This window comes from Salminus brasiliensis, chromosome 1 (genome assembly GCF_030463535.1).
Source record: "Salminus brasiliensis chromosome 1, fSalBra1.hap2, whole genome shotgun sequence".
Taxonomy (NCBI): domain Eukaryota; kingdom Metazoa; phylum Chordata; class Actinopteri; order Characiformes; family Bryconidae; genus Salminus; species Salminus brasiliensis.
In genome coordinates this window covers 96525298-96597386 of record NC_132878.1, presented here as the reverse complement: position 1 = coordinate 96597386, position 72089 = coordinate 96525298, and the positions used below count along the sequence as shown (strand labels likewise).

The following is a 72089-nucleotide window of genomic DNA, read 5'->3' as shown; positions in this document are numbered from 1 at the left end:
AAACCTTACTGCTGCTGCATTTTTCATGGGCTAGAGAAAGCCCACATGGTGAACAAAGAAGATTTTAGACAAGAAGATTACTCAGCATGCTGAAGCTCTGCTACAGGAGGAAGGAGTAATATACGCTTCTGTGTGCAAGACCAGTGAACCTAAGAAAGGGTAAGAACTAGTTCCGCATGTAATAGCAAATATACATTTAGCCTGTATATACATACACATGTGGACAAAATTGTTGATACACCTCCCATTTAAATTGCAATGTGGTTATGTAAATAAATGCACAAAAGATGAAAATAATTTGAAGTACACACCAGTCATGTTAATAGGCAGAGCTCTCAGAAAATGAATAGAGAATATTTGCAGGGTACTATTTGAGACTCAGAGTGGGCAGTAAAGATGGATTGTGTATGTGGCTCCCATTCATACAGTATACAAAGTGCTGCAAATGAAACCTTTCACCTTCTTACCGCAAAGCAAGTGTGATGTCTGTGGGCTGGTGTAGTGACAGTTCTCAAGCCTGTAGGTTTTGCAAATGGTGTTTCATCTGAGATCCTTGTGCAAATGGCTGAAAAGTGCTCATTTGAGTATGCAGCTCGTCACTTGTTAGTACCAGCTTTTCTAAGTGCATGTGCCCTTGGGAATACTTATTGAGACATGTCCACCTCATCCTGGAAAGCTATGTAAAGTTCAGTTCCCTGAAGAGGAACCCCTACCAACAACTATGATGCAAAATGGCTGGATTATGATTTGGACCACAATCACTGTGAGCAGACAAACAATAATCCCCCCTGCAGTCAGTGCATCACCTAATGCTTTACAGTGCCCTGGACCTGCACCCCCACCTGCATACGTTTTTAATGTCTGCAAGTTCTGGCCTAAGTGAGCACTGTGACCCAATGCATAGACACTGGCAATGCATGACTTGCCAGACATCCAACATGTCAAAGACTGGTAGGATTTACAGTAATACTGGATACTGGCATAGTGGTCCATTTAGTTTCTGAGTGGGCATCCCCAGTAGTCCTTGTCTGAAAAAAGATGCTGGAGCCAGATGGTGTATTGGCTGTAGGAAGTTTAATGAGCTTACTCTGAAGGATGCATACACAAGTACGAATACACAAGGATGCTATTCGGATTATGTAACACCCCCAGGATATTCTAGCGGTCAGGGGATTGTTTTTGAGCTCATTTCAAGCATCCAGAAGGTAGCTAAAAGAACTAGGGCAGGATTATTTAGAAATTAAACATCAGCCTGGCATGGAAAATGGTAACACTGATAAGCTGTTGAGAAAGGGGCTAAAGTCAATATGTGGCTGCTAGCAGGCAATCTGAAGAAATCTGAACACCCTGCCCTGCAGTGGATGCTCCCACTACCACAAACCACATCAGCATGGGTAAGAGGTGAGGCTAATGTGGATGATTTTGTCACACTAGCTATCAGAGCCATAAAGTGTGGAGAACTCCCAACAAATGAGGATGCTCCAGATACAATGGTACATTCTGGTCCTGAGCGAACAGAAGCTGGAGGGATTCCATGTCCTCTGGATGCTACAGTATCAGGTGCATCTAGCTGTTGGCAAATTCAAGAAGCAGATGCTTCTAATGGATGTGTACACAGATCCACAGTACTTTAAAAACAAGCTTTTAGACTAGCTCATATAGCACCAAGCAAGCAATAAGCTTATAATTGGCGGTATGGTGAAAATAGGAATGTGTTACTAAATTAAACTAATCCATAGCAATTGTTTCTGAAGCCATTCTTAACTGGATTAAAATTAGAATAAAGAAATAATGACACTGTCAATTAAATAATGAACCTATAGATCAGCAAAACACATCACATTACAATTATTCTCAGTTTAGTGCTTCACAAAGAAAAACTTAACCTTTAGTTTTATAATCATATCCAGTGAGGCCGTGCACTTTGTGGTTAAATGATGTGTGGAGCTGTGATCACTTCCCAGCCACTGCACTGTAGATAACTGAATCATCCTCCTCCAGGTGGACAGTGGAGACGGGACTGCAGTGACACAGAGAGTCAATTATAATCAACATTATTCACAGCATGCTGTTTCTGTAGTCTGATTGCTATTAGCACTGCAATACAGATTAGCACTGAGAATAACCCTATAATACAATCTGAAAGTGAACAGTGAGTATCAGATAAACTGAAATGTATGGAGCAAGAAACCTGTAATTATGTATGGAGTCAAGTCTTACCTTTTTTTAAGTTTATTGGGTTTGATGCGTACAGAAGCATATGTCACATCCCCATCTTGCTGCAGGCCACTCTGTGCACGTTCCCCAACCTAAAACACCAAGATCTGATCACCAGTCTGATCTAATCTGATGAGAATCTACTAATTCTCCAATTAGGGTGAATATTAATTACACTCTAAATGTAGGTATTGTGGTTATACACTGGGGCGGAGCTACAGTCTCTCATTAAGCTGAATACACACATGGACAAAATTGTTGGTACCCCTTGGTTATAAAAGAAAAACCCACAATGGTTACATTGCCTGGACAAAAGTAATAATAAAAATTTTATGAAAATGAACAAATGAAAATCCGACATTGATTTTGAACCATGCTTCAACAGAATGATTTTAAAAAGTAAACTCATTAAACAGGGCTGGACAAAAATGATGGTACACCTGAAAATAATGTGACCAAAGGGACATATTAAATCAAGGTGTGTCCACTAATTAGCATCACAGGTGTCTACAATCTTCTAATCAGTCAGTTGGCCTATATATAGGGCTACAGGTAATCACTGCACTGTTTGGTGACATGGTGTGTACCACATTCAACATGGACCAGAGGAAGCGAAGGAAAGAGTTGGAGGAAAGACCATCTCCAAGCAGTCTGATGTTCCTGTGACTACAGTTGCACATATTATTCAGATATTTAAGATCCATGGGACTGTAGCCAACCTCCCTGGATGTGGCCACAGGAGGAAAATTGATGACAAATTAAAAAAATGGATAATACGAATGGTAACAAAAGAGCCTAAAAAAACTTCTAAAGAGATTAAAAGTGAACTTCAAGCTCAAGGAACGTCAGTGTCAGATCGCACCACCCGTCATTGTTTGAGCCCAAGTGGACTTCATGGGAGACGACCAAGGAGGACACCACTGTTGAAAACAAATCATAAAAAAGACAGACTGGAATTTGCCAAACTACATGTTGACAAGCCCCAAAGCTTCTGGGAGAATGTCCTATGGACAGATGGACCATCATTTCTGTCCAGGCCTGTTTCATGAGTTTGTTTTTTAAAATAATTCTGTTGAAGCATGGTTGAAAATCAATGTCTAACTTTCATTGGTTAATTTTCATAGCATTTTAATTTTTTATTATTTTGGTCAGATTCAAGTTATATCTGTGACCAATGTGGGTTTTTCTTTCATTTACCGAGGGGTACCAACAATTTTGTCCATGTTAACACTCTAAATGTAGGTATATATGCCCATTGATTAGTCTGTATTTGATTCTTAGTGTGGTTCTCTTGTTCTCATTTTCTTTGGACACTCGTGATTTGGTTCAGTAAAAGGGTAAGACATGCAATTCATATTCAGCCTCCTCACAATCCATGGCAGGGGGTAGGTTCATCTCCATGCTCCCCACTGGAAGCCCAGGGTGAGGGCTATGACACACCTGCAAATCGGTATTGTTCTTATGCAGTCTTTGCAAATATTTGATATATATATGGTGGTAGTGGTGTGGGGAGGGTATTCACAGCCCTATTTGTGCCTGAGCCTGTATGGCTGCTTTTGGAGTGCAGGAGCATTGAGCTCCTAAGCCTGAGCCTGACTGACTGACTGACTAGCTAACTGAACAGCAAAGAGAGGGTTAATTGCAGCCTCACTGAGTTTAGGTCACACCTGAGTTTTCTGGCCACTCCCACCAGCACTTTCTTCTTGAGCTTTCACCTCTTTCCTGACAAATGCAGAAAAGCACAGAGATAATCTATCATACAGTATGACCAAACGTATAACACACTGTCTATAGTGTTACAGTTAAAGGTGTAATTCAGTTAATATTTGTGAATAATATGTTAAGTCTCACCTTCTTTTGTAAATCACAGCTAAGATGATCAATAATGCTATGAATAGAATCACACTGATGACCAAACAAAGGACCAACCAATTGAAACCTGTTGGAAAAGAAAGAGCAGTTTTACAATGTGGATCTATAATTTAATCAACACAGTTAAGTAAAGGAGTGAAGTACAGGTCATTGGTTTAGGTGCAGCTCAGTGGACCACATGATTTTTGTCCCACGGGCACAACCTCAGGTTCAACCATTAACTCATACTGTCTGTAATCAGATATAACATATAGATATCACTGAATATTGCATTGTGAATGTTTATAGAGTATGCTACGAGTGTTTACCAGCCATTCATTTATTAGCCTGAATAGCTGATATAATATGAACTATGACAAAAAGTTAAATAACACATTTCACTTCAACTTCATATTTGTTCATCTCTTTTAAAATAATTTTGTCTATAATTAGTATATAGTTACACATTATACATGTTAACTCTACATGTATACATGTTGTCTCTCAGTAGTTGTAACACTACATGCTTGCTAATGTGTGTCATGGCATGTACGGCCAGACCAAGAGGGATGAACACTTGCAGAGATGGAATCAAAGCAAGCCGTTTTATTAACGAAAACCAGGGTAACAGGAAGCGGCATGTGAGGTAAGAAAGCAGCAACTAAGGGTTACAACAATAAACAAAACGTGACAACCAAAATGGCAAACACAACAAACCTGGGACTGGGAGGAGCTGGGAGCTGAGCAGGCATTAAAGGGATACAAAGGGGGAAAGCAAAGAGGGAACCTGAACAAAAGCCTACAGGCAGAGCCTGGGCATCGGGGCGTTAAAGCAAACTGAGGATAGAGCCGCACTCTAATAACAAAAGAGGGGCAGCTGGGGAACCAGACGCTAGACCAAACGACAAGGCCGACCTAACCTGAATATACAGCATGCTGCCGTGAATGTGGGTCACCTTGCTTGAACGTGGGTCGCCTGAAAACCTAGGTGTTTGAAACCTTTAGGCGTGAGGAATCTCAGGGCATCCTAGATTTTCCAGATGAGTCAACTCACAGCAGTGAACAAAGGGGGTAAAGCTCCTTAAGTACTCCCAGTCCCAGGTGCAACATGTGAATAAAACCATAGAACAATGAACGACCACAAATGAACATGAATCAAACCAAGTGAACAGAACCAAACACACATGAACACAAACAAGGCAGAACCAAGGAGGAAGTCCTTATTTGTGCCTGTGGGCAACTGCTCAGGATCGCCTCGGGGGAGGGCGCGATAACGAGGGCCTGACAATGTGAAAATACTTGTATATAATAATGAGGGTAATTACATTTATAAGAACTTTTTCTATTCCTGTTGAAATGCAATAAAGGTGATTATACATGTTTTATACATTGTGTAAGTTGCAATGCAGCTGTAATAATGAATAAATCATCTGCAGTTACACTGTTATTCAATGGTTGTTAATGTATAGTTATTACAGACACTTAATATAAAATGGTTCCAAAAACTGGAGAAGGGGCATGTCAAATATACACTGTAAATGAAAGTATATATCATATAATAATCATACTACTACTAATAATAATAATAATAAAATAGGTGTAGATTGTAAACACAAAGGGGGCACAGGATTCATGATTGCTATGTGAAAAGTCTTCTAATGTTTCTTTTAATTCTTATACATAGCTAAAAGATGCCCATACTGGCCAGCATCATGTACACACATGGACAGAATTGTTGGTACCCCTCGGTTAATGAAAGAAAAACTCACAATGGTCACAGAAATAACTTGAATCTGATAAAAGTAATAATAAATAAAAATGTTATGAAAATTTACCAATGAAAGTTAGACATTGCTTTTCAACCAAGCTTCAACAGAATTATTTTAAAAAAACAAACTCATGAAACAGGCCTGGACAGAAATGATGGTACCCTTAACTTAATATTTTGTTGCACAACCTTTTGAGGCAATCACTGCAATTAAACAATTCCTGTAACTGTCAATGAGGCTTCTGCACCTCTCAGCAGGTATTTTGACCCACTCCTCATAAGCAAACTGCTCCAGTTGTCTCAGGTTTAATGGGTGCATTTTCCAGACAGCATGTTTCAGCTCCCTCCAAGGATGCTCAATGGGATTTAGGTCAGGGCTCATAGAAGGCCACTTCAGAATAGTCCAATGTTTTCCTCTTAGCCATTCTTGGGTGTCTTTAGCTGTGTTTTGGTTCATTATCCTGTTGCAAGACCTATGACCTGTGACTGAGACCAAGCTTTCTGACACTGGGCAGCACATTTCTCTCTAGAATCCCTTGATAGTCTTGAGATTTCATTGTACCCTGCACAGATTCAAGACACCCTGTGCCAGATGCAGCAAAGCAGCCCCAGAACATGACAGAGCCTCCTCCATGTTTCACAGTATGGACAGTGTTCTTTTCTTGATATGCTTCATTTTTCCATCTGTGAACATAGAACTGATGTGCCTTGGCAAAAAGTTCCATTTCTGTTTCATCTGTTCATGGGACATTCTCCCAGAAGCTTTGGGGCTTGTCAACATGTAGTTTGGCAAATTCCAATCTGGCTTTTTTATGATTTGTTTTCAACAATGGTGTCCTCCTTGGTTGTCTCCCATGAAGTCCACTTGGGCTCAAACAACGACGGATGGTGCGATCTGACACTGATATTCCTTGAGCTTGAAGTTCACCTTTAATCTCTGGGCTCTTTTGTTACCATTCCTATTATCCATCTCCTTGATTTGCCATCAATTGTCCTCCTGCGGCCACATCCAGGGAGGTTGGCTACAGTCCCATAGATCTTACATTTCTGAATAATATGTGCAACTGTAGTCACAGGAACATCAAGCTGCTTGGAGATGATCTTATAACCTTTACCTTTAACATGCTTGTCTATATTTTTCTTTCTAATCTCCTGAGACAACTCTTTCCTTCACTTCCTCTGTTGAGTGTGGTACACACCATGTCACCACACAGCACAGTGACTACCTGTAGCCCTATATATAGGCCCACTGACTGATTACAAGATTGTAGACACCTGTGATGCTAATTAGTGGACACGCCATGACTTAATATGTCCCTTTGGTCACATTATTTTCAGAGGTACAGTCATTTTTGTCCAGGCCTGTTTAATGAGTTTACTTTTGTTAAAATCACCATTAACCAAGGTGTACCAAAAATTTTGTCCATGTGTGTAGGTGGGGGAAGGAATGCCCATCCTACCTGTATGATCTCTTGTGTTAGCACCTAGACAGCTGGGCCACTCTGAACTTTTTAATTTCTTAATTTGTTAGTTTGTTGTTTTTCATTGAACTCATAAACTAACATTGTAAAGTTTAGAAATATCATGAGCAAGTTGACCCACCTTCAATGTTAATGCTGAGTGTTTTAGATCTCACAGCCTCGTCTGTCTTCAAAGCACAGGAATAACTCCCAGAATCGTTCACAGTAAGAGCAGGAAAGTGGAGAACGGAGCCTGATGCAGGTAAACGCTCGCTGTCCTTAAACCACACAAACTGTGGAGAGCTGTGAGAGCAGTTCACAGCACAAGTCAGGTTTACAGAGTCTCCTTCCTTTAGAGTCCCGTTTCCAGACTGGCTGATCACCGGCAGATCTTTCAGAGAGCAGGAGAGAGTCCACATGAGGACATCAGGGTTAGGAGAGCATCTCCACAATAAACCAGTCTGCTGATTTCAGAACACTGTGATGAAAACTGACCCACTATTATTGCTTTATTTATACACACTAACTGGCCACTTTATCAGAAACCCCTCTCTTCTAGCTCCACCTTGCTGGTGTTTGGACAGAGACTGTAGCTCATCTGTTGATGCACAGGTTGTTGATGTGCCATCCTCTAGCCCTATATCAGTGGTCAATTTCTGACCTCAGAGCTACTTTTGTTGAGAATGGTCCACCAACCCAATAATAGCTGGACAACAGCGGTGTCATGGGTTTAAAGTGACCAGTGAAAAATGGGGTAGAGAGCAGCTGATAAATGGTCTGTAACTGTGCACCTACAGTGGCATGCAAAAGTTTGGGCATCCCTGGTCAAAATGTCTGTTACGAAGACATACAAAGACCAAGTTAAAGATGAAACGAGAAACATGGAGCACCTTGCTAACATTTGGCCAGTTCTCAGATAACATTTACCAGGGTCTTAGACCTTTATTAGCTTTTTAGGACTAAGGCTTATTCATAGTCATCCTAAGAAAATGCCAGGTGAGCTTTATAAATACTCCTCAAACCTCCTCACAATAATCAACAGCCTTAAGTTCTTCTAAGCAGCTGCCGAGCACTTTGAACATTCATATAACCGATGACCACAGAGCTGGAGAAGACTATAAGAAGATAGCAGAGAGTTCTAAGGTAGTCGTTCCTCAGAAATTACAGCTAACAGGAATGGTGGAGGCCAGGTTGAACTGCTGGTAGGATAGCTTGATAAGAAAAGGTGAATCAGAACCCCTGTCTGACTAAAAACACTGTTCTACACTGGAAAAGTCATCCGAAGAAAATCTCACCACTTATTCATTTTTGGCTGCCCTGAGCGAAAAAAGGTTTGGAGAAAAAGGTTGCAGAATTTCATGAAACGAACATCTCTCCAACTGTTAAGTATGGGGGTGGTGTTGCAGCCAGTGGCACTGGAAAGATTTCACTGGTAGAGGGCAGAATGGATTCAGTTAAATACCAGCAAATTCTGGAAGCAAACAGCAAACATCTCACCAGCTGTAAGAAAAAAAATGCTGAAGATGAAAAGAAGATGAGCTTCCACAGAAGACAATGATCCTAAACACACCTCAACATCATCAATAGCTTTCCTCAAAAAGAGCATGCTGGTCATTTTTCTATGGCCTTCACAGCCCACCAACCTAAACATCATTAAAGATCTATGGATAGACAGCCAAAAAGCAGAGCATCAAGACAACCCCAGAATCTCACAGAACTAGAACCTTCTGCAAGAACAATGGGTGAAAACCCCCCAAACAAGAACTGAAAGAACTGAAAAACATTCTAGCTTTTGTAATCACTAATTAATGACCATTCAGGGTGCCCAAACCTTTTCCTGCTTTGTTATTTTAAAACTGTAAAATCTTGTTCAAAATATTAAAGAAACCTTCGTATTTATCATGACACCTTTTGGAAAATCGGGTCATGTTTTACCGTCTTAGCAATTCACCACATTAATTTTGACCAGGGGCATCTAAACTTTTGCATGCTAATGTTTATAGCAAAGCTGTAAGGCTAGGGTTTCTTTTCAGTACAGGGTTTTGATTCAGTATGAGTGTGTTTTTTTATAAAGATAAATAAAGTGTTTTATTTTAGAGTATTTACCTCCAACTTCAAGAGTCACTCCAGGGTCACCTGTCCATTTACCAGTCATCTTATTAGTTATAAATCTGAATTTGTACTCTGCAGAATGACTGAACTGTACATTCCTGATTAATAAAGTACAGTTTGACTCTTTGTCTCCAGCGTACTGAAAGATGTCTGAAGGTTTAGGAGAGCTGCTGTCATAAACGTATGGTGGATAAAGACAAAGTTTATCGGTTGAGTTTATTGAGCACCACAGAAATTTTTGCACTTTAAATGATTTAGGATAGAAATAAGAGCAGGAAATGGTGACATTCAATCCTCTCACAGCACAGATCGACCCAGTATAGTTCACTCCCCATTTTCTTCTGTCTGAGAGAACACCTGAAAAACATGAGAACAGGACATTAAAGTGAGGATTAAAGGTTACAGTTCAGACTACATTTTCTAGTTTCTAACTGAGAGTTCCTAAAATGTTCATTCTGAGCACTGAAACTGTGATTCAAGGATTCAAGAAGACTTTCATTTGCATTGCATGTGATACATTGGGTGGAAGGAAATTGAGATCTCAATGCAATTATGAATAAATTTTAAAAAACTACTACTAATAATAATAAATCTAGAATATAAGAGGGGTAGACATAAATAGGATTTTTTAAGGTAATCTAATCTCTAATCACAATATGAGATGATATTTGAGCCCTATGACCTAGTATCTGATAATAATTGTCATGGCTGATTAGGCCAGACACCAAGGAATGAACACTTGCAGAGGTGGATCCAATGCAAGTACTTTTAATAACAAAAAAGAGGTACAATACAATACCGGGGGCTCTGGAAGCTGAGCTGGGGAACCAGCTCAAATGGCTAGGCCAACCAAGAGTCACGGATATATCCAGGGAGCGAGCGAAAGCACCTCGCAAAACCCGACGATTGAAGCAAGGTCTGCTAGAGGACCTGAAAGGTGAACCAAACTGGCCTAGTGTATCGAACCTCTCTGGCTACCTCGAGGCTCAGAACCTACATTCAATTCTCGGCAAGAAGCTCAGTATCCAAGCTCCTTAAGTACCCCCAGCCTCAGGTGCAACACATTAACTAAACACGACATAATGAGCCTGAATCAAAAACAGGAACATGAATCACGACACTGAACTGAATCATTGAATCAAACATGAACGGAAACACAACATGTGAGCCTGTGGGCGGCGGCTCAGAATCTCCCCGGGGGAGGGTGCGATACCGAGGGGCTGACAATAATAAGCTTACAACAATAATAAACCACAGAAAGTTGATGAATCCTAAACTAACCAACAGAACTACAATGTAATTTCTCTTTTTGAAATGTTTAATAATTCTGGATGTGAAAAACAGCACATCACAGCAGTGACTTCATAGTTATGAACTATAATTATAACTATTACAACTATAATTGTAACATTTTATATTAAATAATAAGGCTTGCAAAGTGTTGCCATATGTTAACATAATAAAAATATATAAATACAATTGTACACATGTGCAATTAAGAGTCGTTTGCAATAATCTGTAAATAATATTGTTATTGCTTTTTTAATTCTTATTTATATTGTGTATATAGTGTAACTGTATCTTGTTATCCCTTTCTGCTGTGACACTGAGAATTTCCCCACTGTGGGACTAATAAAGGATTATCTTATCTTATTTGATCTTATCTTAACCATTCACCACATTTACACATCATGTATATTCATAGTGCCAGTTTGTAAAGGTATGGTTTATACTAATCAAGCTAACGAAGATGAACCAATGTGGTCAACAATTATGAAACTCTTTTCATTCAGTTCTATATAGAACCATTTTGTACTTGGTTATTTACAATTAGTAAAAATTACGTTTTTTTTCTTAGAACTGTACATCCAATTCAAGACCCATCTAGGAACCTTTGTTTGTGTACACCCTTAATAATGGGGTTCTTCAAGGGTTCATGTATTGTCCATCAGTGCAGAACCCCACTCAGCAGCCAAACACCACAACTGTATATTCGAGGGAAGATAGTCTATGGCAAAAGGCAACACACTAATGGTGGTTAAAGCAAGGAGAAAGACACGTCCTGTATGCAAATATGTTGAGTCAGAAGCCAATGAGAAAGATGAAAGGGAAAAGTGTTACTCAACAGCATTTCCTGACTCAAGACTGCATTCAGTAAGTGAGTTTTTAGGGATGCAGGTTTTAAGCTGCAATACACTGACTAAGATGACAAAGATGCCATTTGAACGTACAGAAGTGTCAATCTCAAAACAGCTGAGTAATGTGGGATAATTTCACAATGCTACACCCGAAGCCGAGGTGTACCATGAGGTATTGCTACAGCTGCTCTGCAATCGTAAACTCAAGTAGATCAGCACACTAGCCCCAACATCTTACAATAAAGCACCACCTAGACTGTATCACTGTGATTCTACCACAGTCCTGATGTTTATTAGACCTTCAAACCCAGTAACTGTTGAAGAAGAAAGTTTTCTCAGCTCTGATGTGTAATGGAGCACTGAGGGTCATACAGCTCTCTGTTCTCCACTTAATTGGAATTAATGGGAAAGACACTGAATTCTCTGGCTGGTTGGTTGGCTGGTTTAACTATCTGGATAATCCTGTACTTTCAGAGCTGATATTTTCACTGCTGGTTGATTCAATTGGATTGATTGGCTGACATGTTTTTTTTTAACATGGAGAAGAAGTTCCACATTCTTTGGGAGTATACCCAAACAATAATGGTGCTACAGAAGGTTCTTTGATTGATACCATTTTTGTAATAGAAATGTGACTTTTAAATTTATAAAGAACCTTTGCATCAAAAGAAAGTTTATTGGATCTTCTAAAGAACAATGGCATTACTCAAGTCAAGTCAAGTCAAATTTATTTGTATAGTGCTTTTTACAGTTGTCGTTGTCACAAGGCAGCTTTACATAATTAGTAATTACTAGACTGAAAAAGAAGCCATTGGTAGCACCTTTATTTTTAAGAGTGTATAGAACCTTTACATTACATAGTCGAAAAGGTTGGCCTTTTAGTACCTGTGGGTTTATAGGCATAGGTGTTGATAGAATCCATTGAGTACCATTACTCAAAGCAGCCCTATGTGAGAATTAGAATTTATTGCTCCTGGGCTCCCTCTACAGTCAGGAAGTGTAATTTGTGCTTGGTCATTCCCCTAAAAGACATGCTTTACATGCATTTCTGGACAAGCCGAGAGACATAGAACCATTGCTGAAAGGTAAAGAAGCATGTGGACTGAGGCAATAGAGCAATACTACAGGATTGTACACTAAGAAAACTTGGGTTATGCAGCATTCCGCTCACAAACAGTGTCCAGCCTGATTGTCTAAAGTTAGCACCAGCCCAGAAATGTGGATGATAGAGATGCTAGTATCCCTTTTACAGGTCAGAGGTGCATCAATATGATTGCTCTTTACTTCTGCTTGAGCCGTTATCTACATTCAGTTTAGGCTGCTTAACACATCTTTGCTGTAAGAAACTGAGATAGAGAAAGAGGGAGAAGAAGAAAGAGAGAGAGTAGTAACGCTTCATACCGGTCAGTGAGAGCAGAGCCAGAACCAAAAGCTGTAGCGATCTCATCCCTCCTCTGGAGCACGAGTCTCGTCTCAACACCTAGTGAAGGTTCTGTGACTGTGTGGTTCTCTTTAAGGCTGAGAGAACTAGGAGAGCTGTTCTTAAGAATGTCATAAAAGAAGAAGTCTACAACTCAAAGACCACAACCGTCTTTCCTTTCAGATAATCAGAAAAGAAGATCTGGTGTCAGTTGAAGTGAAAGTCATGCTATGACTGCAGTTTAAAAACGAGTGGAGTGGAAATTACAAACTCCACCTTGCTAGATATGAAGGTCAGCATCAATAATATGAGTTGAGGCTGGAAGAGGAAGGGAAAAGGCGGCTTGGCGGCTTCTGCTTTGAGGTAGAAGGCCAGACCCTGACTAAGGAACTGTTCTGAGGTCTTGGACTAGGTTTGGATGCAGGTAGAACATGCTGAAAACATTGGTATGTCATGGTTTGGACTGTGATCCAGATGTCTTTAGGATCTGACTGAACACAATGTGGAACTATGGCTGCTGGGTAGTGAACTTGAAAGGAGAGTTGAGCAAGTATGAGTAAGGATTGAAAGACCACCTAGTTTTAGATGATAGGGCTTTCACTGAGCTGGAAAGCAATCGGTGGATTGCTCGAAGGTCCAGTTTTTGGAACTAGATAACGAGGTTGGATGGGTAAGATTGTGGTTGGGAAAACAGCTTTATTAGGTTATTGTGTTTGGGTTTGAATGAAAGTGGTGAAGCAAGATGAGAGAAGGGGTTGGGATGTTAAGGGAATGGTATAGGATGGGGGTGGGGGGTTTGGGAAGTCTTCTTTTTCTGGCAGAATTGGATATACAGGTTGGGTGGTGTTGGGGTGAAAGGTGTGGGGTTTGGGATTAAATGTGTGGGCTTTGGGATGATGGGTGTGGGTTTGGGATGATGGGTAGGAGTTGGGGTGAAAGGTGTGGGGTTTGGGATTAAATGTGTGGGCTTTGGGATGATGGGTGTGGGTTTGGGATGATGGGTAGGAGTTGGGGGGTGGGGTTTGGGATTAAATGTGTGGGATTTGGATGAAAGTGGAGTTTACAGTTTACAGCTTTTTGATCAGATGCATGGTTCCTGCCACAGGAATAAATGGTGTCTATATACGTTTGTGTACACTTCTTATGTCATGATGATACAAATACACTAGTAGCACTCAGACAACTACATAAAGTAGCACAACAACCACTTGGCAACCACCTGGGGTACCTTAGCAACTACCTACAAACCACCTAGCAAAACCATAGTGTCCAACTAGCAGTAGCATGGCAACACCATAGCAACTACCCAGGATACCATAGCAACTGCCAAACAACCACCTAACAAAATCCTGGCAACACCATAAAACACCTCAGCAACACCAAATCACTCACTTAGCAATGCCCTAGCAACCACCTAGCAACCACTTAGCAATTCCATAGAAAACCAACTGGTACACCATAGCAAGCACCTACAACATAGCTTAACTATATTTAACTTAACTGTATATATTTTTTTTCTTCATTTGATTTTTTTTCAAGACGATTATGCGCAACTGACTTACCTTCAACGCTGACGCTGAGTGTTTCAGATCTCACAGCCTCGTCTGTCTTCAAAGCACAGGAATAATTCCCAGAATCCTCCACGGTTACAGCAGGAAGGTGGAGAACGGAGCCTGATGCAGGTAAACGCTCGCTGTCCTTAAATCACACAAACTGTGGAGAGCTGTGAGAGCAGTTCACAGCACAAGTCAGGTTTACAGAGTCTCCTTCCTTTAGAGTCCCGTTTCCAGACTGTCTGATCACCTGCAGAGCTTTCAGAGAGCAGGAGAGAGTCCACATGAGGACATCAGGGTTAGGAGAGCATCTCCACATTAAACCAGTCTGCTGATTTCAGAACACATTGATGAAAACTGACCCACTATTATTGCTTTATTTACATACCCTAACTGGACACTTTATCAGAAACCCCTCTCTTCTAGCTCCACCTTGCCGGTGTTCAGTTAGAGACTGTAGCTCATCTGTTGATGTACGATGTGTGTTGGCCGTCCTCTAGCCCTTCATCAATGGTCAGTTTCTCTTGTCTGGATGTTTTTGGGTGGTGGACCCGCTCTCAACCTAGCAGTAACACTGACGTACCTGATGCACTCGTACCAGCACCACACACACACAACCATGTACACTACCATGTGAGTGTTACTGATGTGCTGAGAAGTGGTCCTGTAGTCAGAAAGTGACCAGTGATGAATGGGACAGGGTGGGGCTGATGAACTGAAGTCATGGTGGGAAATTTCCACAGTACAAAATCATGGTAATATTGGGCTTTCAGTTACTTCTTTGAACTGTTCTTTTTCTGGGATATAATGAGTGACACTAGTTTTTTTTCCAGATTGGGTCAGTTTCTGAAGTCAGCATAGGGTCAAATGTATACATCCAGCTTTGATATAGGGTTACATTTACATTTATGGCATTTAGCAGACGCTCTTATCCAGAGCGACTTACAAAGTGCTTTGCTATTTACCCAAGAAAAAACATTAGCTAGTTAGAATAGGCTAATAATTCAAAAGATACCTCTAAGCTTAGACATTGCTAAACACAAGACAATAAGGTGACCATAGTACTCTATTCGCCCAAGTACTTTCTGAAGAGGTGGGTCTTCAGTTTGCGTTTGAAGACAGCGAGTGACTCGGCCGTTCGGACACCCAGGGGAAGCTCGTTCCACCACTTTGGTGCCAGGACAGAAAAAAGCCTGGACACTTGTCTTCCGTGGATTTTGAGGGATGGCGGGTCGAGCCGAGCCGTACTTGAAGCTCGAAGGGCTCTTGGTGCAGACCGGCTTTTGACCATTGCCATCAAGTACAGAGGGGCTGGTCCAGTCTTGGCTTTGTAGGCCAGCGTCAGGGTTTTGAATCTGATGCGGGAAGCAGCTACAGGAAGCCAGTGGAGAGAACGCAGCAGTGGAGTGACATGGCTGAATTTAGGGACATTGAAGGTTAAAAATCCTATAGCATGTTCCTTAATCAGGCACTTTTGGTAGCCATCAACCATCCTCTGGTAGAACTCTAGGTGGATAACTGACCACTGTTCTTTAGAATAGTTTGTAGAATTCAGTTAAATTTGTTGGTTTCCTAGTACAGTTTGGGAAGGCCATTCCAAAAGCTTAGCCTGGTTTGTCCAGTCCACAACCACCTCTGATGTGTGTTTGTGTCCACTGTCCTGTTGAAACACTTAACTGTCTGGCTGATAGTTTGAGGTTCTGCTGAAAGGTTTTGAGGAAGTCCTCTCCCTTTATTATTTTCATCCAAGCCATATGTCCAAATGTTTGTGGACACCCCTTCTAATGAATGAATTCATCTACTTTAAGTTGCACCCATTGTTGGCACAGCTTGTCTAGTCCCTGTAGAGAATAAGTTCTGCCAATAGAATAGGACTTTCTGAAGCAGATAAACACCATGAATCTATTGGCACCATGCTGCCTAATGCCAGACATGGGCTAGAGGGGTATAAAGCCCCCCAGCATTGAGGAGCTGTGGGGCAGTGGAGGAACTGTGTTCTCTGGAATGATGGATGGTGGAGCTCCATCCAGTACTTTTGGGATGAGCTAGGGAATTAGGGATGAAGTGGAGTGGTGCTCTTCCAACATCACTAATGACATCACTAATGCTCTTGTTGCTGAATGCAATGCTCCTCCAAAATCTAGTAGAAAGCCTTCGTCCCTGGATGGTAGAGACAGTTACTCTAACACAAGCAGGATTAACTCTTTATAAAACCCTTGATTTTAAAAGAAGCAATGAATGAGCAGGTGTCCCAATTCGTCTGGCTCCAAGAGACGTGTAGACCTAACTTGTGTAGATCTACAACCATCCTTCTCAGATATCCTAGGACTTTCCAATTGTACTGTATGTTGTTCAATCCAATGGGTGCTGTCAATCAAACCTTTTTTATGTAGCACAGAGAGGAACAGCTCAAAGAAAATAACTGGGAGCCCAATATTGCCATGACCTTTAGTCTGACCACTACTGTATAGAGTGGAGCTGTAAGATAATTGGAGCTCATTAAGTATCTAAAGAGAGGAAGTATGAGTGGGGTATTTTAATAAAGATGAATAATGAGGAGCTTTACATTAATCTGAGTGCTTACCTCCAACTTCAAGAGTCACTCCAGGTGTACCTGTCCATTTACCTTCATACTTATTAGTTATAAATCTGAATTTGTACACTGCAGAATGACTGAACTGTACATTACTGATCAGTAAAGTACAGTTTTTCGTTTTGTCTTTAGTGTACTGGAAGACGTCTGAAGCATCAGGAGATCTGCTGTTATAAACGTACGGTGGATTATGACAGAGTCCACTGTTTGACTTCATTGAGCACCACAGAACTGTTTGCACTTTATGTGGTTTAGGATATAAATAATTGCAGGAAATTATGACATTAGATCCTCTCACAGCACAGATCGGCCCTGGATATTTTACACCCCATTCACTGCTGTCTGAGAGAACACCTGGAAAACATGAGAACAAGAAATGATGAAACAAAATTAAAGAAATCAGTCAGGAAATTAGACGCTGAGAATGGTTCTTTGCCTGTTCATCAACCATTGTTCATGTACAATCTCATGTAGACGGTTCTTTATAGAACTTTTTAAAACAGCATTAGGTAGCACATAGTCAAAGAACCCATTTTTAGTACAAACAGATAAGAGCCATAAGCAAATTCTTTAAGCTATTTTTAATTAATTTAAGACTAAACAAGTCAAGACAAGACAACCATATACCCCATCTGTGACACAGATGGAATTTGGCTTCTGCCTTCAACCCATCCGTGCAGTAAACACACATACACATACACATCATACACATAGTGGACAGTGCCCCAAACCCACAACCCTGTTATCAATCACCCATTGTGGGACATGAATGCACACAGGTTGTAAAATAGGTCTTTTTTCAGATTTGCCACCATTGCACCATCAGATTGGCGCACTTACAGCAACCTCTCCCTCAAGCTTAACAATATCAGGTAGCTGACTGTTGACTTTTGGAGTGGAAGCATAGTGCACACACCCCTGAGCCTCAACAACGGTTGAGCTTCAAGTTCCTCAGTGTCCACATATCTGTGGACCTCACCTGATCACTTAACACATCATACATCGCCAGGAAGGCTCAACAACGCCTCCACTTCCTTCGACAGCTGAAGAGAGTCAACCTGCAACAACAGCTCCTACGCAACCTCTACAAGTCCACTGTGAAGAGTATCCTGACCAGCTGCATCATAGTATCTGGAATGGAATAGTCACCACTGCAGAGCTCCCACCCATATAGGACCTCTACAAGAGATGTCAGAGGAAAGCATTCAGAATCTCTTTTGACCCCACTTACACTAGCCACTTCCTGTTCAAACCCCTGCCATCTGAAAAGAGTTACAGGAAAATCAGAGCTAGAACCACCAGATTCAAGAACAGTTTCTTCTCACATGCTGTTAAACTGGACTGCTACTGATTCAATCTATCTTCTAAGTCTATTTTATACTTCCAGCTCACTCATCATATCGCCACTCAACTCCACCAGCTCAGGGCCTGCCTGCACGCTGCACTTCAATCGGAACTCCCTCTCTGTACATAAGCTGCTATACTCTTCTCTTTGCCTGAGCACTAGCTGCTATACTCTTCTCTTAACCTGAGCACTAGCTGCTATACTCTTCTCTTAACCTGAGCACTAGCTGATTTACTCTTCTCTTTGCCTGAGCACTAGCTGCTATACTCTTCTCTTAACCTGAGCACTAGCTGCTATACTCTTCTCTTAACCTGAGCACTAGCTGATTTACTCTTCTCTCTACATGAGCACTAGCTGCTATATTCATTACTGGACTCAAAACCTTGTTTACACGTGATGCTGTTTACAACACCACACTGGTCTCCCTCAGCATACATACCTGAACCTGTACTCTTCCAGTTACACATACACAACACCCAGTTGTAATCTCTGGATTACATCTTTATTTCTTACATTAGTACACTGTATTCCCTGACAGTGTGGTGAACTCATTAAAATTATTCTATTTGTAAGCAAAACTGCAAAACAGTTCAAACAGCTTAAAACATTCAAGTTCATAGAACGATATTCAAGTTTTAATCTCAACAAGCTCAATGTGTTCAAGTAAAGACAATCACTAAACTCATTGTTTTTCATTTAATATTTACGGAGCGTCTGACGCAATGCGCTCCTGCATGCCCATTGGTTATAGCCGTCTAATTAGCATACTGGGATTTCTGAACAAACATGGCGGACAGTGCGGTTGGTGAGGGAAAATAAGTTTATTAGCAGTTTTTAAAAAAGAAACAGTTAATTTACTCTCTTTCTCTGGATAAGTACATGTTTTTGTTCTAAACACTGGCATAATTTGCGGCAAGTGATGTTTTTTTTATTAAGGGGAGCTATTTTGAAGTGCGCGCACGTTTTTTGAACTCCATCTCGCGCGCCTCGTTAACAGCACCTGGAGGGAGAGAGAGAGCGCGAGCGCTGCTGACCTGCTGAACTCTCATAGTGCAACACAAGTCCCAGCGGTCTTCATTCTCCTTACTGTGGCTGCTGCTCTCATGCTTGGAAGTGTAATTTGGTGAGTATATTTAAAAATAGTTTAATTGTAGTTCGTTTTTGAGGTAAATAAAACTGGTAGTTTGTCCGTTTACTTTGCCTAGCCAACGTTAAAGAAGAAAGTTAACTTAAGTTAGGCTAATTAGGTAACGTTATTTTACATCTAAATACCCATAATAGTTGTTAATGTCTAAACTTGGTTAAACTATAGTTATTTTCTTGGTACTTTACAGTGTGTTTAAACTTGTATTTCCCATATTCACATTTAGTTTGAGTGAGTTTGATATTCCTGCACTGACAACAGAAAATGCAGTGAAATAGAGAGGTTTAGCTAGAGATTGATAGTGGAAAGGCCATGAAAGCAGAGTCTAAACTTTAATTGTTTTTGCTGTGTGTTCATTTAAAATTGCCTAATGTCGATGTAGTTAGCTTCTGAAATGTTTTGTTATTTTGCATGCTTAAGGATTTAATGATAAGAGCAGATAACGTAGATGTAAATGCAATTCATTGGTGCTTTTGATATTTTTTTATCATTACAAACAAAATCATTATTCTCTGGCATTGACTACTGTGTACACATTGATACATTTGTTGCATTGTCAAAGAGATTTGTATTTGTGTGTGCATGAACAGGAGGGTACACTAAAGATGAACGTGTCCAGCCCCTAAAACATAACTGCATAGGTAAGTATAATATGAGTTAATTAAGTGCTAATTTTGTAAAGCAAATTTAGAGCAGAGAGAAATATAACAGAAATTTTAGAAATATAGAGCTCCTACCTCAACAAGTATTAGCTTTTTGTCACTTGCCTGTCATTTTGTCAGTTGGTTTATAATGGCAGATATGGAGTGGAAATGCAGGTTATGTGATGCCTTCTCTGATACTCGTGGCAAGTTACTTTGTCATTACCGCTTGCAACATAACCACTATTCAAAAGTCTGCCCTTTGCCATGTCTTTACGACTCGTGTATTTGCACATTTCGGTCATTCAATGCACTTAAAATTCATCTTTCAAGGATTCACAAAAACACAAAAGGGACAAGTCAAGGGGGACAAGGAGTGCAAGTGGTGTATACATGTCCCTTGTTTGGGTTTAAGCAGCCTTTTTCAGAGAAAACACTTCACTCATTTAAGAGGGCATTTGAGGACCCATGAAATGGTAACATGTCCATATAAGAGCTGTGCCTATAGTACTAATGTGTACACTTCCTTTAATGCTCACAAAAGCAGAACACATGGAGACTCTAGTAGTGCAGATCTATTTAATCATGTCTCTACTGATGAAGACTCTGTAGGCCTAAGTGCTGCTGGTTCTTCTGTGGAAAATGTTGACCTGTGTGAGGGGTTGGGACCATCTGAAAATGAAGACACATTAGATGATGAGGATGATGGTCTGTGTGACATGAACCAGTTAAATATACAGTTGCGTCAGAATTTAGCCTCTCTTTTTTTGAAGATGCAGGCTATACTTCATGTTTCTGATCTAGCAGCGCAGGAGATAGTGCATCATTTGGGTCAGGTGTTTCTCTTGTCTAGACCTCTTCTGAAACAGAACATAAGTGAGGTGTTGCAGAAACATTCCACCATTGTAAATTGTAAATGTGACCACATTTAGTATTAATTTTAACAAAGATATTGCACAAATTTTATGCTTCTTCTGTTTTTTCTTCTGCTTCCCCTGTTTCTTCCTATCCTGCATCTACTGCTGCTTCTGTTGTTTTACTCTTCATTTGTTTCTTCTCATTCCCTCATCTAATCTAAAGAGTTTCACATCTATTTACAGGAGCACTGTGATGTAAACCACAGACGTACTGCTGCGCTTCGAGCCCTCCCTGTGTTCCTTTGTGAAGATGACTCTGCTTTTTTCAGGACTTGGAACGTAAGTTACTAAATATGTACAGGGTTAGTCAAAAGTTGCAGGATACCCTTTTATTAAATGGTCACCATATATTATTACTGAAATAAATGGCGTCCTTTTATTTCAGTACAAGAAGTATTTTTGCTCTCAACAGTAATTGTTCAATTTTATGTCTTGGGACACTTTGTGCCACTACTTAACCAAAAATATTAAAAAATCTATAACCCTCATGTTTTACATTTGAAGACATCCCACCAACACCACTGAATCTTGTATGCTTGTTCTGCTTTGGAAAGAAAGCATAAGTTGGAAGAAAGAAATCAAAGATTGGAATTATTGTTGTATGTGTGTTTACTATTTTGTTTGTTTTTGTTTAATTTATTTTTCAGATTGAGAAAGAGAGTGAACCGGACATCGCAGACTTGGCAGTTGGTCTTCTCACCATGGTGAATGAAGACCCAAGTTCCCCTGTTCAATTCAGCCCTGCAAGGATTGCCATTGTGCTGGAAGGTGACATTGTGCTGAATGACCTTTCTTATTTGGCTGATGCTTTTCTCATGTTACTTGGTTTAATGTATGCATTAAACATCTGCTATCCAAAAAAACTGATCCACACCTTCCACTTCATTCAGAAAGTCATTATGGGCTTGGATGACTTTAAACCACTAACACCCAGGCTGCTAAATCTAAAAAATGATCTGCTAGGGAGGGTGTAATTGGCGAATGATACACTCCCTTTTGATGGGACTTTTGTAGGTTCTGCCTGTTGTAAATTCCTGTTGAAGCATCACCTTTCTATGCTCTGTTAGATAAACCTGCTGTTGTGGTAAGTTTTTTTTTTTTTTTTTTTTTTTTTTTTTTCTAGATTGCATTACCACCTCTTTAAATTCCAAGTTCCAAAAATTGTTCTGTTGGAGAGTCACAAATATGTTCAGAAAATATGCCAGTTTTTTTTTTTATTATTGTTGCCATGGTACAGGCCATTGTACACAGAATTGTTACTGCACAGGTACACATTACTAAGCATTAAGGGCTTAACTAAACATGCTTAACATATTTTGTTTAATACTATATTTTATTTTATAGTATTTTATGGAATATTTTTTCAGTTTATTGTATGCAGAGCAGCCCTATTAATACATGGCTAGGCCTGTCACGATTGCTGTAATGTATTGTACTATATACTGGCCCAAAGATTATTGCAATAGTAAAATAATAAGTTATTTTAAGGCAAATGTATGTGACAGATATAATGATAATATAATGGCTTGATAATGCAATTAAACCCTTTTAAAGAGCAATGTACTTTTAATAATTATTAATATTAAGAATTTGTGAGTGGAATATAAGTAAATACTCATTATGCACAAGTTAAGCAAATAAAATGAAACCAAAAAAGCTGACATACTTGCTTCTCATTTGCTTTATTCATTAAACCCATTGTACCATTAGTCAATGTGATTATTGTGACAAGCCTATGCAAAGCCATACTTTTTTTTTTTTTTTTGGTTTAAATGGTGTAATGTGTTTTGACTTCAGCAAAGTTTTATTGTACCTCAGAATGGGTTTTATATATTTGTTGAAATGAGTGGTTTATGACTTGCATCCTGGTTACTGATTTGCTAAAATAAAATGTTAATTTTAGCAGATTAACGTTTCCTTGTTTTATATTTATTTTTTGTGAAGGTATTTTGAGTTAAGTTAACTCAATTACTTTGTGGTAATTAGTTTCCTCAAATGTTTTAAGTAAAGTATTAGTCAAGTATGAGTATTTTCTAGTTGAAATGTTTGAGTAAATGAAAAGTGTCTGACACAATATTTTTAATTTAAACTTAATACAACTTTTTGAGTATTCCAAACTATTACAGTATACATTTTTTGAGTTCATTAAAAGTAGTTTAGTATAGTTAAGAAAACATTTAAATATTAAGTACAACATATACAGTTATTTTAAGTAAAGTTAGACTGAATTTAAATAGTTCTAAAAATGTAATAATATTGAGTACAAGATAATAAGGTTTATAAATTTCAGTGCACATAAAAATGTTATATTCTTTGCACTTAAAATAATAGAGTTTGTCTACTTAAATAGTTTGTGGTAATCAGTTTCCTCAAAAAATTTGAGTTAACTGAACTTATTCGGGTTTGCAGTGTACAGTAACTTAGTTTGGACCTTAATCACACAGCCTTCAAGCATTTTATTGTCTTATTATACAGTTATTTGCAAATATATATAAGAATGTATAAGAATGTATGAAAAACATTAACCCGGCAATGAACCACCTAGGCATTAAGATTGCTTTTTGGGTTGTCAGGGTTCTACACAGAATCACTGCCCATACTAAAAAAAACATTTTAAGGATGTGTGTTATATTTCCACTGTTCTAAGTGTGTATATCTGGTTGTTCATTCCTTTTTTATTTTATTTTATTAACTATTTTATAGTTCAGGCACAGAGAGAGAGTAGCAATGGTTCCTACCTGTCAGTGTGAGCAGAGTCAGAGCTGAAATGTGCAGTGTCCTCTCCATCCCTTCTCTGGAGCACAAGCCTCCTTGCAACAATTACTGCAGGCTGTGTGACCATGGGGTTCTCTTTAACTCTGTGAGAGCTGAATAGATGTTCCAAGGATGCATGTGTAAATGTCAAAAAGCAGAAGTCAAGACTCTGACTACCACAAAGACATATTCTTCCTTACATCATCCGAAAGAGGGCTGGACAGCAGAGACTATTGTAAGACTTCATGTTCACCACATCTACATTTTCAATAGCAGCTGTAAGATTGGTCATGTCTGTATGTCCAGAATGACGTGATGCAGAAACTGATTTAAAAAGAAAACAGGAAAAAGGTTCTTGGTTTAACAAAATAGGAACTTGTTTTGGTGCTACAGAGGGCAATGGCAATGGAGATGATAAATGGACAAACTTCCAGCAATCAACCTGTAACGTGTCACACGAGGTCAAGCGCTTGCAGACTTGAAATGAAAGAGAGACTTAATCCAAAGTCAACAAATAGGCAATGATCAGTTTCGGAAGACAAAAAAGGATAAGCATCACAAGTGAACACATCCAAAGGGGCAAGGCAAAAATGTAGTTGAAAAAAAGCAAAAGGTATAAATCCAAAGAACCAAGACACAGGCAGAAAGTCCAAACGGCTAGGCAAAAAGGCAAGGTCAAAAATACAAAGGTAAAGTCATACATGGAAAACATACACAGGAAATAACACTCACTAGGTCACCAAAATAGGGACACAATACTTCACAACTAACTACATCTGAAGCCTGGGCTTACATACTATCCTAATTATCAATACAACAAGTGGTCTGTTCTGGCTGGTCTCCCTCTGCGCACCATCAGGCCCCTGCAACTTATCCAGAATGCAGCGGCACGGGTTGTCTTTAACGTTTCTAAATTCAGCCATGTCACTCCACTGCTGCATTCTCTTCACTGGCTTCCCGTCAAGCTTCAAGTACGGCTTGGCTCGACCTGCCATCCCTCAAAATCCATGGAAGACAAACGTCCAGGCTTTTTTCTCTCCTGGCACCGAACTGGTGGAATGAGTTTCCCCTGGGTGTCCGAACAGTAAATGGTAATAATCAGAACTGAATGAGAGAGAGGATGGTTGGTTGAAGTCACATGATCATTCATAGTGAGTTCCAGTGGATTCTGTGAAATGGAGTCCAGAACCACCAAGGTACTTGGTGGAGTTGTGACATAACCAATCAAACAACGGCAATTTAAATATCTCAACATAACTATAGTGGTTGGTGTGGCGCAACAGATAACACCGCCATTGAGTTACAACAACACCATGTGGGAGACCAGGGTTCGATTCCCGGTCTGGGTGACTATGCTGCGCTACACCAATAAGAGTCCTTGGGCAAGACTCCTAACACTACATTGGCCGGCCTCTGTAATACGAGTAACCTTGTAAGTCGCTCTGGATAAGAGCGTCTGCTAAAAGCCATAATGTAAATGTAAATGTAACTAATACAACTTAATACCACTTTTAATGACGACTGCAGTCTCAGAATACATCTACCCCTGAATGGAATCCCTCATGAGAGCACACATTTGCAAATCAGGTGGCCAATCAAGGGCTTCGTTAGTTGCATCACATGTGCTTAAAACACATCAAATACCTGGACTGGCTAGGGGTTTCTTTACTGTGACATTTGACATTGTGTGTCAAAATATGACTACGTCTGCTTTTACTATCAGTCTGAGAGGGCACAATTGGCCATGCTCTCTCTGGTTGAGTAGAAGACGTTCTCTCTCCTCTCTCGCGCCTGCTAGCTGAAAATTTGTACATGTTCCTAATAAACCTACTTTGCAATGAGGGGGTGAACAGTTTAGATTGCAACTCTATATGGAACTATCCCCAAAATGTTTCCACCAACACAAAGAACCCTTTACCCATTCAAAGAACCACCTACGCATTCAAATCATTATGTTGTCATGATTTTATAATTCTATAATAATCTATAATCTTTACAAACTCTCCTTTTGTAGTAAAGCAGAGTTTGAAAAATGTTTTAAACCTGTTGAGAAAGTGGGAACACTAACCCAACCTAACAAGACCTGACAGATCACCAACCCTGCCCCCCATCAGGTGAACAGCATTGCAATATTTTATCTTTGGAGGAGAGGAAAAAATAAGCTCCACTTTTGCTTCAGATCTGAGAACATCCACAGGTGAAATGATAACTCAACACTGTGGGTCTAAAAGAATGAGGAGCTGATCAAGAAGCTCTTACTGAGAAAAACAAACAGACCAATCACTGAAAGAAGCTGCTGCTGACCATCCCAGAGTCTAGAACTAAACATTGTAGAAAGTGTTTGGAAGGACTTGGATGGTGAGTAGCAGAAAACCCTTCCACTTTTAAGACTAAAAAAAGTTGTACGACTGAATTTTGGAGGTGAAGAAAGATCTCCTGCAGGTTTCAGAACACCCCCGCCACTATGTTTAACCGATCAGATGGTGGGTTTTGGATCTTGGACAGGAGGTGTGGAAAGATCTCCTGCAGAGTTCTGCAGAAACACTGAAAGTTAGTCTCCTGTAAAGAATAGAAGCTGAAATAAAGGTAAAGGTGGAGCTCTAAACATCTCAAACATCTGATATTAGATTAGATTACTAACTGACTTTGGGTCATTTCCAGTTATTTTTGCTGACAGTAAACAATTAAAAACTTATATTTAATGACTTTTGACTATACATTAATAAACAAAGCATGCTTTCTTACTACTCTTACTCTTAGTTACTCATGTTAACTCTAACTTCAGGGTTTGAGTATTTGACATACATTGTCTCACACAAGTCTTGTGAAATCATTCAACTGCAAACTATTTGATTTAGGTCACCATTCAGGCCAAATGTGTCATGCCTTGCATATGCTTTCTGCAATGCTGCCTGACAGATGGTGACAGATTGTATTTTCTTGCCTACAGTCGAAGGGAAAAAACAACACAGGTGTCTTAGTAAGGTGTTGAGAGACTATGAGCCTCCAGACCAGCTTTAGTGGGCCTTGGCATTCATTCTACAGTCTCTGGAACTTCAATATTGCCTGAGTTTGAGTTTAGTGTGAGATCTACATAGAGACTGTAAAGGCCATAACATTTAGATTTGCCCCAGAAAAAATGCCTATGTGGGCCTGTGTGGGTAGCCCATCTGGGAACCAGAACATTTTGTCCATTGGTTTCATGTTGGTCCCACATGTGGATCCCAATAGGGTCAGTGATGTAAAAAAGGGGGGGTTAAATATGGGCCCCATCTGGGTTGTACACTGCTTGTACACCCCATCTGGGTTGTACAGTGTGGGCTGCAATGATGAGGCCCATATTTAACCCCAGGAAAAAAATCTCTCAGTGTAAACGGAAGAAACTTTGAGAGGAACAAAGACTCAAAATCAACCCATAGCACAAAAGATAACAACACAGCAAACCTAACTGGTCAGATAGAAATTATGAAGAACTATGATTAATGTGCAGGGCATGAGTTGTGAAGATGTGTTCACAAGACACACATTCAGTATTTTTGTGAAAGGGGATGAATCAGGGGTAAAGTTAATTTGGTCTATACAGTCCCATAAACAGCCATGCAGCATAATCCTGCTGTGATCAAATCAAAGCCATGGTCTAGAGCAGTAAGCATCAAGGCAGTCATGGATGGATGCTGGGTTCGGAAAAAACAGTGGCAGAACCGCAGGAACAGAGCATCTCAATACATGGGAGAGAAACAGGAGGAAAGGAAGAAGACAGGAGGGTTGTAGCAAACACTGGCAAATTCACCCAGCAGGAAAACCGGTCCAGAAGGCAGGTGGGCCGCTGCATTTAGCCTCAAACAGACTTGCATCTAGCAGGTGGCAGCTCAGGACATGGCAGAGTAAGAAAGAAAAGAAAAGGGTGGTAAAGAGTATTTATACAGTCTGGTGGATGGGTTCTAACAAAGTAGTTAAAACAGACCACTGTAATAATCAGAATCCTGTCATGAAAATGATACTAGACAGGGTTAGCACATCTGTCTTTGCTCCCTGCCAGAGCACAAACTGGACTGTGGAAGAGCCTACAATGCCACACACCACCATGTCCTTAACCAGTTGATATGATATTATATATTTAATTATATGTTTAATGAGAAAATATATATTTGGAAAAGCAGTCAGTATGTACAAAGTGTATTAACAATCCTAATGGGATTGGAAAGCTCCAAATGTTTATTAACTGGCCAAGTCAAATGTCTTTTCACACCTTGTTAGTGATCATCAAGAGAAGGTCTAGATTGAAGATTGATGATTATAGAATTATACAGGTCAGGGAAGTCTATTGAAGTCATTTCTAAACAAGGAACAACACAAGAACCACCAAGACACATAGCTACCATGAACTGGAAACTACTGGAACACCAGTATCACTGTCAACAGTCAAGCTAGGTTTACGTCAACATGGCCTGAGAGAGGTTGCCATCCAAGAAAGAATCAGTACCTTCAAGCTGGACATTTTTACAGCTGAACCACATGGACACAGAAAAAGCTTTCTGGTGGAAAGTTCTACACTCCAAAAAATGAAGCTGCTACAAAAGCTTATTTGAGTGATGACATAGAAGAGTGATGAGTGATCTAATAGAGATGTAACTTTTAAGACTTTGCATCAAGAGAAAGCTTCACACTCACACATGTCTATGACAAACACAGCTCTTTATGGAACCAAAACAGGTTCTCTATGGCATCACTCCATTTTCTCCAAAGAACCATTTTTAGCACCTATATATTTTAAGACTGTGTGGTCAGATGAAAGAAAGATGTTTGGAGGAGTAAATGTGAGGAATTTAACTCTGTACCTCTGTAGCAACTGTTAAGCGTGGTGGTGGTAGCATCACGCTCTGAGGCTGTTTTGCTGCAAGTGGAACTGGTATATTCCACAAAGTAGATGAAGTAATGAAGAAAGATGACATTTGGATACAATTGGGTGTTTCAGCTGGACATTGACCCCAAGCACCTATTGAAATAATAGGAATATGTGGACTGTGCTCAAAAGTGGGTTTCCGTGCCTGGAAACCAACAAACGTCACTGATCTCTAATAAATTCTGCCAATAGTTTTATCAACCAGAATTCTGCCTGAAGCTTGTTGTTGGCTACCAAATGTGTCTGATCTGGATGAAACTAGCTAAGGAACATTTAATATTAATATTAGAAATGCAGTATGTTTATTTTTGACCCTGTGTGTATAACTTCGAACCTGTGTTGATTTCAGAAACCCCCCAGAAATACCTTGTACAGCCAATTCTTGTTAGTTTCTATTAAAGAATTGTGTGACTCATTCTGCCCCCTAAAACAGTTCACTGATTCCCATGACATTTGTGTCCATAATAAGTGAGTGTAGACTTCCCTCCGGAACTGTATTTAAAAATAGACATCTAAAAAGACATTTTCGATGATAAAATGAATGACACCATACAAGATTCTAGAGTAATGGTGAAAGCTGGACAACAGAGGGAACAGTGTCCATAAAACTAATATCCACAATTTAAAATATAAAGATCTGGGGACTGAAACTTCCCAAGATATTGTTTTATTGCTATGCCTGTAATCTTAGACACTTGATTTACTGGTCATTCACCCCTGAGAAGAACTCTCCATGGTTTTGTATTGAGCAGACTGTCCTTGCCCCAATGTCACCTATGCAGAATTTGTCTACCAACCTAACTAGAGATGCATTAAATATTTAAACGGGTCTGAGTATGAGGATGAATCTAAAGTTGTCCATCGGGAAATCCTCCACTTGTTGAACATAATGAATGGAGAAGGGTATAATTACACTGGATGACCCATATCATAATGGTGTTTTGAAATCTTTTGAAGACCTGGTTCAACAATTTGGAATTTTAAGGCTTAATTTGCAACTTTGCCATTTACTATTGAGGAATTTAAATGCTGAGTAGCTCCTTGAGCTGCAGAGTTGTTAAATAACGTATTAGCCTGCTATGGAAATGCTTACTGGCTCTCAAGAAGACTCAAGAAAACATGGATCACATGGCTTACCGACTCTCAAGACATGGCTATCATGAAGACATGGCTCTGTGGTGATGAAAATTGGGAGGCCATAGATCAATTTGCATAATTTCTGCTAGTGATGTATCTGGTATTATGTACTACTCTCAAAATAAAAGTATTAATCAGAAAAAAATGACAGAGGTATGACCTGGGGAAAGGTAAAGTTAACTACTAAAAAAGGTTAATAGATACAGCTCCCTCCACAATTATTGGCACCCCTTGTTAAGATGTGTTAAAAGCCTTAAAATAAATGACATTTTTATTGAAGAAGCATAATCTCACACTGAAAGCTGTAGAAAAATGTAACCTTTAACTTAAGTGAATTAACAAAAATAGTATCTTTGACTAAGAAATAATTCTTTTTCATACAATCATTTGTTCCACAATTATTGGCATCCCTAACAATTACTAGAAAGTAAATGTAATTGAAGCATTTCTGTAATTTCTACTGTAGTTTATAAATATGATCAGAGAATCTAGGAACCTTTCATTAGTAATCCATTACTTCCTTTCTCTGTGGTATAAATATGATACCGAGGCTTATTTCTCTTATTCATTCTTCAGCATGAGAAAGACAAGAGAACACACCATTCAAGCAAGGCAGATGTGAGTCGACCTTCATAAGTCATGCAATGGATACAAGAAAACAGCCACTCGCCTGCACCTGCTCATATTTACAGTCACAGGAATCATCAAGAAGTTTAAACAACTGGAACAGTGGCAAACCAGCCTGGACAGGACGCAGGTTCATCTTGCCACCACGCACAGTGAGGAGGATGGTAAGAGAAGTAAGACGTTCTCCAAAGCTCACTGTTAGAGACCTGCATTAAACAGTAGCATCTTGGGGTAACAAAGTCTCCATAACAACCATCAGGTGTATCTACATGCCAACAAGCTGTTTGGGAGGCAGGCACCGAAAAAGCTTTTCTCACCATCAAGCATAAACGTAAACGTCTGGAGTTTAAGCTGAGCGGTACTGGGACTTCAACTGGGACCATGTGCTTTGGTCAGATGAGACCAAGATAGAGCTTTTCGGCAACAAACACTCTAAGTGGGTCTGACGTAAAAAGCACCTCATGCCCGCTGTGAAGTATGGGGGAGGATTGGTGATGCTGTGGATTCGTTTCTCTTCCAAAGGAGCCAGGAACCTTGTTAGGGTCCATGGCATCATGAACTCTTTGAAATACCAAGACATTTTAAATCAAATCTGGTGCCTCTGCCCGAAAGCCAAAGATGGGTCATCACTGGGTCTTTCAGCAAGAAAATGACCATAAACATGTGGTCAAATCTACACAAAAATGGTTCTCCAGACACAGAATCAAGCTCTTCCCATGGTCATCTCAGTCCCCAGACCTTAAACCTATGGGTGAGCTGAAGAGGAGAGTGCACAGAGGACTCAGGATTTAGAGAAATTGTGCAAGATCCCTCTCTCTTGTGAAATGTTATAGGAGAAGATTAAGTGCTTGTACAAAGTATTAACATCAGGGGTGCCAATAATTGTGGCACACATGATTTCATGTGAAGGATTATTTCTTAATGTGGGATTTTTTCCCACTGAATAAATGCACTTGAATTAAAGGTTGGATTTTCCTCTTTTTTTTTTTTTGCATAGTTGTCCTATATTATTTAAAATATATATATTTATTAGAAGCTTAAGAACACATATTAACAAGGGGTGCCAATAATTGTGGAGGGTGCTGTAATTACAGTATATTATTTATCACTTAATAACCTCTTGATCATAGAATTATTCAAATACTGAATAAAACAGCTAACAATATTTAATTACAATATTTGAAAATATTTGCAATATTGAAATATTTGAAAGAAGAAACGAACCCAAGCTTTAAAACATAGAGATGGTTCCACCAAAGGTGTCAGCTATAGTAGAGAAGGGTAAAGCTGGGATCTGGGGCAGTGTTTTGCCTACAGAATCATTTGTTTGTGGGCTTTAAATCCATATTGTACACATTACTGTAATTATTATTATTATTATTAATATAAATAATAATAATAATACTGTGTATAAAACAACAACAAATATTTAAACATCAAGTGATTCCAAACATTTGAACAGTAGTGGATATTATACAATATCTGAGGCATTGATACAGCTCCAAACGCTAATGTAAGAAACCTATAAGAAAGGAGTGCGATCTCATCCCTCCTCTGGAGCACAAACTTCGTCTCAATGACTGCTAAAGGTTCTGTGAAGGTTCTGTGAACTGAAGAAATCTCTCAGCTAGGCGACCCACGCTCACGGCAGCGCACTGCGGTTCCAGATTTGGTCAGCCTAGTCGTTCTTGCTCAGTAGCTGGTCCCCCAGCACCCAGTCCCAGGTTCGTTTTGGGTTCGCCCTCTTGTTTGCCACATTCAGGTTTTTGTTGGTCACTGTTCATGGTTTGCTGCTTTTTTTTTGTTGCCTCACTTGCCCCCTTTTTTAATAAATTTGCTTGCTTTGACTCAATCTGAGAGTGTTCGTCCCTCTGTATCTGGCCTAGCATGCCATGACCGAGACAATTATATATATATTTCATTCAGGAGAGGTAGAGGATGAAAAGTGGTTGGCAAATGGCCATGTAGGAATTACTTACTTGACTATTTTTGGTTCATAAACTCAAACAACTGCCAAAAGTAGAAGTATGATGGGTTTTTAAATAAAGTAAAGTAAATTTTTAAACCTGTGGGCAACAGTTCCTGGATGGGTGTCCTTTAAATGCAGTCATTTTAAGTCAAATGAGTCATGTAGCGAAAGCAATGCCATCAGTTTCAGCCTCTGATAAATAGACTACATTTAGAAATGCCCCCAGTGGACTGTAGATACCAAAATCCTGCCATTTCTGCTTAACATTATAATATTTTGTTTGTTTGTTTCTCCAGTAAATACAGTAAAGTTATATTATATTTAATATTTTTCACAGAATTGTTGAAATACTGAAACAAAACTCTAACAATGTCTCAAAGAAGAACAACCCCAGGCTTTAAAATACAGAAGTGGCTCAAAAAGAGAGAAAAGATAGATAACAAAGGTTAAAATGAGGACTAGAAACTCAAATACCACAAAGTTCCTTCCGCGTCATACCTTTAGAAAGGGCGCTGGGGACAGCATGAGCTAATAGCAGAAGCACAGGTTGCTCAATTGCTGTATGAGTGTCCTCTAAATTCAGTCATTTTAAGCACTGCGAGAGTCAACTGAGCAACAGCACACATTCAGAAACACACCCAAGCCTGCCCCCAGTGGACTGTAGAGACACTTCTGAAATACAGTGGTCAGTTATACACTACACTGTAAAAATGAGCACTGTGAAGTGTACAGTAATTTGCTGCCAGCATACTGTACATACTGTACATTAAATTACAGTACCTATAAAATACTGTCATTACTTATAACTTTATTACAGCAAATCACTTATTTACACTTCATCAACCAATCAAATATAGCAAATCAACAGGGTTGGTTGACATGCAGTTAGATCAAATTGGCAAACACAGAGAAAGTAAATAGATAATTATAAATATATTGTAATAACAAATATATTGTTTATCATTTTTATAACTTTCAAATAATTGATAATTGAAAAAGAAAATTGAAATGTATAAGGATACCTTTAGAAACACCTTTAGGAAGGGGGTTGAGGACAGCATGAGCTAATACCACTGTTGTGCACTCTTGATATTCTAATAAATAATAAATAATTTAAAAAAAAATAGATTACATTTTTTAGAGCATTATAACAGATACAGTAATGGTGGGACGTTCGCATATACTTGTCATAGACATGAAAGTCACTGCAGAATTGATCTGTTGCTAAAATATTGGTTATGTTTTACATATTTTACACTTTAGAAAACCGAGAGAAACTCATTTTCTAGACGTCATCATTGTGAAACTGCACAAAGTCACTTATTGAGGAGTTTGGGAGATGGGGTGGAGCGATGTGGCATTTAAGAGATGGGGTGGAGCGATGGGGCATTGAAGAGATGGGGTGGAGTGATGGGGTATTGAAGAGATGGGGTGGAGAGATGGGGCATTGAAGAGATGGGGTGGAGTGATGGGGCATTGAAGAGATGGGGTGGAGTGAGGGGGACATTGAGGAGATGGGGTGGAGAGATGGGGCATTGAAGAGATGGGGTGGAGTGATGGGGCATTGAGGAGATAAGGTGGAGAGATGGGACGCTGAGGAAGTGGGGTGGAGCGATGGGGCGTTAAGGAGATGGGATGGAATAATGAGGCGTTGAGAAATTGGGGTGGAGTGATAGGTGGAGTAATAGTGCGTTGAGGAGATGGGGTGGAGTGATGGGGCATTGAGAAGATGAGGTGGAGTAATGGGAGGTTGAGGAGATGGGGTGGAGTGATGGAGTATTGAAGAGATGGGGTGGAATAAAAGGGCGTTAAGGAGATGGGATGGAGTAATGGGACGCCGAGTAGTTGGTGTGGAGTGATGGGGCATTGAGGAGATTGGGTGGAGTAATGGGGCATTGAGAAGATAAGGTGGAGAGATGGGACACTGAGGAAGTGGGGTGGAGCGATGGGAAGTTGAGAAGTTGGAGTGGAGTGAGGGGGACATTGAGGAGATGGGATGGAATAATGAGGCATTGAGAAATTGGGGTGGAGTGATAGGTGGAGTAATAGTGCGTTGAGGAGATTGGGTGGAGTGATGGGGCATTGAGAAGATGAGGTGGAGTAATGGGACGCTGAGTAGTTGGGGTGGAGTGATGGGGCATTGAGGAGATTGGGTGGAGTAATGAGACATTGAGGAGATTAGACGGAGTAATGGGTGGAGTGATGGAGCAGAGTAATGGGGCGTAGAAGAGATGAGGTAGACCTCATCTCAAGAGAAGAGGGACCAATGAGGAGATTGGAGATGGGGTGGAGTGATGGGCATTAAGGAGATGAGGTGGACTGATGAGGTTTTGAGGAGATGGGGTGGAGCAATAGGTTGTTGAGGAGATGGGGTGGAGCGATGGGGCGTTGAGGAGATGGGCTGTAGTGATGGGGCGTTGAGGAGATGGGCTGTAGTGATGGGGCGTTGAGGAGATGGGCTGTAGTGATGGGCGTTGAGGAGATGGGCTGTAGTGATGGGGCGTTGAGGAGATGGGCTGTAGTGATGGGGCGTTGAGGAGATGGGCTGTAGTGATGGGGCGTTGAGGAGATGGGCTGTAGTGATGGGCGTTGAGGAGATGGGCTGTAGTGATGGGGCGTTGAGGAGATGGGCTGTAGTGATGGGGCGTTGAGGAGATGGGCTGTAGTGATGGGCGTTGAGGAGATGGGCTGTAGTGATGGGCGTTGAGGAGATGGGCTGTAGTGATGGGCGTTGAGGAGATGGGCTGTAGTGATGGGGCGTTGAGGAGATGGGCTGTAGTGATGGGGCGTTGAGGAGATGGGCTGTAGTGATGGGCGTTGAGGAGATGGGCTGTAGTGATGGGCGTTGAGGAGATGGGCTGTAGTGATGGGCGTTGAGGAGATGGGCTGTAGTGATGGGCGTTGAGGAGATGGGCTGTAGTGATGGGGCGTTGAGGAGATGGGCTGTAGTGATGGGGCGTTGAGGAGATGGGCTGTAGTGATGGGCGTTGAGGAGATGGGCTGTAGTGATGGGCGTTGAGGAGATGGGCTGTAGTGATGGGCGTTGAGGAGATGGGCTGTAGTGATGGGGCGTTGAGGAGATGGGCTGTAGTGATGGGGCGTTGAAGAGATGGGGTGGAGCAATGGGCTTTAAGGAGATGGGGTGGAGTGATGGGGCGTTGAAGAGATGGGGTGGAGCAATGGGCTTTAAGGAGATGGGGTGGAGTGATGGGGCGTTGAAGAGATGGGGTGGAGCAATGGGCTTTAAGAAGATGGGGTGGAGCGATGGGGCGTTGAAGAGATGGGGTGGAGCAATGGGCTTTAAGAAGATGGGGTGGAGCGATGGGGCGTTGAGGAGATGGGCTGTAGCGATGGGCGTTGAGGAGATGGGCTGTAGTGATGGGGCGTTGAGGAGATGGGCTGTAGTGATGGGGCGTTGAGGAGATGGGCTGTAGTGATGGGGCGTTGAGGAGATGGGCTGTAGTGATGGGCGTTGAGGAGATGGGCTGTAGTGATGGGGCGTTGAGGAGATGGGCTGTAGTGATGGGGCGTTGAGGAGATGGGCTGTAGTGATGGGGCGTTGAGGAGATGGGCTGTAGTGATAGGCGTTGAGGAGATGGGCTGTAGTGATGGGCGTTGAGGAGATGGGCTGTAGTGATGGGCGTTGAGGAGATGGGCTGTAGTGATGGGCGTTGAGGAGATGGACTGTAGTGATGGGGCGTTGAGGAGATGGGCTGTAGTGATGGGGCGTTGAAGAGATGGGGTGGAGCAATGGGCTTTAAGGAGATGGGGTGGAGTGATGGGGCGTTGAAGAGATGGGGTGGAGCAATGGGCTTTAAGGAGATGGGGTGGAGTGATGGGGCGTTGAAGAGATGGGGTGGAGCAATGGGCTTTAAGAAGATGGGGTGGAGCGATGGGGCGTTGAAGAGATGGGGTGGAGCAATGGGCTTTAAGAAGATGGGGTGGAGCGATGGGGCGTTGAGGAGATGGGCTGTAGCGATGGGCGTTGAGGAGATGGGCTGTAGTGATGGGGCGTTGAGGAGATGGGCTGTAGTGATGGGGCGTTGAGGAGATGGGCTGTAGTGATGGGGCGTTGAGGAGATGGGCTGTAGTGATGGGCGTTGAGGAGATGGGCTGTAGTGATGGGGCGTTGAGGAGATGGGCTGTAGTGATGGGGCGTTGAGGAGATGGGCTGTAGTGATGGGGCGTTGAGGAGATGGGCTGTAGTGATGGGGCGTTGAAGAGATGGGGTGGAGCAATGGGCTTTAAGGAGATGGGGTGGAGTGATGGGGCGTTGAAGAGATGGGGTGGAGCAATGGGCTTTAAGGAGATGGGGTGGAGCGATGGGGCGTTGAAGAGATGGGGTGGAGCAATGGGCTTTAAGAAGATGGGGTGGAGCGATGGGGCGTTGAAGAGATGGGGTGGAGCAATGGGCTTTAAGAAGATGGGGTGGAGCGATGGGGCGTTGAGGAGATGGGCTGTAGCGATGGGCGTTGAGGAGATGGGCTGTAGTGATGGGGCGTTGAGGAGATGGGCTGTAGTGATGGGGCGTTGAGGAGATGGGCTGTAGTGATGGGGCGTTGAGGAGATGGGCTGTAGTGATGGGCGTTGAGGAGATGGGCTGTAGTGATGGGGCGTTGAGGAGATGGGCTGTAGTGATGGGGCGTTGAGGAGATGGGCTGTAGTGATGGGGCGTTGAGGAGATGGGCTGTAGTGATGGGGCGTTGAGGAGATGGGCTGTAGTGATGGGGCGTTGAGGAGATGGGCTGTAGTGATGGGCGTTGAGGAGATGGGCTGTAGTGATGGGCGTTGAGGAGATGGGCTGTAGTGATGGGCGTTGAGGAGATGGACTGTAGTGATGGGGCGTTGAGGAGATGGGCTGTAGTGATGGGGCGTTGAAGAGATGGGGTGGAGCAATGGGCTTTAAGGAGATGGGGTGGAGTGATGGGGCGTTGAAGAGATGGGGTGGAGCAATGGGCTTTAAGGAGATGGGGTGGAGTGATGGGGCGTTGAAGAGATGGGGTGGAGCAATGGGCTTTAAGAAGATGGGGTGGAGCGATGGGGTGTTGAAGAGATGGGGTGGAGCAATGGGCTTTAAGGAGATGGGGTGGAGCGATGGGGCGTTGAAGAGATGGGGTGGAGCAATGGGACACTGAGGAGACTTCATGGACCTCTGACCATCCACCCAGTCCGGACTATCCACTTTGACCATGTTGAAAATCATAAATTTGAGCTTATTATTTTCTCCCTCCCTTTTATCTTAGTCTTTTATGATTCTGTTTTTATTGATTTGTCTTAATATTAATATTTTCACACACTTTCTCACCATCTTTAAAATGTTCTTAGTTTCTTTTAATAAAATAAAAAAATAATAGATAAATAATTGCAAAAAAGAAAAGCAGAAAACCAGCTCCTGCCCCAAACAACTACAACACGCCCGTTCTGACTACATTACCCACAATGCACAGTCGAGTCCACACCCCACGTCATGTCCGAAACATCGGTAGTTTCCTATGGACATGACACAGTGGTTTAGAATACAGCAGAAACGCAGGACTTCAGAGAAACCCGCTTTATTCTGCTGCCCGGTCAGCCTAAACACGCCAGGCTGGGAGGATGGAGGCGGTGCCGCGAATGCCGATGATCTGGCTGGATCTGAAGGAGGCGGGGGAGTTCGAGTTCAGCGCGGCGGTGAAGCAGGTGAGCAGCGGACACAGAGGCACCGCGGCCCCGCAGAGAAACGGCAGCCCTCCCTAGTACACACACACACACACACACACACACAGCTGGCCTCCCGCAGCATGTCCGGGCTGACTGGGCAGCTGGCTCCCTCCGGTCTCCGGGTGGCTGCCCGTGCGGTTGCCTGGCTAACGCTAATGCTGGCTAGCTAACCAGTTAGCCACCTAGCTAGCTACAGCTGGTCCAGTGCTCGGGAGCCTGTTAGGTGGCTAACGGTTAGCCTGTTAGCTATAGCTAGTGGATGTGACTTTCGGGCTGTTTATGTTGGCTGTAACACCCAGCTGGGTCGGGTAGGTCCCAAATTCTGACATTTGGGCTTAACATGATCTCTGAGCCTGCAGATCTCCTTCAGTCCATTCAGGTAAATATGATGATCCAGTCTGAGCCCAAGGTTCGGTTCTGTCTCAGAAAGATCTCGAAGCATCAGATCTGATCCCACTGGACTGAACCTACTGGCTCAGAAATGAAAAATGACCTTAATTAAATATTAAAAACATAGTAGATCAGTAAATCACAGCCCTTGAGCTCCTCATGAAAGGCCTAGTCATTTCGGTGTGGGTGTGTCCCTACTGTAAGCCACGCCCACTATGCTAATAAGCAAGGTGGAGTGATGGGACGCTGAGGAAGTTGGGGTGGAGCGATGGTGGCGGTGAGAGGTTGGGGTGGAGCGATGGTGGTGGTGTTGAGAGGTTGGGGTGGAGCGATGGTGGCGTGGAGAAGTTGGGGTGGAGCGATGGTGGTGTGGAGAGGTTAGGGTGGAGCGATGGTGGTGGTGAGAAGTTGGGGTGGAGCGATGGTGGTGTTGAGAGGTTGGGGTGGAGCGATGGTGGCGTGGAGAAGTTGGGGTGGAGCGATGGTGGTGGTGTGGAGAGGTTAGGGTGGAGCGATGGTGGCGGTGAGAGGTTGGGGTGGAGCGATGGTGGCAGTGAGAGGTTGGGGTGGAGCAATGGGTCGTTGAGAAGTTGGGGTGGAGCGATGGTGGTGTGGAGAAGTTGGGGTGGAGCGATGGTGGTGTTGAGAAGTTGGGGTGGAGTGATGGGGCGGTGAGAGGTTGGGGTGGAGCGATGGTGGTGGTGTTGAGAGGTTGGGGTGGAGCGATGGGCCGTTGAGAGGTTGGGGTGGAACGATGGTGGCGGTGAGAGGTTGGGGTGGAGCGATGGGTCGTTGAGAAGTTGGGGTGGAGCGATGGTGGCGGTGAGAGGTTGGGGTGGAGCGATGGTGGCGGTGAGAGGTTGGGGTGGAGCGATGGTGGCGGTGAGAGGTTGGGGTGAAGCGATGGTGGTGGTGAGAGGTTGGGGTGAAGCGATGGTGGTGTTGAGAAGTTGGGGTGGAGCGATGGGGCGGTGAGAGGTTGGGGTGAAGCGATGGTGGTGGTGAGAGGTTGGGGTGAAGCGATGGTGGTGGTGAGAAGTTGGGGTGGAGCGATGGTGGTGTTGAGAAGTTGGGGTGGAGCGATGGGGCGGTGAGAAGTTGGGGTGGAGCGATGGTGGCGGTGAGAAGTTGGGGTGGAGCGATGGTGGCGGTGAGAGGTTGGGGTGGAGCGATGGTGGTGTTGAGAGGTTGGGGTGGAGCGATGGAGCGTTGAGAGGTTGGGGTGGAGCGATGGGGCGGTGAGAGGTTGGGGTGGAGCGATGGTGGCGTTGAGAAGTTGGGGTGGAGCGATGGGGCGGTGAGAAGTTGGGGTGGAGCGATGGTGGCGGTGAGAAGTTGGGGTGGAGCGATGGTGGCGGTGAGAGGTTGGGGTGGAGCGATGGTGGTGTTGAGAGGTTGGGGTGGAGCGATGGAGCGTTGAGAGGTTGGGGTGGAGCGATGGGGCGGTGAGAGGTTGGGGTGGAGCGATGGTGGCGTTGAGAAGTTGGGGTGGAGCGATGGTGGCGTTGAGAGGTTGGGGTGGAGCGATGGTGGTGTGGAGAGGTTGGGGTGGAGCGATGGTGGCGGTGAGAGGTTGGGGTGGAGCGATGGTGGCGGTGAGAGGTTGGGGTGGAGCGATGGTGGCGCTGAGAGGTTGGGGTGGAGCGATGGGGCGGTGAGAGGTTGGGGTGGAGCGATGGTGGCGTTGAGAAGTTGGGGTGGAGCGATGGTGGCGTTGAGAGGTTGGGGTGGAGCGATGGTGGTGTGGAGAGGTTGGGGTGGAGCGATGGTGGCGTTGAGAGGTTGGGGTGGAGCGATGGTGGTGTGGAGAGGTTGGGGTGGAGCGATGGTGGTGTGGAGAGGTTGGGGTGGAGCGATGGTGGCGGTGAGAGGTTGGGGTGGAGCGATGGTGGCGCTGAGAGGTTGGGGTGGAGCGATGGTGTGTGGAGAAGTTGGGGTGGAGCGAGGGGGACATCTACTGTAAGCCACGCCCACTATGCTGATAAGAAGCTAATTTTTTTTTTTAAATCATAAATGTATCCAGTTTTCACACGTTTTCTCCTTGGGCCGCCAATTTGCCCCGACACTGGTGAGGGTGGGCCAACACACGCCCCCTCCGACGCGAGCGCCGTCTAGCCTTTCATTTTTCGAACCTTCACCAACTAAACCAACCAACCAGCCAACCAACCAGCCCGCAGTGCAGCCGTCTACCCACCCTGGACAGAGCTCTCGCGGGGGTTGATGGTTGATGGCTAGCAGCATGACCGGGATTCGAACCAGCGGTCCTCTGATCATTGTGAAAGCGATGGGGTCTTAGTGGGGTCTTAGTCCGCTGGACCTAATGATGCCTAATTTTGATGATTGACAGTAGTGATGTAGTGATGTGACGAGCCACATTTTTCCAGTTCTGACCCGATTTTGATCCACAACTGCCAAAGCCGGTGCCAGCTGAAGCTGGACGACGTAACGCTGTCTTACCGGATCGTGATGAGTTTTGATATTGTGATTAATAAACACTGATCAGCCGCAGGGTTCATTAGACTGGGTTCATTAGACTGGGTTCATTAACCACTCCAAAACACCAGGACCGACTCAGTGGACTTAGTGGTTAGGGTACCTGCTGAGCCCTGTACGCTGTCTTATCCAGAGCAACTTCCAGGGTTACTCATATTACAGAGGAGGGCCAATGCAGCGTTAGGAGTCCTGCCCAAGGACTCTTATTAGTGTAGCACAGCACAGTCACTCAGACTGGGAATCGAACCCTGGTCTTCCACATGGTGTGGTAGCTCACTGGCAGGTAGTGCTGGGTTATCTGTTGTGCCACACCAACCACCAAAAAACATGAGGCGTGGAGATGGAGCCGTAGAACTGTCCAGGTATCCAGTTCAGCCAGAGACGCCGTAAATGAGGAGAGCGCCCACCAGTGGTTGAAATATGAACGTGGCGTTTGTTGGCGGCTAAATTCCTGCTCTTCAAAAAGCCCCCCAAACCGAAAAGTCATGGTTTTTGTGCGTTACTGAGCTGAACGCTACAAACTACTCATCAGACTTAAGTGATTTAAAATCTGGCCTTGAAACGGTAATCTGACCTTCAGCTTCCAGTAGATTAGCCTCTCCCCTTTCCTAGAGTCGGGACGGCGGTATGTTCTTTCGCGACTGTTTCTACCAGAGAGGATCAAAACCACTAATGGCCTTGTTGATCCGATACCAAGCGATAGCAAGACTGTCCAGGTCTGGAAACTTTTAAAAGCTTTCTTGCACTAAATGAGAAGCTCCTCATTTCAAGAGCATGAGGGAGATCCAGCCAAGACCCAAAATAACAGTCTCCATAAGAGCATGAGGAGAACAGAGAACCTCATTAAGAGCTTAAGAAGAAGAGCTGGAGGAGCCGAGACCCAAAAGGAAAACCTCCCTAAGAGCATTAAGAAGACCGACAGGGAGGAGCCAGGAATTAAAAGAAGAACCACCTTAGGAGCATGAAAAAGAACCACTCTCCCTAAAAGAACCTCCCTAAAAGCATAAGGAAGAACCACTGAATTGAACTAAGACCCAAATGGAGAACCTCCCTAAAAGTTCATCTGTTTTGACCTGGTCTTCTCTGACCTCCATTAGAAGTGGACGTGTGGTAGAACAGGCTCTCGGCTAGAGCTTAGAGTAGAGCCCGACCATACCTGAGCCTGTACACCTGTCGGAGCTCGTCCGCCCTGCCCCACCCAGCTTTATTATTCTCAATATTAAATACTCTATATATATATATTTTATTATTTTTTTATTATTATTTATTATTATTAATTTGTTCAGCGGTTATTTATTATTCTTAATATTAAATACTTTATAAAAAACATTTTAACGATCACAGTGTGATTTGTTACTTTGCAATATTTGTGATTATCGTGCCATAGCTTTATATGAAATAAAAACGTAGGCCTACGTCACAGACCATTTTCCTAAGCACGACCCGACAAGGCCCAGAAAAGTGGTGGGAAATCTCTGCCCGAGTGATCTTCACTACAGTAGAGCCCTGAACTCTGACCCTGTGCATCTCTCTTTCCACGCTTAGTTCATACTGAAGAACTACGGAGAAGATCCAGACAATTACAACGAGCAGCTGAAGAAGCTGGAGCAGCTGAGACAGGTGAGTTGTGCGCGAGTGTCTATGAGAATGCTGAAGCAGTCACTTCACCTGGATTGGGGCCGAAAGGTGCTCTGACCAGCAGGAGACAGAGCCACAAGCCGCCAGTCATTTCCTGTAGCAGACCATCAGCAAGTGCCCAGTTGAGTTGAGATTTTCTCAACTTTATGCAAATGATTGATTTTTGATAATCCCTCTTTGAACAAATTCACATTTATACAACATTTGTAGGAAAAAATAGGGAAACTTATGGTATTTTTAATTAGATTTTCTTGTCGGTAGCTTGTGGGCCCCTGAACAGACAGACAGACCCACTTGGGCTGACCCAAGTGGCTTGTCGCCTGCTAGTGTGAATGCAGAGTGACCCTTGGTTTTCCCTCTCGATGGACCCTCTGATCTTAATGTGATCAACACTGAGAGATGTTGAGTTGATCTAACTGAACTCACACATCTAAAGAAATGTCTTTAATCATCATTTATAAAAAATTAATAGAGATGTAATTTTCCTGTGAGGAAAAAGTTTGACACCCCCCCCCACACACACACACACATTTATTACTCCTTCTAATATGTAGAATCAGACTCAGCTGCAGAACATCAGCTGCAGATGATCAGAACATGGTTGGAGAGGATTCTTCTGGATGAGTCTGGAGTCTGATTTAAACCTCAGACGTTTAGTCTGGTCTGCTCTTGATTGATGGTTGAAGTGAGGGCTGAAGAAGATCACCATCATGGTCAGATCCAGAGAGCTCTCTGAGGCCTTCAGAAAGAAGGCTGGAGATGCAGAGGAGTCTGATAAGGGGGTTAAAAAGCTCTCAGAACTGTTAGAAATCAGCCGAGCCAGTGTCCTATGAGGTTTAATGGGGTGTCCTATTTCATGGGGTGACTACGATTTTTGCAGAGCTTCTTAAATTTGCCTTTAAAGGCCCTTGTACATCAGATGATACCCACATGTTTTATATAAAACTCTAAAGAACAACCTCAGCGCTCTCTGTAATGACCCCACGTGACTTAGAGCACTGTGTGAAGAGATGCTCTGACCGTAAATCTGAAACATGGCGATTTTAGAAATTCTTCATATTTTCAGGGAAAACATCCTTTTACTCATGTGGACGGATTGTTGTGGGGCTTGAAACTGGTTTACCAGAGTTTCAGCTTTACTAAAGCAGTGGAACGTCTGAATACACTACTACAGTAGTATATAATCGACGAGTGGCAGAAGACGAGTTTCTGAGTCAGTCAGAGTCGGTCAGTTTAACACAACCCATAGATGGACACCCGAATCCACCAGTTACAGATAATGGGTTTAGACACGGCCAAAGCCCAAGACTTGACCCGTCTTCACGGCCTCATAACTCTGAATGTGAGTCAGGTATGGCAATGGCAATGAGATTCCTGAAATGCCTGAACCATATTCCTGCACTGTCATCACACAGATATTAATAGAAACGTCGAGAAACATCAGATTTGACGGCTGGCGCATTCGAAAACTCCAGAGGGTTGAAGATTGATTCATTATTTGGATCAGAATAATTCAAGGAGTCGTTCAGTGTAAAATCTGATTCACACATTTTCCTCTTCCCCCAGATGTACAGTACAACATTTACATTTAAGGCATTTAGCAGACGCTCTTCTCCAGAGCGACTTACAAAAGTGCCTTGCTATTTACTTAAGAGAAACCTCAGCTAGTTTTAATATAGCTTTAATAATTAAAGATGCCTCTAATCTTAGACTCTACTAAACACAAGTCAATATGGAGACCATAGTACTCTTCTCTTCGCCTGAGTACTCTCAGAAGAGGAGGGTCTTCAGTCTGGGTTTGAGGACAGCGAGTGTTGGACTCTGCTGTTCAGACACCCAGGGGAAGTTCGCTCCACCACTTCGGTGCAGGACAGTAAAAAGTCTGGACGCTTGTCTTCCGTGGATCTTAAAGGATGGCGGGTCGAGCCGAGCCGTACTTGAAGCTGGAAGGGCTCTTGGTGCAGATCAGGCTTTTGACCATCGCCATCAAGTACGGAGGGGCTGGCTGGTCTGTTCTTGGCTTTGTAGGCCAGGGTCAGGGTTTTAAATCTGATGACCTGGGCAGCAGCTACAGGAAGCCAGTGAAGAGAGAGAACGCAGCAGTGGAGTGACATGGCTGAATTTAGGAACGTTGAAGACGACCCGTGCCGCTGCATTCTGGATAAGTTGCAGGGGCCTGGAGACCAGCCAGAAGAGACAACAAACACTAGAAGTCAGCAAGTGCATGCCCACCCACTTCTCTGAACCCGCTGTAACCACATCCAGTTCCTTATTAAAGTGGCAGACTTGTGAATGTGAAGGTGTGAATTATGGTGAACCCTGGTGAGATCTCTTTTGGTTAACCCCTGAGACTCTGAGACTCCTAGAAAACCTCAAAATCCCTTAAAATAACCTTTAAGAACATGTTACAGCATTAGATTTATCCACTGAATCCACTAAATGGACACTCCAGTATGAATCTGGAGAGTGGTGTTGTTGTAAGTGTTTTATCTTAGGCTGTTTTGCTCTTAAAATGATGCAGTGCTAGACCACATGGTGGCGCTAAGCACCAACCAGAGCTGCTTTCAGCCCTGACAAAACATAGCAAAACAAGTGCTTATTAAACAGCTAATCCACTAAAGCTGCGATGCTGATCCGAAGGGCAGGATGGTCCGAACAGTACACGAGTCAGAACCACCAGCAACTTGGAACAGAGGCTAAACACAGCGGAGTATGGAAGCGAGGCTAAAAAGGCTAAAAGCTAAAACTAGTTGACTGTCTGAAACGCTGTTTGGGGAGGGGCCAACCTCAGGAAGCACCACTGATTGGGGAATTGCAGTGATGACAACCTGTTGAAATCAGCAGGTGCTAGCTGGGGGCTAGGCTATAAGCTAACCCTACCAGATCGTACAGTTGTTGTTGTTGTTACAGGGCTAGGTAATGCTATGTGACTCTGAGCTGTCATAATTACGTTAACCAGCCAATAAAATCAGAGGGATGTACAGGGTAACAGGGTGGTAAATAGGCTTGTAGAACCACATCTGAGCATTTTTTCTCCTTACGGCACCTTTTTAAGCACTGCTGATGATCACTAGATAGTATAAATTCAGGCTGTGTAAAATTGCTATAATCCTCCGCGCTGTATTAAAACCCTTCTCTATTTTTTCCTCAGAGTGCTGTGAACGTGACGAGGGACTTCGAGGGCTGCAGTACTTTACGGAAGTACTTTGGGCAGCTGCACTACCTGCAGAGCCGTGTGCCTTTGGGTCCTGGGCAGGAAGCCGCTGTGCCTATTTCATGGTAATCCCCCCCCCCATTTTTTAGTACAAGATTCACCTTTACTTGCTCCTGGGCTCCCCCTACAGTTGGGGGGTGTAAATCATATATTTACTGCGAAATTAAAATTCATGTTTTCATGGACAGCTGTACACATGCATGTCTGGACGAGCTGAGAGCTCCAGAAGCTTGGTCTGAAGGTGTAGAAGTATGTGGACTGAGGCGGTGGAGTAATACTACAGGATTTTACACTAATATGTCTCGGGTTTGTCACAGTCCTGCAGCTCCACCAAAGCTCCATAGTGCAGTAGTAGCAGCAGCGTTCCGGCCCGGAGTGGGAATGACAGAGATACCGTTCTCCCCCTGTTACAATCAGTCAAGCATCAGCATGATCCCGACTCATGTAATTCAACATATTCAGTAAATGTAACCCGAATTATTAATGATATAGCAGAACTGTGGGACATTTTAAAGCCACTTTGTGTTGCTTTTATGTGCAAAATTTAAGAAATTACTCATGTACATAATCACTTTACACCAGCCAACTTTTTTGTTTTGGCCTCAAGCTACTGTTTAATGAAACTGCATAATTATAACTATCCTACATAGTAATTACTACATTAAATATAATAATGATCACCCTTTATTCTGTGGTTTAAAGAGGCCACACAATGCATGTATAGAGTAAAGTTGTTTGGTGTATAAATAGTAAGTGTGTGACTTTGTTTAGGGTGATGTTTTGTTATTATTATTTATTTATTTTACAAGCCTGTTTACCACCCTGTTATTTTACCTCAGAATGCAACGCTGATTTTCCTTATATGGAAGACTGAAGTCTGACCAGGCAGTGCTGCTGCTGTGTCCTCTCAGCGTGGTTGTAGCCGGTTAGCTTTAAGGGGTATCTTTCTCAAATCCTACCATAATAAAAACATAGGCCGGTGCTTTCCATTCTGATGGAAGTTTGGCACCAGTTAGGTTGAGCTGAGGTAGTCCAGTTTGCTTTTGAGGGAGTGGACGATAGCTAGCATAAGGCTTTAGCCTAGCATTTATGGCATTTAGCTGACGCTCTTATCCAGAGTATTACAGAGGAGGGCCAATGTAGTGTTAGGAGTCCTGCCCAAGGACTCTTATTGGTGTAGCGCACCCAGACTGGGAATCGAACCCTGGTCTCCCACATGGTGTAATAGCTTACTGGCAGCTAGTGGTTTTATCTCCTGCGCCACAATTGCTCCCTAATTGCTTCAATGGCTTTCGCTTCATTGCATGCCGGGTTTGAGCTCCCCTTCTGCTGACACTGGCACAGGAGAAGCCGTGGTAACAAGGCCTGGATCCCGTAGCAACCCGTATTCCCATAACTAGCAGAGCCTGGAGGTGATGAGCTGCTCTCCAATGTCAACACCACCACATTCTCCTGAAGTCCAGCTTTGACTAGAAGTCTCTAGTCTAGTGGGTGGGCTTTATGTAAATGTTGGGGATCTAAATATAAGGAGGGAAGACTGTGATGTAACAGTTTTGGGGTTTGGGAATTGGCTCGTTTTCCAGCTCTGTTCTGGTTCTGCTGGAGGTTCTTCTGAACCTTCTGAACCGTGACCAGATACACACAGTTTTATGTTCTAGGGCGGCTTTAAGCTTCTTTGTCTCTCGGTTTCTCCTGTTCCAAGGACGGAGATATTTTCTGGAAAGACTGTCACCCATGAGGACATCAGCTATGAGCAGGCCTGCATCCTCTACAACCTGGGTGAGTTCTAGAGCACTAACAGCATTACAGCTGGACACTGCCTGCATTGTGTGGATTTGCAGGGTCATCGGGGTTATCGTCTCCAGGAACAGTGAGTATTGTTAAAGAGCTGACGAGGCTTGTTTTGCTTCTTTCTGCAGGAGCTCTTCATTCAATGTTGGGAGCCATGGATAATCGAGTATCTGAAGAGGTAGGTGTTCAGTCAAACAGTATGATGATGCTGATCTTCATGATTTCTACAAGCCTCCTTATTGAAGTCTAGTAGTGTACTTTTTAAATCTTTGGTCTGAAGCTTGTAACAGACGTTAGCTTGTATTTTAGCTCGTCTGTTGCAGTGCAGCAGTGTCCACAACTGATTGAAGCCTATCTAGAACCACCAGAAGGACTAGAGTGGTGCTTTTGTAGGTGAAACAGGTCTTACATACTGGAAATCAGAATGTGATTGGTTGGTTCTACAGGCAGTTTGTAATGGTGCTGGAGGTTAATCTGATGTGTTTGGCCTTCAGTTCTACCAGTGAAGTCCCAACCAATGGGAGATCTGGTTTAGGTGCTTCTGCCCAATATACCACTGGAATCAAAATCCTGATTGAACAATTTTCTTTAGCATTTGATAGATTTTTCCATGTTGCACAATTGTCCACTAAATTCAGTGAAAATTACTAGAAATTAGATGAAATTTAATTTAAATTACAGATTAATTCCCAGAAATCATTAGATGGCCCTGAGGGCAACCATTTAAAAAATATAAGTTGCAGCTAAAATATTATTCACTGATGACTGGAATGTTAAATAATAATAATAATATGTATGTTTAGTGTTGGAATTCCAATTAATAATTGCCACCAGTGTCCAGTACAGTATTTATATTTGTATATCATTGCTGTCACACCTAAAATACACCTACATATATATATATATATATATATATATATATACCTCCAAAATTATGATCTTTACAAGAGGAGAATGGAGGTCCATGTAAAACAATTTTATTCCAGGTCATTTTGGAACATTTCTATTGGTCCATTTATCATGAAATTCTGATATGACATAAAAAACTATTTAACACACAAATAAAATTATAAAATTCTTTAACACATACTTTTCCATAATGTAACCGTTATTGCCAATAATGCAACACGACTGAGGTAGTCCAGTTTGTTATCGAGGGATCGGACGAGAAGACATGGTAAAAGCTAGTGTCAACTAGCATTAGCTTTTAGCCTAGCGCGCATCCATGTTTGCTCCCTGGGCTTGACGAGGTTCAGCCCCCCCCCCTTCTGCGAACACTGGCACAGGAAAAGCCACGATCACAAAGCCTGGCCCCATAACTAGTCTGGAGGTGATGAGCTGCTCTCCAGTATCATCACCACCACCACCATATCCTCCTGAGGTCACTGTTGCGTTTTACAGCATCACCCAGCTTTGACTAGAGCTTTCTGTAGGGGGTGAGGTGCCAATAATATTACATTATTAATAAATGTAAAATATATTGTGTGTGTTTTTTTATTACAGCTGTGACTGAATTAGGTGCTGAATTGTGTTGCGTTTCTGGGATTTTATTGTGTAATTGGAAAATTAATCTAATTTCAGCAGAGAACAGTAGAACTGCAAGTTGGAACAAATGCACTGAAACACTGGAGCCTTTTAATTCAACTAATCCAATTAATTATTCAATAGAATATTTATTTTTACTCAACATTCCAGCAGTTTGTACAGCATAAAGATTGGGTCAGCTGGCATAGGTAATAAAAAAAAAATATATATATATTAATTATTGGTGTCAGTGTAGGTCTTAAGTTTACTTTATCAGGTATCCTTAACAGTCCAGAGATATCTTTCCTTCCCTGGCTTTTAGTGTCACTCCACTCACTCACACTGTCTCTCCAAAATGCACTCTAACTTCACCTCTCTCGCCCTCATTCCCACTCTCTCTCTCTCTCTCTCTCTCTATAGGGGATGAAGGTGTCCTGCACACATTTCCAGTGCTCTGCTGGAGCCTTCTCGTACCTGCGTGATCACTTCAGCCACAACTACAGCGTGGACATGAGTCACCAGATCCTTAATCTCAACATCAATCTAATGCTGGTACAAAGAATACCACCTGCAACACACACACACACATATATACAGTTCCCTCCACAAACACCTGCTTTTAGGAGCAGCACATTCAGGCTGTTCTGTGTTTTCAGGGTCAGGCCCAGGAGTGCCTCTTGGAGAAGTCAATGCTGGACAATCGGAAGAGTTTCCTTGTTGCGAGGATCAGCGCTCAGGTAAATGACTTCATCCAAAACCTCTGTTTATTATTCAGTTATTAATCTAATAACCTGTTGCAGAAACTTTAGTTTTCTGTTGTTATTTGTTATTATAATTTGGGAACCATCAGCTTTAGCATATCATGTGGAGTCCCACAGAGTTCTATTGTAGGGCCTATGAACCTGATGTTAATTGCGCCAGTAATGTAGGTATAAGTGAATGACTACATATCAAAGGGTATAAAGGCACTTTTTATTTATTTATTTATTTATTTTTCTTCAAGTTAAAGTTTGCAAAAGTTACATTTCAAGTCAGCACTGCTGATATATGAAGCTAAACCTGCATATGTCATGAAAACACATATACATAGTCACTGTCATGCACAAACCCAAAACCCAAAAATTTGGATTCCTGGTCATTTAGGAGCATTTCTATTGGTCCATTCATCATGAAATCTGGACCCAATGTAAAGAGTAAAGAATAACTGCCAGATTTACATTTTGTCAAAGAATCAAAAACAGCAAATTTAGAAATACAAGTGCATATCCTAAACACTGTTACCAGTTATGATCTCTTGGAGGTCGTGAAGAGGTGGATATATCGCACTGATTTGGTTTCTTCATTGTTTCCTTCAGGTTGTGGACTATTATAAAGAGGCGTGCCGGGCCCTGGAGAACTCAGACACCGCCTCTATGCTCGGGAAGATTCAGAAAGACTGGAAGAAGCTTGTGCAGATGAAGATTTACTACTTTGCTGCTATTGCTCATGTGAGTCTCTCTCTGAATACCTAAACATTAAACGGTGGGAATGTGGAGATTTGAAGATTTTCGGAGTGTGTTTTTAAACTCTGCAGAATAGTCTGCGCCCTTTTATCTTTGGACCCAAGTATCATGAAATGAGAAACTGAAACTGAAAGGTTTTAGTTAAACATTAAATGGTTGCATTTTTTTAATCCAGATGTAACAGTTAAGCCTCTGGAGTCTCGAGAGAATCTTCTCGATTTTTGCAGATACTCTTGTGTATTAATAGGGCTGTACATTAGCAAGGATCTGGCAATATGATATGTATCACAATACATGGGTTACGATTCTATATATTGCGATATACTGTGATACTTTAAGCAAGGTGATATTTTGCTAATGTTTAAAATCTAATTTTAGGTAAACTGTCATAGTATAAAAAAAACAAACCACTACACTCTAAAATCTGAGTGAAAATGTTTACTTTGCATGCAGTCAGAACAGGATATATATGTGTGTTCTTTAGGTAAATAAATTAAGAAAGTAAAACATTGTAAACAGACAGTATATTTTAGATCCTGCTTTAAAGGTTAACAGTCTGCTGTAGTTCTGTCTGTCTGTCAGTCTTTCATTCCTCAGTACTTAGTAAAGAAAATGCAGGGTATGGTGTAACTTGGCTCCGTTGTATTCACCATATTACGGAAGCCTTCATTCTCTACAACACTGAGAGGGCGCATGTCTCTGCAAATGAAATGAAGCACTGACTGAGTTATTTTGGTTGCATGAGTTGAGGTCAGTGGTAACTTTGGCGTGTGAACTGGTTACAGAGTGAGCTGAGAGGGATCCACTCGTTTAACGTCAGTGGTTCGCTGTTCTGTTTTACTTTACATCAGAATGGTGTCTCGCTAAGTGTGCTCTCACATTCCTTGTGTTCCCCGAATATTTGATTTTGGAGTGGCACATTTGTGCCTTCTTTGTTGTGAAAGCCAAAATGAGCCCAGCTCTGTACACCGCGGGAGCCAACCTAATGCGTTTGGATTGGGCCATTGGCGGTCACACTAACGCAGTTAGGTTTGCTAATGCTAATGTGGTGCGGTACTTGCTTACGTTGATGTGGAAGCGCCTAACGTCTGCCCCCTTGTGGTTGGGTGACTGCTGCGATTAATTAAAAATCTGTACTGTTTTTTTTTGTTGTTTTTTTTTTGTTTTTGAGAATCGATACAATATCGCAAACAGAATATCGAGACATTAAGGTATATCAATATTTTCTTACACCCTACACACCCTATATACTAATAGTATGTATATATTAGTATATAAACAGCAAGTGTTTCTGAGTGTCTATTGCTCGGTTTTACACAAAACCGTTGCACGAATCCACCAACTACAGATGAGAGGCAGATGACGGACACACAAATCCACCAGTTAGACGCAGTGAGAGGCAGAAACGAGTATCTTGACCCGTTTATCTTGACTCATAACTCCGGATGTGAGTCACGTGCGATCTGGCAATAAGATGCAACAAAAAGGGCGGAGTCTACAAATTCAGGAAAACTCTGAACCGGATTTCTGCACTGTGTTATATGGATATTAATAGAATCATAGAAGAATTTTTTAATTTGACGCAGTGGTGCGTTTGTGGTGGGCTTAATTTGTTGCCCACCTGCAAAAACCTCATAACCTCAAGTCAGTGTAAAAAGATTGTATTCAATTTTGAAGCATTTCTATTGGTCCGTTGATCATGAAATTGCGCTACACTATAAAGAACAACGGCCAAATTCACATTAACATGAAAATCAGCAAAATTGGAGATACAAGGTTTTAGATGAATTAGATAATGGTTATTGTTGGCCCTACCTGACCTCCTCTTTCTCACTCTCGCTCCACAGCTGCACATGGGCAAACAGGCTGAGGAGCAGCAGAAGTACGGAGAGAGGGTAAACGTCCTGCTTTCGTCACTCGTTCCCATCTTCACCTAAACCTCCGGAGCCCCCTTAGCTTATCATTGAGTTGCCAAACCTTAAGATGACCTCCAGGCTCAGTGCTGATCATCGTACTGTTGGTCCATAGCCTGAAGGTTTCTACTCTGGAAGATGCCATTTTAACGTCACCGTTCTCTGTTCCTCCCCAGCTTGCCTATCTTCAGAGCTCACTAGACAAACTGAACGAGGCCATCAAGTTGGCTAAGGGCCAGCCAGACAGCGTACAAGAAGCCCTGCGGTTCACTATGGACGTTATCGGAGGAAAGTATGTAAATGCTAGATACGATCACGCTGTCCTGACAGTTTGCACTCTTCATGAGAGCTCTGTAGAAACACATGTTTGCTGCTTCTGCTTTCAGGTTTAATTCTGCTAAGAAAGACAACGACTTCATTTACCACGAGGTCGTGCCGACTCTGGAGACGCTGCCCTCGGTCAAAGGTGTGTAGTCATCGCGACTTGCTCTCAGGACTTGCTGTGCCCTGTACTAGACTAGCTAACAGCTGGGAGTCCTGGAACTATTTTTATGTTAAGATTATGCTGGTTTCCTCAGAGTTGGCTGATTCAGCTATTTGTATACTTTTTTACTTTTATATATATATATATATATATATATATATATATATATATATATATATATATATATATATATATATATATATAATCATTCATTCATTTAATAACCATGCTTTTTTCTGCATATGCAAGTTTTCAGATGAGGGGTTTAATGACTGTGAACCCTTTCTGGAAACGTTTGATTTCATGTACGCTATGTGGACAAAAATATTGGGACACCATTTATTGTTTCTTCTGAAATCAAGGATATTACAAAGAGCTTGTCCTGCTTTTGTTGGAGTATCTGTCTCTACTGTCCAGAAAAGAGCCTTCTAGTAGATTTTGGAGGAGGAAGGAGGAGCATTGCTGTGAGGATTTGACTGTATTCAGCAACAACAAGAGCATTAGTGAGGTCAGGATGCTGGATGATGATCACCACCATACCTCATCTCCAACTCATCCCAAAAGTACTGGATGGGGCTCCACCATCCATAATCCAAGTGATGCTCCACAGCTTCTAAATGCAGGGGGGCTTTATACCCCTCTAGCCCACGCCTGGCATTAGGCAGCATGGTGCCCATAGGTTCATGTTGATCTGCTTTAGGGAGTCCTATTCTATTGACAGTACAAGGAAAGACAAGACCGGCTGCATTCATTAGAAGGGGCGTCTACAAGCATTTAGACTTATAGTGGATTGTAGTTGAAGGTGTTCATTAAAGTAAAACACACTCTGCTGCTTTTTGGCTTTAACCCAGGTGCCCCGCTCGTCAAAGCCTTACCTGTGAACCCCACAGACCCAAGTGTTACTGGACCTGACATCTTCTGTAAGCTGGTGCCTATGGCTGCTCACGAGGCCTCCTCTCTCTACAGGTCAGTGTATTGTACTCTGATTAAAGCCCCAGCACTTAATGATAGTCAGTGTGTTTTTTTGTGAGGCATTTATAGCTATTAATTATAATTGTTAGTTAATTCATAATTTACTGAATTACCTATTTAATTAACATTTATCCTCCTTTTAATATCCGCAGTGAAGAAAAGGCCAAACTGCTGAGGGACGTCATGACAAAAATAGACGGCAAGAATGAAACTTTAGAGTGAGTACCAATGTCTGAGCAGGATAGCTGTGGGTTAAATTTGGTAATAAAATTATTATCAGTATTATTATTATTATTATTATTATTATTATTTTGAGAACAAAGCTATAACCCCAAATTAAAAGTTTGTTTAATTAAGGTTATGTTAAGGTTCTGATGTTTTCTCAGGCAGTTCATGGACTCTCTAAATCTGGACCCAAACTCTGTGGACAACATGGACCTGTATAACAACATCCCCTCAGTGCTGATGGAGAAGTGTGCTGCTCTGAGTGTACGGCCAGACACAGTGAAGAGCCTCATACAATCCATGCAGGGTAGGTGTAGGGTAGTGTTTTCACACTGGTGGGTTACTCTTACTTATACTGGACCAGACTTTCATGTGATTGAGTTTCATATAAAGTGAATTTTTCTGGGGATAATTCAGCAGAACTGGTGTGAGAAAGCGGTTTTGTAGTAGTGGAACTAAATATGCCCAGATTAACAGATAATATTATTTTATTTGTATAGTACTGCGAGTATAATTTTATGCAAATGTTTGGGAACCCCAAACATTTGTTTGATATAACAAATAAGTGATACTCAGCAGTTCGGCAGGTCAAGTTTTACATTATGGGTTGGGATTAGTTAGGAAAATCGAGAATGACATAATTTGGTCAGGTGCCCATTGAGGTGATGAGGTGCCCAAACATTTTCACACATCTTTTCACATGCATATTCACATTTCACATGTTCACATAATTCAGTTACACTTTGTCATTATACTAATGCATGGTTCAACAGTACAAACACTTTTAGGCACTGTTAAGTCTCTGGTGCAGAACAGTTAGGACACAATACAACAGTGCAAGGACAATAGACAAAGCACATGTGGCTGGGTGATCATAGTCAAGTAATTTATTATACTAATATAAGAAATAAAGATGTAGTCCAACACTTACAACTGGGTGTTTTGCATGTAAATGTAAAAGTACAGTAGGTTCAGGTGTGTATGCTGAGGCAGACGAGTCCGGTGTTGTAAACAGTATCACACGTGTAAACAAGATGTAGAGTGCAGTAATGAGCATAGCAGCTAGTGCTCAGGTAGAGAGAAGATAATAGCAGCTAGTGCTCAGGTTAAGAGAAAAGTATTGCAGCTAGTGCTCAAGTTAAGAGAAAAGTATAGCAGCTGGTGCTCAGGTTAAGAGAAAAGTATTGCAGCTAGTGCTCAGGTTAAGAGAAAAGTATAGCAGCTAGTGCTCAGATTAGAAGAAAAGTATAGCAGCTAGTGCTCAGATTAGAAGAAAAGTATAGCAGCTAGTGCTCAGGTTAGGAGAAGTATAGCAGCTAGTGCTCAGGGTAGGAGAAAAGTATAGCAGCTAGTGCTCAGGTTAGGAGAAGTATAGCAGCTAGTGCTCAGGTTAAGAGAAAAGTATAGCAGCTGGTGCTCAGGTTAAGAGAAAAGTATTGCAGCTAGTGCTCAGGTTAAGAGAAAAGTATAGCAGCTGGTGCTCAGGTTAAGAAAAAAGTATTGCAGCTAGTGCTCAAGTTAAGAGAAAAGTATAGCAGCTAGTGCTCAGGTTAGGAGAAAAGTATAGCAGCTAGTGCTCAGATTAGAAGAAAAGTATAGCAGCTAGTGCTCAGGTTAGGAGAAGTATAGCAGCTAGTGCTCAGGGTAGGAGAAAAGTATAGCAGCTAGTGCTCAGGTTAGGAGAAGTATAGCAGCTAGTGCTCAGGTTAAGAGAAAAGTATAGCAGCTAGTGCTCAGATTAGAAGAAAAGTATAGCAGCTAGTGCTCAGGTTAAGAGAAAAGTATAGCCGCTGGTGCTCAGGTTAAGAGAAAAGTATAGCAGCTAGTGCTCAGGTTAGGAGAAAAGTATAGCAGCTAGTGATCGGGTTGAGCGAAAAGTATAGCAGCGAGTGCTCAGATTAGAAGAAAAGTATAGCAGCTGGTGCTCAGGTTAGGAGAAAAGTATAGCAGCTAGTGCTCAGGTTAGGAGAAAAGTATAGCAGCTAGTGATCGGGTTGAGCGAAAAGTATAGCAGCGAGTGCTCAGATTAGAAGAAAAGTATAGCAGCTGGTGCTCAGGTTAGGAGAAAAGTATAGCAGCTAGTGCTCAGATTAGAAGAAAAGTATAGCAGCTAGTGCTCAGGTTAGGAGAAAAGTATAGCAGCTAGTGCTCAGATTAGAAGAAAAGTATAGCAGCTAGTGCTCAGATTAGAAGAAAAGTATAGCAGCTAGTGCTCAGGTTAGGAGAAAAGTATAGTACATTTTACACTTAGAAAAACTGTGCTAACCCACAGTTTCCCCCTCACACCAATCAAACCTTCATTTTCTCCACCTCTTCACCACTCCTCAGTACTGTCAGGCGTGTTTACGGATGTGGAAGCCTCCCTGAAGGAGATTCGGTCAGTTCTGGATGAGGACGAGGCAGGTGAGCGGAGGCTGGAGGAGGTTGCAGGGAAGCAGGTTGTTCCGGCCCAGCCGGCAGCCCTGGCTGAACTCCGCAGGGATCTGGAGAAATACCTGGAGGCCCACGAGAAAGCCAGCTTTACCAACACAGAGCTTCACCGTGCCATGAATTTGCACATCAGCAACCTGCGCTTGCTCGGTGGACCACTGGACACACTGCGAGAGGCACTACCCAGACCACAACTGAGTGAAGGTGTGTGGTAATAGGTGCATTTCACCCAGGAATTCTAGTATAGCTTGGGGTGAAAAATGCTCAGATGCAGTTTAACAAGCCTATTTACCACCCTGTAATTATACTTCTGAATTAAACTGACTCAGATTTTCCTTTTTTTCCATTTGTGGTAGGCTTGTGGGGAAAAAGAATTATGCACTGTTCTGATTGGCTGATTTAACTCACCTTGACCTCACAGTAGCCACCTAGCATAGCTTTGTTTTTAGCAATATAACAAGAACATTGTACATATTTTTAGATGCGTTCCCAAGCTGAACTCCCTTGGCCTTAATAAAATAAGTCAAGACTGTGATGTAACAGTTTTGGAATTGGTCCGTTTAACAGCTATATTTTAGTTCTGCTGGATGTTCTTTTGAAGGAGAACCAGCAGTGTTTGAGGTTCAAGGGTTGTCACCTCCATCTAGGGTGCTATTCAGTAAAAGAAAATTAGGCAAACTACTCAGAAAACCTGGAGATTAAGCTGTATTACTTAAATATAACCTATTTTTTATATCTGGTGAGCGATCACTACTAAGATTAATATGAATTATTCATTATTTCGAATTATTTATTGATATTAAAAGACATCACTTGGGATTTGGGGCTAATTTCATACTAATTAGTTTGTTCTGTTTTAGGGCAAATATCTGTTCCAGTTGTAATCAGTTCTTACAACAATCAATAATGTCAGTGGCTAAGAACTTTTTTTTTTCTCCCCAGATGAAGTGGCAGGTCTCCAGTGCATGAAAAGGATTTTGGGTAAAGTCCAGGAGATGAAAGACCAGCGCAGCTCTCTCGAGAAGCAACTGAGGGACCTCATCCAGCAGGATGACATCACTTCTGTTCTGGTTACCACTGAGCGGGCTGATATGAAGGTACAGGGCTGTAGAACGGTGTGGTTCTTTTCTCCAGCCAAATGTTGTGAGAGGTTTTAATGTTGATTCACCACTGAAAGATTCAATTTCTCTTCATAGAATTGCTGGTAGTTGTGCATCAGGGGGTTATTTATTATCTGAATATATGGTTCTCCCTCCTCAGAGGTTATTTGAGGAACAGCTGAAGAAGTATGAACAAGTGAAGGTGTACATCGATCAGAATCTAGCTGCACAGGAGAACATCCTGAAGGCACTCACTGAGGCAAATGTCCAGTATGCCACTGTACGCAAGGGCCTGGCCGAGACAGAACACAAGTAAGAGTTACGGTTATGGCTTTGAGAAATGTAGATATTTTTGTGTTTTATCTAGATTTTTAATTATTGCATTCGACTCATTCAGTCATTCTTCACTCTGCAGATGGAATAATACAGTCCAGATGCTTGTTGCCTCCTATGAAGCTTATGAAGACCTGATGAAGAAATCTCAGGAGGGAAAAGAGTTCTATGAAGACTTGGAGGGCAAAGCTTCTCGCCTGTTGGAAAAGGCTAAGACCATGTGTAAAACCAGAGAAGAGGAGCGACAAGCCATAATGGAGAAGTAAGAAGCAGCATGGTCCCCTCATTATATCCCCCTAATACTTTATATCAAAAACTGAAAGTATACTGTAAACACTGTTTAAATGTTTGTGGACACTCCTTCTAATGAATGCTTTCAGCTACTTTAAGTTGCACCCATTGCTGACACAGATGTGCAAATGCACACTCACAGCTTGTCTAGTCCCCATAGAAAAGTACAGGCAATAGAATAGGACTCTCCTGAGCAGATACACATGAACCATTTGGCACCATGCCTAATGCCAGACGTGGGCTAGAGCACTTTTCGGGTGAGTTGGGAAGTTGGGGTGAGGTGGGGTGGTAGTCATCCAACAGCCTGACCTTATTAATGGTCTTGTTGCTGAATGCAATCAAATCCTCACAGCAAAATCTCGTAGAAAGACGACTTTTCTGGACAGTAGAGACAGTTACTCCAACAAAAGCTGAATAGACTCCCTTGATTTCAGAAGAAACAGTGAAAGAGCAGGTGTCTCAATACTTTTGTCCATGTGGTGTATTATCCACTGTGTAACCTTCATTGTTTTTCTTCCATCTTTTTTCCAACTTGCAACAGAGAGCTTCAGAAGAAGGCTCCTCAAAGGCCCACGGCCCCAAAGCCCGCTCCAAAAAAAGGTCCAGATATGGATCCCTCCAGCCTGGAAGACCCCGAAATAGCCAAACTGAATGCTGCCATACTTGCACTAGGTGGAGATTTGCCAGAAGAGCTCCGCAGCTTGCCTCCTGAGCTTGCTCTTCAATCAGCTGGACTTCCTGTGATGCCAGAGGCTTTTCACCCTGGGGCCACACCTAGCTCCACACTACACTGGCCCAGGACAGCATATGCACCACCCCGATTTCCTCCCAACCTACCACCTCCCGAACTTCTTGCACGAATCTCCCGTTTTGCACTTCCCCCAACCCAGGGCTTCAACCACAGTTTGCCGCCAGGACCCCTGCAGCCACAGGTTCCACAGATGCCTAACCCTCAGGTTTCCCAGCAGCATCCCTCAGTGCCTGGGTATGGTCCTCCATCTGTACACTCCCAGCCTGCTATGCCTGGGGCACCCACTCACATTCGACCATCTACCACCACTGTGGATAGTGTGCAAACCCCTATTCCTAGCTACACTCCAGCACCAGGCCAGCCAGCTATGCCTGCACCCACGCCTGGCCATCCTGTGCCCACCCCTGCTGTGTATACACCGCCTGCTCCGACTGCTCCCCAGCCTCGGTACATGCAGCAGCCCGGTGTTCCTGTGAGCCAACCACGTCATGCAGTCCACGCCCCTCAACCACAGACCCAGCCTCAGCAACAATTTCCACAAGTGCGTGGACAGAGCCAGCCACAACCATTTTTCCAGCCTGTGCCACCTCAGCATCACATGCCTCTGACTGGGCCCCAGCCGCAGTACCCTCATCCTGTGGCTCAACCAAGACAACCTGGACAGCAACTTCCATTCAACGTACACCCGACGCCAACTCCCCTGCAACAGCCTCAGCAGGCGTACCCACCTGTTTCGTTTGTCCCTGGCAACCAGCCTATTAATGCCCATGTTCAGGCCATTGCTCAGACCCATCTGCCCCATAATACCTTGCATCCACAAATGCCACCATCCTCTCAGCAAATGCCTCCAGTCTCCATGTCACATTTACCACATTCCCAGCCCTATATGCCCCCAGTCAGTCAGCAAGCACATCCTCTTCCCCCTCCGCAAATGCCCCTTTCCTCACAGCAGATCCCCCCTGCAGCCCACATGCAAATGCCTCCACCACCCCAACCACAGATGCTGCCGCCATCCACACAGATGTCTCCACCGTCGCATCAGCAAATGCCCGCAGCTTCCCAACCGGTGTTGCGCCCTTCTCATCCTCAAATGCCCACCGTTTCCCAGCCGTTACCACACCCCTCTCATCCACCAATGTCAACTGCTTCCCAGCCGTTTAGGCATCCCTCCCATCCACCGATGCCTGCTGTATCCCAGCCGTTACCACACCCCCCTCATCCTCAAATGCACCCTAGTTACCAGCCAGGATTTCCTGCAAACACGCCAAGGGTTTCTGTCCCTGTCCAGCCTCCGTTACCTCCTGCCTCTCTGTCCCCACAACTGCCCGTACATACCAAGGCTCTTCCTCCACAGCACCCTCTCCACTCACAAGCACCTCCAGGACCACGTCCTCAGGTGCCCCAGCACCCAGTCTGTTTGCCCCAGCAACCTATCCCCCCTCAGTCCACATCTTTGGGTTATCCGGGGAGTGTTCCTATAGTCCCCCAGCAGTCCCAGGCTCTCCCTCCACAGCTTCCACCAGGGGCACCTACATCTTACGCGCCGCCACATGGTGGAACCATTCCCACAGGCCCCATGCAGCATCAGGGACCAATTGTACCAGCTGGACCCCAGTCTCTTCCTCAGGGTATGATCCCTCCATCTTCAGGTGCACCAGGAGCTCCGCAAAACAACATTCTGCCTTCACCCGCACCATCGCCTTCTCCATCACCAGGCCCTTCCTCACTAGGTATGGTGCCTCAGAGGCCCTCTCCTGCTCTCACGCCTGTTGGTGGTGCACCAATACCCCAGACTGCCACAACACCCCTACCCTCATCTGCACCATTGCCACCATCTGACTCCCTATTCCAGCGCCAGAACTCCAGTACAGACGATCTTCTCTCTTCGAGCCCTGAGAGCCAACATGGAGGTAGCAAAGACACTGCCAATGTCTTACTGCCCACCAAGGCTGACCCTCAGGACGAGCAGCATCGGAAGAAAGCTGAGGGAGTGAAAATCATTCAGGGCGACCCGTACCAGGCCCCGGAGAGAGTCTCTCAGCTTTGTGCAGAGCTTGAAAGGTTTCGATCAACCGTGCAGTCTCTGGAGCGCCCGTCAGGAGAGGGAGGTTTGTCGGAACTTGATGCTCGGTGGAAGGAACTGCAGGATCAGCAGGAAAAGGATTCTCGACAGCTCTCCATCGCCATTGCACGCTGCTACACCATGAAAAACCGCCATCAGGACGTCATGCCTTATGACCGCAATCGCGTCGTTCTACGCTCAGGCAAAGACGACTACATCAATGCCAGCTTCATAGAAGATCTTTCGCCATACTGCCCTCGTCTTATTGCTACGCAGGCCCCCCTCACTGGAACTGCTGCTGATTTCTGGCTCATGGTCTATGAACAGAAAGTGTCGCTGATTGTAATGCTTGTGTCAGAGCAGGAACTTGAAAAGGTAAGGCCAGCAGACCCAAAGGGACCAATCAGCCATCACCCATTTTAGCCGCGACCTAAATCATTCCTTTGAATCCCGTTTAACAGAGTCCTCCTGTCTTTTGTCTCATAGCAAAAAGTCCTGCGCTATTTCCCATCTGAAAGAGGACAGCAGGTTGCCCAAGGTCCAATTACCCTCACTTTGACTACCCAGAAGAATACACCCACCCATGTGGAGCGCATGATTGGATTGCAGTATCGAGACCAGAGTCTAAAGCGAACGGTCATCCATCTGCAGTTCACCTCGTGGCCTGAACTGTGAGGAAGATCATCACCAGACTGATCATGCACATTCTTAACCTGTCTCTCGTTTACCCATCTTTCCTGAGACCATTCAGAATTCACACTTACTCATTGAAATGTACAGTGATGTCCTTAAAGTGCTGTGCTGTGCTGTCTGAACAGGCATTTGCCTTTTTCCCTCCAAACAGGGGCCTGCCAGAGAGTAAGAGTAACCTTATTCGCTTCATTCAGGAAGTCCATGGACATTACCTTCTTCAGCGCCCGCTACACATGCCTGTAGTCGTACATTGCAGGTGTGTTTCCCGCAGAGTGTTTACCTCTCGACTTACATCATGGTTCGCTCCATATCAGAAGCTTTACCTGTTGTTGTCTTTGTCTTGGTCGTTGTCAGCTCTGGTGTTGGCCGGACCGGTGCCTTCTGTTTGCTGTATGCTGCGCTGCAGGAGCTGGAGGCTGGAAATGGCATACCAGACCTTTCCCAGCTGGTGAGGAAGATGAGGCAACAAAGAAAGAATATGCTACAGGAGAAGGTTCGTACACACTAGACCATCAAGCATCATTTTTCCAATCCAGAGCTTAGCACTGGATTAAGGTTAATCTGAATTGGAAAAGCCCTTAAAATTAGAGCTGGGATCTTATCGTGATACACAGTATGCTATTTTAAGCACATTGAGGATATAATCGCTGCTTAAATAGTCAAAAAGTCAAATTTATTTTATTAAAAAGATTTTTACAACTGTTATCGTCACAAAGCAGCTTTACATAATTAGTAATTAGTAAAGACAAAAGAAAAAAAGAAATAACATAAGAAGACATGAAGGATCAAAGACCCCCAGTGAGCAGCCAACTGCGACAGTGTCAAGGAGAACCTCCCTCAGAGCTGGAGGAAGAAACCTCGGGAGGAACCAAGACTCACAAGGGGGACCCGACCCGTCCTCCTCTGATCAAAACTATTTATAAATTTTTGATAAAAATGACCAAACCACATACAACAGATGGTTAATAGTGGTGATATTGATATTAATAGTGGTAGATAGTCACATTTAGAGTCCATTTAGGTTTTAACATGGTCATCAAACAGGTAGCAGTGGTAGGAGGGTGTGCTGCTGGTCTGGCACGGGTGGTGGTAGGTGGGGGGCCTGATAGTCGGACTGGTAGGTGGCAACTGGTAGAGGGTAGAGGTAGAGGGGGCCTCAGCAGGCAATCTTCCAGCAGGTCGGGCCGGGAGGCCATTTACTTGGAGAAGGTAAAAAGAGAGGGTTAGTTCTGATTGGATTTATAGAGATCAGAGAATGTTGATCAGTATCATAGTGTTTCGGATGACTCCGGCAGGTCTGACTATAACAGCCTCATTAAAAGGAGAGAGCCAGAAGGTAACACAGACACGGGCGCTCCCTGAAACACTAGCATCCATCTGCTCCACCGTCCACAAACCTGAGTGATCGCGTGTAAGCAGCGACGTGTAAATAACACTGATCAGCTGCATGTTTCATTACAAACAGTCTAATTAGTTTGTGTTAACTGGATAAAGTGCAGCATATTTTAATAAAACTCACTGTATTAAACATGGGAGAGTGTATCATAATTAAATATTGTGATACATTATTCTTACCATATCGCCCAGCCCTACTTAAAATGTCCTAATCTGCTGTGGTCTTTCTGATTCATACAGCTCCACCTTAAGTTCTGCTATGAAGCAGTCCTGAAACATGCAGAGCAGGTCCTTCAGCGCCGTGGGATCATTACCTCTCCAATCCAGAAGACCACAAACAATACAGTAGTGAAGGTGGGTCACTTTGGACACTGTATTTCTTCTGAATAAGCTCCCCAGACAAGTCCTTGTCCTTGTTCTATGCCATCTGCAGGAGCCTGAAGTTACTGCGACTAGGGGGTGCTTATCTAACTATGAGGCCTTTCGTGAGCCAAATGAGATGTGTTAGAACCTAGAAACCTTGTTATGATTTTGGATTGATTTGATGTGTTCCCTGACCTGGTTAACAACCACCCCTTGATGTGTCTCTGCAGCAGTACCCACGACAAGAGGCTCAAGATATTGTTCTGGGAGGCGACATGCCCATCAGCTCCATTCAAGCGACCATCGCTAAGCTCAGTATCCGACCCCCTAGCATCGAGTCTGAGCAGGAGCCCAGCCAGGACCCGACCACAACTGCTGCTCCTACAGAAGCAGAGCCTCCAACTGTACCAGTGCAGCCAGCCCAGGATCCCTGTCCCACCGATGCTGCTCCTGCTTCACTAAGTCCCCCTTTGTCCTGCTCCTCTTCTCCGGGTAAGACACGCTCCCCTTCGCCTCCCGCGATACGCCATGGCAACGGGTTTGAAGGAACCACGCAGGAGTCCCCAGTCTCCAACCATCACCATCCTGCACCTGAAGCAGCAGTCCCACCTGCCTCGTCGTCTTTGGACCTGCTGGCGTCGCTGACACCCGAAGCCTTCACGCTGGACAGCGCCTGCCGCGGCAAACAGCGCATCAGCAAGCAAAGCTTCCTCCAGCCGCAAGAGGGCCAGGGCCTTCAGGGCCCTCCACAGGGGGATGACCCACTCAGTGCACTGGATCCCCTCTGGACGCTCAACAAGACATAAAAAAATAAAAAAAATAAAAAAAGAACACTATTTCCAAACACTAGTCCTTTCAGGCACCCTCTGTCTCTGACCTTCTTGGCTTAGTGTCGTACACTCGGAGCCAGTTTCCTGACCTGGATTACGCTTAGTCTTGGACTAAACTGCAGTGCAAATGGTCTGTTCTAGATTATTATGCTTGATCCTGGTCTGCGAAATTGGTCCTCGCGGTTTTGGAGGTCCGCAGCTCTGCCGTTTTAGTGCTTTTCTTGCTCGTCATCTTATCATCTCTGCTTTGATTGGTTGGACCATCTGTGTTGGAGCAGAGAAGTCACTCTGTACTGCGCTGTAACCCTGGAAAACACAAGGCAGATCTGTAAAACTATGTAAAAGAGCAGTTCTGGCTGCTCTGAAACCTCTTCTCAAAGTAGTCCCTGTGCCTATGGGACCACATCACTGTGCGTCTGTCCGTCCATCCGTCAGTCCGTCTGTGTTAGTCTGCACTTTTCCAGCACTGCCCTTCTTGATCCAGGCTGCGTTTCCTGACAGCGGCCTCCCTGCATGCACTCCTTACCCGGAGACTGTTAAGTGGTCCTTCCCACATGGACATCTGCACACCACGTATGTCTCTATGTTAGGAAAGGATGCCTAAAGACATAAAAATCTGAAGTTGGACTCTGACACTGATTTCTCCAAATTTCTGCTTGGTTAAATTGAGAAACGCACCAAGTCTGTTTACAAATGTGAAGAAACCAGACGTCTGACAACTATGATGGCAACTACGCTGCCTGATGTCTGATCGCTTGCTTTGGTTTTATCCTAAAATGCATCATAGGGTGGAGAGATGCATGTAAGTGAGGCCAAACCTCTGGTTCCTACAGATCCCTGGAACTGGGAAGAAATCAGAGTAGGTACGCTATATGGGCAAAAGTATTGGGACACCTTATTCATTTATTGAAGAACGTTTGAAGAGTTCATGCTACTTTTGTTGGAGTAAACGTCTCTTCTGTCCAAGAAGACGAAGAAGGCTTTCTACTAGATTACTGTGGGGGATTTGATTGTATTCAGCAACAAAAGCGTAAGTGAGTGAGGTCAGAATGGTGGATAATCGACACCCCACCTCATCATCCCCAACTCACCCCAAAAGTACTGGATGGAGCTCCACCATCCATCATTCCAGATAACCCCATTCTTCCTTACTGCGGGGGGGCTTTATATACCCCTCTAGACCACACCTGGCATTAGGCAGCATGGTGCCAGTAGGTTCAGTACTCGCATTTGCACATCTGTATCAGCAACAGGTGCCACTTAAAGCAGCTGAATGCTTTCATTAGAAGGGGTGTCCACAAACATTTGGACATGTAGTGTATGTTTCTCTAGAATGAACCATTTCACACTAAACTTAGCATACGTGACTTTGTTTGCACTAATGCAGAAACTTAGAAAAAGTGGTGGAGTTCCCCTTCAAGCAGAGTGATGGCTGGGTTTCTAGAGACAGATTAAACGGATTCCAGGGAAGTTAAAGTGAGCCGGATGGAGAATTCCCAATTTCGCTGTGTAATGCGGTCTGCATTGTGGCTCGTCGTTCGGCAATTACACCACCCTCTACAGGCTACAGTGTTCTACACCTGAGCGGGAATATGATTATGGTTAAAAACAAGGGGAATTTGGCCTTCAGCTCCGAAAGCAAAGACCTACGTACTAGCAGTCGTTCATAGTTAGCATTCCTTTTCTTTCTACAGGGCTAGTCCAGCCTGGAGACGAAGCGCAGAATCGCTATGCTGTGTACTCACGTTACTTATGACACTTAATGTTGGCGAATCAGCACTCCAGAATCCTTCACAGTCTAATGAGTTGATTCCTTCTGCCTAAATATTGTAAATATATCTTAATTAAAATCAGCATCGTTGAACCATTCCTGAAGTGTGTCGGCCTTAAATTGGAATATTTGAGTTTACCAATGAGGCTCTGTCTCAAAATGCCTGTTGAGCTTTTTTTCACGCTGTGTAAACTAATCTAATCCCATCATTCTGAACCCCGTTTACTGCAGAAGCTCCAGATCTCATCAGATCAGATAAAGCAGCTGAACATGAATCCAGTAAAAAGGAGAAACAAGAGCTTCTCATTCTGAAGAAAGAAAGTAGTGAGATCTTGTCGGTGAGCTAGTCTGAAGAACAGAGCTCGGTTCCTCCAGGGTTCTCCTGGACGCCCCCCAGTCCAGCCAGCACAGCGTGGAGGATGTATTCAACTCCATCAGCAGCAGCAGCAGCAGCAGCAGCAGCTCACCTGATTTACCATCATTAAGCCCTGATTTACCACCAAACCAGGTGTTGATCTGAGGAGAACTCTCAATAACACTAGACTCCATGAGAGAGGAGAACTTTGGATATGTTCTAATGAGGAACACAGTGATGGAGAACCTCCACCACTTTCTGTAGGAGTGTTATTATCAGTGTTTATTCTAATATCAGAGTTTTATCGAGCAGAAAAGCATGTCCACATGGGTTCACAAGCTATATATATATATATATATATACACACACAGTGTATCACAAAAGTGAGTACACCCCTCACATTTCTGCAGATATTTATTTCTTTTCATGGGACAACACTGACACAATGAAAAGTAGTCTGTGTGCAGCTTATATAACCGTGTCTTCCCTCAAAATAACTCCAGCCATTAATGTCTAAATCACCTGCAACAAAAGTGAGTGCACCCCTAAGAGACTACACCCCTAAATGTCCAAATTGAGCACTGCTTGTCAGTTTCCCTCCAAAACGTCATGTGACTCATTAGTGTTACTAGGTCTCAGGTGTGCATAGGGAGCAGGTGTGTTCAGTTTTGTAGTACAGCTCTCACACTCTCTCATACTGGTCACCGAAAGTTCCAACATGGCACCTCATGGCAAAGAACTCTCTGTCTTTGAAAGATAGGTGCAGAAGTGCTGTCAGCATTGCTGCAGAGATTGAAGAGGTGGGGGGTCAGCCGGTCAGTGCTCAGACCATACACTGCACACTACATCAAATTGGTCTGCATGGCTGTCACCCCAGAAGGAAGCCTCTTCTAAAGTCTGTACACAAGAAAGCCCGCAAACAGTTTGCTGAAAATATGTCAACAAAGGACATGGATTACTGGAACTTATTGTGATTAATGTGTTTGGTTCAGATGGTCTCAAGCATGTGTGGCGGCAATTAGGTGAAGAGTACAAAGATAAGTGCGTCATGCCTACGGTCAAGCATGGTGGCGGAAATGTCATGGTAAGGGCTGCATGAGTGCAGCAGGTGATGGGGAGTTACATTTCATTGAGGGACACATGAACTCCAGTATGTACTGTGAAATACTGAAGCAGAGCTTGATCCCCTCCCTCCGGAAAACTGGGTATGGCAGGGCAGTGTTCCAGCATGATAATGACCCCAAACACACACCTCTAAGATCACTGCTTTATTGAAGAGGCTGAGGGTAAAGGTGATGGACTGGCCAAGCATGTCTCCAGACCTAAATCCAATAGAACATCTTTGGGGTATCCTCAAGCGGAAGGTGGAGGAGCGCAACGTCTCGAATATCCGCCAGCTCCGTGATGTCGTCATGGAGGAGTGGAAAAGCATTCCAGTGAAGCAACCTGTGAAGCTCTGGTAAACTCCAGGCCCAGGAGAGTTCAGGCAGTTCTGGAGAATAATGGTGGCCACACAAAATATCGACACTTCAGGAACTTTCACTGAGGGGTGTACTCACTTTTGTGATACACTGTGTGTATATATATATATATATATATATATATTCCACCACCAAAAATGAAGAGCTAGAAGGCAAATGAGCAAGGTATCAAAACCTATTTATTTGCAAATTAGTACAAAGTTTTCTTCCTGTGTTAAAAATAGAACAGAGCATTAGTGACCTCCTCTACTGTCTGTACCCTGTGTAGAAAGCGGGGAGGACATGTCCACATTACTCCACAATATTTACACCCGTCTCTCTGCTCTTCCCCAGCTTCACCAGCGTCCCTCCGACACCCTCGGCTCGCTCCAGAACAGCCAGCAGGCTAAACTACAAGCACAGCTCAGTGTGGGCTCGCTGCCGCAGGCTAAAGTTTTCAGGACCGGTTATGGTTGCGGTTGCGGTACTAAAGACTTGCTGACCGGTTGGTTGTTCACCACTGACTGTTCAGGAACCCAAAGTAAGAAGACTTGAGGGACTCCAGCACAGGGGTTGGGTCATACAAGAATACTTATTGGCATCATTACAAATTCAGGGTCAGGGTCAGGGTTATGCTTTAAGGAGTATTTTGCGTACTTGGATCCAGGTCAGAGCTTCAGATTAATTTAATTACAGGGCGATCTCCACTCTCAGAGGAAAGCGCCGGCTCCCCAGCTCTAAAACAGCCCAACAGAAGAGTGCATTCCTAATTATGCTCTTTCAGGCTCCGGCTGCTGATGGCAAGCAGCATGACCCGGCCTTCAAACTGGCAGTCAGTGCCTTAGTCCACTGGAGCACTCAGCCCCAAATTAACCTTATTTTAAAGTATTTTGAACATTTTTTGTTGTTTTTCCTGTTTAAATGTATAAAAATTAAAAATTGAGATACCTCACCCATCTCATATCGCCCACCCCTACTCCACAATTAACCTGACTGACCCCTATCTGCAGGTCATTTCCCTGAACTAACTTCAAGAAGTGCTGGATCAACTGCTCCACTGCCTTCCATTAGAAATGTGCTCTGAGTAGACAGGTTTTTGGTCCTTCCGGGAAACGTACTGCCGGTGCAGTCAATGGTGCTCTACTGTCCCCTACAAAGTGGAACAGATTAAGTGGAACAATTCTGGACCACCCCTTAGCCCTAATTTCTTCACCTCCCGACCCCACATCACTGAAACCGTGCCTCTGCATCTCTGAGCTGCTGTTCAGGTGCGACGCTGAGGGTCTGGACGGTCGTCTACGACCAGCAGAGAGCCTTTTTCCAGTCCGAACCTTTTTCCAGTCAGAAAGACCAACGAGTATCCCCAACACAGCCATTCACAACTCAACTAACGAGAAAAAATATATAGAAATAAAAAAATTCACATTTTCACCAAAAACAACAAAACAAAAAACTACAAAGCTCAGAAAAAGAAAAGTCAGAGAAAGAAAAGCAGGGAAACTAGACTCTGTCCTCTCGGCAGGATATCTACCTAATATTTACATTCATAGAGCTAATAATTTAACATGTCTTCGCTGTTGTGTGCGTTTCTAGTCATCTAGGTGCAGTGCATGGGGACAGCTCCTGTTCCTCTGCTGCCCAAATGAAGATCTTACGACCAACCGTGAGCATTAAATATAGATAGAGTTTGGTGGGCGGCCTCCAGGTACCCAGAAAGATACATAAACCAACATCCCACCAAATCAAAGCATCAGCTGAAGCACTTCCTCTTTATGTAGTGTTTCCATCAAAATGCGATATGCATTTTAGAGTGTGTGTATAGATACACACACACCCACCCAAATCAACCATAACATTAACACCACCTTGGCCCATTTTCTCAGCTCCACTAAGCGTACAGGAGCACCGTGTAGTTCCAGCTATAGTTTCAGACTGTCTCCATCTTGCTCTTCAGTGCTCAGGACCCCACAGGCCAGAGCAGCTAGTATTTGGGTGGTGCGTCAGTCTCAGCACTGCACTGACATTGACACTGACATGGTACAGTGGACAGTGACACACCACCATGTCAGTCAGTGTCCCTGCAGTGCTGAGAATGACCCACCAACCCAATACACCCCACCTACAGTCAGCTCTGTGGTGGTGGTCAGTCCTGAGCCTTATAGAGCAACAGGGTGAAGGGAGGTTAATAAGAGAGTCTGCAGAGAAACTACAGACGGAGACAGTCTGGAGGTGTAGAACTACACAGTGCTGCTATAAGAAGGTGGTGTTAATGTTATGGCTAAGGGGTGTATATATACACACACACACACAATATATATATATATATATATATATATAATGTGTTGTGTTTGGTTTGTTTTTTTTGTTTTTTTGCTTTAAGCCGGAGCTGGGGTCTTCGGGACTCCCAGTGAATATGATATTTCAGGCTCCGTCGTTTGACATTCAGAACTTTAACACAATGTAAGATGAAGCAGAAAAAAAGAAAAATTAAAATAAAATTAAATAAGGGACCAAAAAAATAAAATAAAATAAAATAAAATTCAGACGTCAATGTTACAGAAAAAGGGATGAGTACATACACATTTACCCAGAGTTCTTCTGTGTTTGTTTTTTTTTTTTAACACAGAAAAATCTCTTGAACTTTATGGCGAAAGAGGCCCAAAGCCTGATCGGCTAAACCTCAGCTCTGCGTCCTCAAAGAAATACGGGACAGTTTAACCAGACAGACAACAGTCAAGTCCGAAACATCGAGGGAAACTTCAGCATCGTCGTTATATTTGATATAGATTTTTAAATGTAGTATTTTATTATGTGGACAATATCTCTGAACTCCAGCAGTGAAGCCCTGACGTGGAGAGCTGTAGGACGCTTCTGCCTGGGGAGGTTTTTTTTTTTTCCAGAAGTTTGAGAGTCAACTCTGATTCTGAATGAGGACTGAAGGCCTCAGCTGATCTGCAGCAACAGGTGAACTCCATGACCTTTGTGCCCTTAGTGAGGCCATTTTTAGAGCCATTTCTAGCTAAATCAGCTCAGCTGGACCTGATTCTCCTCCTCCAGCTCTCAGCGCTGGTGAGGATGTTAGACTTTAGGCCAGGTTTAAGTTTAAGATTCGACGTTTTCATGGTTTTCCACTCTGTCTGGAGTAAAACACAGCCAGGCTGCTGCTGAAGGACACATTTTTCACATGCCTGTGAAGAAGACCACGACTGTAGAGGATCTCAGAAACGTATCCATGTGGAACCAAGTCCAAAGCTTTACTAATTTAACGAGATTAGAAGTGGAGATGAAGAATCGGGCTCTTGACTTCCCAAATGCCTGTTATGGGAGAATGGACGTTCCTAAAATGACCTCCCGGACCTACTTTTAATTCATTTAATTCTTTAAAATGTATGATTATGAACCTCTGAACCTGTACGCTTGCTTCTTTCAGATATGGGATGTGTGGTCATTTGCTTCCGGCCTAGTAATGTAGGCAAAGTGTTCAGAGGCTCAGCTTGGACCAATGTCCAAACAATGTTAAAACTCACTCCAGTGTTGGAGAAACTGGGTCAAATAGCCAATTCTCTCTGTCTGTCTCATGAGTGGATCGAGTGGAATGGCAGCTTCACGTTACTTTGTTGCATATTTCCGAACGCTGATTCGTGAAATTCAGCAGCTGCCCACTGACTTCTCCTGTACGCCAGTTTCCAGTCGCTGGATTTTCAGTTCGTTTCTAAGTTCTGGGAAACGGCTGAAACGTAGCGTCTTCGGTAATTACACTACACTACAGACGCAGCAGATAGAGGCGAGGTTGGAGAATGCTGAAGTATCCCTTTAATCCCGAGTCAATACAGCATATCCTCGCTGTCCAGTGAAAAACA

General features: G+C 43.3%; 2 protein-coding genes across 2 annotated transcripts; one reads left to right on the top strand and one right to left on the bottom strand.

Moving 5' to 3' along the window:
• Positions 1 to 1070: 1070 nt before the first annotated feature.
• On the bottom strand, positions 1071 to 14670 carry LOC140558363 (uncharacterized; the record flags this gene model as incomplete). Its single annotated transcript, XM_072682684.1, has 7 exons — positions 1071 to 2020; positions 2221 to 2309; positions 3885 to 3939; positions 4069 to 4156; positions 7439 to 7687; positions 9403 to 9765; positions 14529 to 14670. Coding segments are annotated over 7 exons (1053 nt in total), but the record flags the coding sequence as incomplete, so codon positions are not given.
• Positions 14671 to 38018: 23348 nt separating this feature from the next.
• Positions 38019 to 66512, top strand: ptpn23a (protein tyrosine phosphatase, non-receptor type 23, a). Its single transcript, XM_072692506.1, has 24 exons — positions 38019 to 38228; positions 42678 to 42752; positions 45922 to 46049; positions 47687 to 47763; positions 47904 to 47953; positions 49720 to 49851; positions 49956 to 50036; positions 50655 to 50786; positions 52649 to 52696; positions 52891 to 53006; positions 53101 to 53180; positions 54050 to 54164; positions 54323 to 54388; positions 54557 to 54702; positions 56724 to 57029; positions 57768 to 57922; positions 58086 to 58237; positions 58341 to 58520; positions 59091 to 61737; positions 61849 to 62033; positions 62207 to 62311; positions 62410 to 62548; positions 63691 to 63804; positions 64044 to 66512. The coding sequence occupies exons 1-24, from the start codon at positions 38145 to 38147 to the stop codon at positions 64617 to 64619; spliced, it is 5889 nt and encodes a 1962-aa protein (XP_072548607.1). The 5' UTR covers positions 38019 to 38144; the 3' UTR covers positions 64620 to 66512.
• Positions 66513 to 72089: the final 5577 nt, after the last annotated feature.

Bases quoted from the DNA above. Each gene is read 5' to 3' on its own strand.
- ptpn23a (XM_072692506.1), top strand. From the start codon at position 38,145: ATGGAGGCGGTGCCGCGAATGCCGATGATCTGGCTGGATCTGAAGGAG. The intron at 47,764-47,903 runs GTGAGTTCTAGA...TTCTTTCTGCAG, and splicing joins CTGCATCCTCTACAACCTGG to GAGCTCTTCATTCAATGTTG. The intron at 47,954-49,719 runs GTAGGTGTTCAG...CTCTCTCTATAG, and splicing joins ATAATCGAGTATCTGAAGAG to GGGATGAAGGTGTCCTGCAC.